Source organism: Gavia stellata, chromosome 10 (genome assembly GCF_030936135.1).
Source record: "Gavia stellata isolate bGavSte3 chromosome 10, bGavSte3.hap2, whole genome shotgun sequence".
NCBI classification, from domain to species: Eukaryota; Metazoa; Chordata; class Aves; order Gaviiformes; family Gaviidae; genus Gavia; species Gavia stellata.
Window position 1 is genome coordinate 35,049,360 of NC_082603.1, and position 71,100 is coordinate 35,120,459.

The window sequence follows — 71,100 nt, forward strand, 5'->3', positions numbered from 1 at the left end:
AGGTATGGCTTTGCCAAAAACTTACCCCTCAGTCCCTAAAAACGATGGCTCTTCTGCTGTTCTCCAGTTTGTCTGAGGGCCATAACTCTACAGCTACGCCAGCACTCCAGAATAACCAGGTTAGCCCAAGGTTACCGGTTATAGGAGCACAAGAGGAATGATGCCACCAGCTGTCCCCCCCCAGAAACCCACCGGATCCTGGTTATGACGGAGCAGGTCCACATACAAGGTTTATGAAGCAACATTCATTTACAAGTGGAATGAGGCCTCTGTTTCGTAACGATTAACAAGCGTCCCCAAGCAATATGGTATTTTTCACTCTGTTACCAACTATAGTCATTCTCTATGTAGCTCCCTGGAAGATTGTGAAGACACTGCCCTTTAATTTAGATTTGTATGGAACTTCTAATAGCCAACATCTTGACAGGCATCAGTTCCATTGAAATAAATTGCCCTTCTTATAAGAACAACAGATTACACACACAGAAAAATCAGACGAGTTCAGTTTACGTGGAAACAAATGCAATTATACAATTTATTAATACAGTTTTAATTTACAATACAATTGATCTAGCACACCCAAAACATAGATGATTTACACAGCATGAAAGGCAGCCACACCAGGCGCCCCTCGTTCCCAGTCTGCTCTAGGCTGCTAGGCTGGGACTTGGGGTGCTGATGCCCCCACACCACCACCCTGCATCGCCGGGAGCACCTGAGCATCTCCATCACCCACACAGTCCCGTGGGACCTTCTCTCATAGCCGCCAAAGGCAGCTTGGGGGGTCTGCCGGCGATTCTGCCAGGTGCGGGAGGGATTGAGCCTGTTTTGTTCCTATCGGTTGTTCCTTGTGCTCTGCCAGACCCCAGTCCTCAGCCATTTCCATACAACGTACAGGGAAAACACCGCAGTGATAATGACACGCTACAGAACATCTTGGCTGGGTGAATAATTGCAGATACACGCTGCCCTGCCTTTGCACCAGCATCTCCACGAAGGCAGTGGGAGTTGCAGAGACATTATTAGGTCTCATGACATTTTAAAGAGGCTTAAATATAAAATGTCTTATAGGGGTTTCAAATGGAATGGAACCGAAATAGTCTTTGCAATAATAATTGCCAGATGCTAAAAACGACCCACAGAAAACCATTGCGTAACTGGCTTGGAAATGAAAGAACAGAGAGATCAAAATCCACGCACAAAGTTAGAGAGGAAAAAGCAAGAGTTATTTTCAAGCAAAGCCATTCTGGCTGCTTCTACAGCCGCCTGTCAGCCTGACTCACCCCTGACTGCAGCAGAAGTGAAGGTTACACACAGCGGTGGCACAGAGGACTACCCCAGCCAGCACCACCGGCCCAGCACAGGAAGCTCGCCGGATACCATCTCCGGTAAGAAAAATCACATGTAGAGCCTTTGTATCAGCTTGGCAAATCCGCACTTTATTTTGGCAAGTAAGGGTAACGTTTCAGTCAGCACCAAACACTCATGCAGAACTTGCTTGGGTTTCTGAAATCCTAACGAGTGAGATTTTCTGCTGGACCAAATGGCATGAGGGCTCCAGCTGTAACTGGGGCGAACCCTGCCCCCGGCACACACGGGGCTAACTGACCCCTCACGTTTGTGTAGGAGCAGCCCGAGGAGATGGAAAAGCAGCTCATGGACAGACAGAGGAGACGATGGAGCATCAGAAGCCAGCATCGATTGTAAAGAGTTGTTCAAATACGTGCGATATTAACACAGATACAAACTTCATGGCTTTGTGTATTAGTCTGCAACACATGAACAAGTAATGGCTGAAAGAACAGGCTTTTCTCTAGCATCTTACATAGAAAACCAGCAGTTATTAATAGACACGAATGCTTTCAAACTAAGGAAGGGTATGTACTTGCCAGCATCTCCTGTTCCGTATTTTGTCCATCTTCAACAATGAAATAATTTCACTAGAAAAGTGCTATAAAAAGAAGCAACTCTCCTCTCCCATGCCTCTTGCGTCAAGACTACGTTGCTGTGTAAAAAAATCAACTCTACAGTGCAATACAGAAGTCCTTACAGTCTTCTGCTTGGACTAACGCATACACAAAGCAGGAGAACTATGGCATAGGCTGATAGCGAATACTCGCACTTATTTTCTTGAAATCTTTCTCAACCACGCACTGCAGATGAGGCTTATCATGCTTGTCTCGTATTGACAATAGCCAAAAACAAAAAAAAAAGCGCAAGGGGGGGAGACAAGAGATAGACTAAGCCCATGACTCCAGCCCTTTCATTTGCGGGAAGTGTCTGCTAAAAGTTTCCGTCAGGGAGGAGTTTGCTTTAAACATGCAGCTTCCAGGTGTAGATGTTTCTTCCCGAAGCAGTGTTACCTGAACCGACTTATCATAAGCCTCGACTAAAACCTCGGTAACTTGGATGAAATAAGAGAGGGGGGAAAAAAAAATAGTATCTAAGGGAACTCCAGGAAGATCGCAAAAGTAGCTTCCGCCACATGCAAAACCAGACTGACAGTTGGGAAAGGCGAATTGCCAGGATAACCAACCGCTGCATCAACTGGTACTTACAACAGCCTGATTACCTTCACGAAGGAGGCGGCTCTCGCTTAAGGACGCCGGGAATCACCCCTGGATTCGGAGCTAGAGGATGTGGAACCTCCTACCTCGGCAAACAGAGGAAGTCAGAGTAACAGCGGGGGAAAAAGCAAACAGCCTGATTATATGCAGGTATAGCTATAAGCACTCACAGAACTGCAGAAGTCTCAGGAATTGCATAGCACACAGGAAAACTTAACTTCTACCATGGAAAAAAAATGCGTCTTTGGTAGGCAAGCCAGTCTGTCTGCCAGAAATGTAAGCATCTGGAGCCACATATACGTTTGTTTGCAGTGCAAATGCCTAGCTTTGTTAAAGATTTGCTCTGGTCAGTATCTTCCTGAAAACCAATTTTTGAAGCATACACATTATACATACTGCAATTTCTTTTGAGCTAATAGGCTAGAAGTAGTTAAAAACTAGCATGTATTCACAGGCATAGAGATGTTTGTTTCTGACTGACATTTTTCTCTTCTGTAAACTTCTTGCATTAAAAACTTCTAGTCACAGATAATCACTAACATTAACATTTATTGTTTTAAAAAAATACACATGCAGAAAGCCGTCCTCTTTAAAACCAACACATAAAATAATCCAGCAGCGATTTTAGAGAAAAGCAATAGCCCTATAAGGCATGGATTTGTCTGAAACCTCCAGCAGAAACGTATTTTCTGTGGGAGTCCATGCTCCGATTACGCCATGCAGTGGTACGAGTCCAGCCAAAGTCAATCACATAACAGAGCACTTGCCTTGCAGTTTATCTTTCTTTCTCTGCTGCTTGGATTTCTTTCCATCCACCTGGAGACTGACAGTTCTCCTCTTCTCCAGATTCAGGAGCTCCTGGAAGAGCTCCTGCACGTTGTAGTTCATTTTGGCTGATGTCTCCATAAAGGAGCACTTCCACTTGCTGGCTAACGCTTGCCCCTCGCTGGCATCCAGCTCCCTCTGGGTCTCGTCACTTTTGTTACCCACCAGCATTATTGGGATTTTTTGGATGTCCCCTTTAATCTGACAAATCTGTTCAAAGATGGGCTGAAGATCTTCCATGGACTGCCTGCTGGTGACAGAGTACACCAAGATGAAAGCATGCCCTTTGGATATCGACAGCCTCTGCATCGCCGGGAACTGATGGCTTCCCGTGGTGTCTGTAATCTGAAGGGTGCAGATGCTCTTATCGCAGCTGATCACCTGCCGGTACGTATCTTCGATCGTGGGGATATAGGTCTCCCTGAAAGTTCCCCTTACAAAACGAAGGACCAAGGAGCTTTTGCCAACCCCCGCTGCTCCAAACACAACCACCCTGTAATCATTGCTTTGTTCAGGCATGTTTGCTGCGCTGCGATACAAGTGAAGATTTTGACTTGAAAACGCCCGAGTTCTTCAAGTTTACACACCCCTACAGAGAGGTGGCCTGGGGAGAAGGGAGAGGGAGACGGCAAAAGGGAAAGAGAGGAGCGGGGGGGAGAGAAAGAAAAAGCAATCGTTCGCACCACCTCGGTAATTTTACGCTACGTTATTGAAATAAGCGATTAGGTAAGTCACTCCCCTCCCAACCTTTTTTCTTGCGTTAAAGAGAGACAAAAACTACCCCCCCCGACATACATCCCACGCACGCCTAACGCTGTGAGTGAAAACGAATTCACCTGCAGCCATCAGCTCCACCGTCCAGCGCAACGAGACTAAAACCGCCTGCCAGCAGCGGGGAAGCTGCGCCGGAGCCCCGGCGCTGCGGGGAGGCTCGGCTGGGCTGGGCTGGGCTGGGCGCCTGCCCCCGCCGCCGCCTCCCTCCTCCTCCTCCCCGCCGGCCTGCGGGGAGCTCCCCCGCTCCCGCTCGGCACCTGCGGGCAGGCGGCGGTCCCAGGGCCGCTGGCTCTCCCTCTCTTCCCGGCTGCTCCATCCACCCGCTGCCCGCGGGGCCCCCGAAAGCGGCAGGAGCTGCGGGGCTGGGAGCGCCGGGCGCTGCGGCGTCCCTGACGATGGACGGCCGCTACCGCAGCGGGCGGTACCGCCCCCCCGGCCGGAGCACCGCGCAAGCGGCCGGGCGGGACGCGGCCCCGGGGGCCCCGCGGTGCTGCCGCCCCCCACCCGCTGCGGGCTCCGGGCAGCCGAGCTGCCTACCCCCGTGCCTCAGAAGCACGGCAAAAACCCGGCCTTCCCCTCAGAACCCCCCGAAAAATTAATACGTGATCAACATGACAACCTGAACCCGGTGGTTAAAGCCGCTGGAGCCGAGTTTCGGTGCTCCGTTCCTCTAATCCCACGCACAGATAAAGGCGAGTCTCTGCCCCGCCATCGCCCCGCACCACAGACCCCCAGGCGCTTCCAGCCGGCCTGCCCGCTCCCCGGCTGACGTTCGGGGCTGGTTTTGCTTCCACACCTAAATTAAATAAAATAAAAGCCGGCTTTCCTCCCCCGCTGCCGTTCAAGGACCTGAGGTGCTCCTGCAGCCCTCCCCCGGAGAAGCCACCACACCTTCCGGGCCAGGGCCGCTAAGGTCCGCGACTTCCATTTAGCTCCACCACACTGGCAAATAAGAGAGTTGCATTTCACAACCACGAGTCGTATGTCTCCTCATTTATCAGCAATTTCCCTCAAACACCGTCTCTACGCGCACCCTCTCCGAAGGCGCCGCATCAGCACCCCGATAACCCAGTGCCCGGCGCGGAAGGCGCCCGCGTCCCCGCCGCTACGCCTCCAAAACGCCCCGGGGCCGAGAGAACCGGGCCCCCGGCGCCCGCTCCCGCCGCCCTCAGGTCCCGTCCCGCCCCGGCGCCTCCTCGCCCCGCTCCGCCCGAGCCGCCTCCCTGGCCGCCGCCATGGCGGGCGGGAGAGGGCGCCCCGCGCTCGGCTGCCGCCTCACAGCCCCGCGGCGCCCGAGCGCGGCCCCGGGGCCCCGCCGAGGCGCGGGCCGCGCCCTCCTTCGCGCCCCAAAATGGCTGCCGGCCGCCGCGGAGGGAGCGCGGGGCAGGCAGCGCCAGCCAGCCCCCGAACCGGCTTCTCCCCAGCCGCCCCCCGCCACCCACCTGCGCCCAGAGAGGGAGTGCACCCACCTCCGGCCCAGGGGCTGGGCCTGCCCCCTCAGCGGGTTAATATGGCCGTCTTAATTGGGCAGCGGGTGAGGGCGAACCGCCGCAGGAGAACCGCTCGTCTGCCCTTGCCGGGCGTGCTGGCGGGGTCAGCTCTCCGCCACAGCTCCCGGCCGCGGGGAGCGGGAGGGCTGGGGGGCACCAGCCTTGGAGCAGAGGTTCGACATTTGTCACCTTGACGGGCGCCATTTGTTTAGCCCCGATGCTGAGGAAGCCAGTCTCAGCTTGCGCTGACAGCACCGTCTCCCACCGTGGCAATTAAAACCATCCCTGTGTCCGACCGTGAGTGGGAGAGGGGTGCTGCGTGGCCTGCATGAGAAGTTTCTCTTTTTTTCTCTAGAAAGGGTTTTTTTTTCTGAGCACGACCTCGGGCTTGGACCGGAGCTTCCCATCTGGAAGCCTGCAAAAAGCCGCGGGTCCCTGGGCGGCCGTCCGGGAGTCATCAGCCCGGAGCTGAGCTACCGCGGGGGGAGAGGACGGTCCCCGGCCAGCACGCTCGGGCAAGGCCAGGCCCTGGGAAAGCTGCAGCCAGGGCTGGGAAACGAGGAATACGCCAATTTTAAAATGTGACAAAGGGCATTTGTGGTGCTCCGCTGCTGGGACATGCAGCGGGAGGAGGGACAAACATCCTTCTTAAGAGCTCAGCTCTGACTGGGAGACTTGAAAATGGGGGTAACCCTTGGCCAAGGGGTGTCTTCAGGGCCTGGCTATCTTGTGACTCTCGTGCTGCCCAAGACCGGGGCGCTTTGGGAAGCTTCACTCTTTCATTATTGCTGTTACGGTTAAATGACAGCAGGACAAACTCCGCAGCCGAAGGGGCTGTACGCCTGCCTGAGGACCTCCCTGTGCCACCGACCTCAGGAGCGGACGGTCCAGAGCTCTTCCCCCCTTCACAGAAGTTGTAACTGAAAAGTGGTTAAAGACGGTGCCGTAGATGTTTTCCCTGATTCTGTGGGCCACAGGGCCTGGTTTGGGGAATAACAGCTCTAAAAGGGGCAAATAAAATACTTCTGAAAGTCTACAGGAACGTGGTTCTCCTCAGCTTCTCCTGCAGAGCGCCTGCCCTGCCCTGGCCTCCCGTCCACCCCAACCACGAACGTTTCTGCGTGGCCCTTTGGTGGCACGTCTCCGACGGCAAAATTGCCCGCTCCGGTCCCCTGCTTCTCCTGTGCTCCCCGTGCAGACTGTCTCTTTCACAGGCTAAACTCTCTAAGAAATAATTGCTTATCCCAACACATCATGCTTAATAACCCATGCTTTCCAAAGCCATAATTACATCCTCGTCACAGAAGAGCGATGCTGCTGCTTGCGGTCTGGGATGAGTACACAAGCTTCTGGCTGGGACACGCCCAGGTCTGTAAGCCGAAGAGTTAAATCTCTTTGGGGGGGCATTTGTTACGGCCCTTCCTAGAAAGCTTGGAGGAAAGCTTGGAGCTGGGGAAGTGAAGGATCACTCCCCGGTGGGACCTTGCTCTGCCGCATTGACACTAACGGATCCAGAGCGACCGTAAGCAGCCGTAAAAGCCAAGTGGAGGGGGTTAAGGTAGCCTGGATTTGAATCCTGCTGATGCCTTACAGAGTCACAAAATTACTGCAGTAACTGAAAGAGGAAAGACACACACGGCCTGTATACTGATGCAGGTTGTAGAATAATTACAAAGAACGATTTGGCAGCAGTGGGAGCCCGTTTCACCCCGGGGGATGTAAGCAAGGAGCTGCGCTGTTCCCCACACAGACCAGAGGCGAGTGGCATCCGACAAAGGCTGAAGCTTGTTCCCTTGGCTGCTCCCCAGCAGTCTCCCGCAGAGGCTCCCTGCGTCCCCGCAGCCTCTCCAGTGCCAGGGTTGCCTTCGGAGGGCAGGCAGCTGCAGGGCGCATTGTGCATGGTGCGGTGGGAGAGGGAGGGAAGCCCTCCACGACAGCGGACGACCTTGGGAATGCAATTGCAGGTGCCTGGCAAGTTAACAGCTCTATAAATCTCCTGCTTGCGCTGGTGCAGGAGCTGGAGAGCAACATGCTTACTTACAGGCAGTCTCAGAAGAATCCTACAACAGAGGGAGTGTGCCCAAAAAGGAGAAAATGTTGACAATTACCATTCCTAAAATTAGTTTTCCCCCATGCCAAAATCCAGTTTCTGCAAGAGTCCAACACACCTGACCCACCGGCCCCAGCTTTGGCTGTGCCACTGGGAGCAGACTAGGCAAAACCCCTTTTGCTGGGATTTATGAACAGATTTAATTTGCTCAGGGCCAACTGGCTGTGTGAAAGCCTCTTAAAGGCAATACCCCACCTTTTCGCCTCTCCCCAGGAACCTTACCCTGCTTTACCATGGTAGTTTAGTCCCGTGTTCACTGCAGTCAATAGACTTCTGCCAGTTTATGCCTGTTGAGGAGCTGGCCTTAAAATAAAGCCTTGGACCTGGCTGAGTAGATAGCCGCAAACTCTACAACCTCTGCCTTGGCACGAGGGAGGGCAGCCGGCAGGAGCTTGGGTCTTGATGCCAACACACCGCAAAGCACTTGAATGCTTCCCGGAGCCAACGCCTCCCCTTCCCGCAGGGCAGTGAGCAGCACCAGCCCTTGCACCACCCCGCACGGGAATTACTGGGCATTAAGGCAGCAGTTGTAGTAGTTCACTCGGGGACAGAACAGGATCAAGCAACAGAGCTTTAAGGGAGAAAATGGCCCCTTTCCCTGCTTGAAACCGTTTCTGCAGCTGCTCAGCTGGCACCAGGGTCTGGCTGGGTCCCTTCCCATCAGCCAAACGCTGGGCAGAAACAGAAAGGGATCACACCGTTCAGAAATTATGGGTGGCTTTCATTTTGGTACGTAGTCCCCATCTGAAGGGATGCTGAAGAGGCTGTGCTGCAGAGGAAAGGCAGGCTCCTGCTTCCGAGGGGAGCCGGGCAGGGCACCCACCACTGCTTCTCACGGAGAAACGTGTTGGTGTGAGCGTGGCCGAGTGTGCAACAAGAGCTCGCCCTTTTCTCGAGGCCTGTGAATAGTTTTAATCCTTTCTGATGCTGGAGGAAGTTTTTACCCACAACAGTGCCTGCCTTACTGGACGTGTGCCCATCTTTGTTCTGAGCAGCGACTCGGGAAGAGCAGATCTGCACCAGGAACCGAACTGGCTTTGCATGAGGAGGTGGTTAGCGCTGCGACACCCTTCCCCGTCAGTGCAGCAGCAGCTGCAATCCCCCACGGCGCTGGTGCTGCTGCGAAACTGAGGAATAACAGCTGAGCATCTGTAGATAAGACGCAGACACGCTGGTACTGCTGCTAATTAGCCACCCACAGCAGGGCTGTGTCACCCCACATCACCATCAGGGTGGTATCTGGTAAGTCCAGAATCTGCCAGCACAGGCAGGTCCTTGTGTCAGGCTCTGAGACTGCTGCTCATGTATTAGCAGGTGAATTTCTGACGGTTGAAGAGGCAATGCTTCCCTTTCCGGGCAGTCTCTCCTTGCTTTGAGGGGAAAAAAAACAGTGGAAGGGTCCTGACGGCGCTGAGAAGCTTTCCTGCCTGTTTCTCCTGCCCTCTTTGCCCTCATTGTGCTTCCACATCTCCCTGCTGTCACATCTCTTGTCTTCCCGCTGTACGTTTTTAGCCTGCTAAAAATTAATGCATTTCATGAACCATTCATGCTTGGGGCTGTATCTGGATTATATACAACCTGGTCACATCCTGACTTCTGGTGGCCCCAGTTCGTTCCCACTGCACCTGGATACTTTGACAGAAAAATTACTGGTGGCCCATCCCCAGTACAGTAGCATCCGTTACCAAGCCTGCATCTGCTGTGCAGCGATGCCATTCCTATTTGTGTTTCTATCTCTTAGTTAAGGGCTTAAGCAATTTCTGCCTGTAGCCAAATCTCACTTTGGGAGGCACAGCAGCACCTAAAGTGTTAGTGAGCACTTGTGGAAGAAACACTTCTCAGTCCTTCCCCAAGCTTATTCTTCTGAAACCATTTGTGGTTTTCCAGGTTATCGTTTCTTATTTCTCTGATACTTGCTGCATCACTGACTCCATGGTATTTTCCCACCTATTTTGAATCCACTTCTGTCCTTACCGACCAGCCTTGTAATGCCTGCCTTCTATCCCAGACTGGAAAAAAAAAAAAAAGGTCTTTGGACCTATTTCATACTGCTCTGGATTTTTTGTCCAACACAGAAAACCCAAAGGATTTTCTCAAGGAGCTTCAATCTTAACATGAGGCCCTGTCAAGTCCTGTCATCATTCACTGCATTATTTACTAGGGGAAAGTAAAAGCAGATGCTCAACTGCTGGGCCAGCCGTTTTAGACACAGAAGCAAGCTATCTCAAAGTCAGCTGCTGATAAAGGTTAGGGCTGATTCTCAGCTCAGCTGTGCAACATATAAGCGGAACACCCAACTTTTGCAAGGTACTCAGAAACACCCGGGGTAGAACTTGGATCAAAAGCCATCCAAAAGTAAGGGCACTATAACTGAGACCTGAAAAAAAAAAGCCTCTAACGCCAGTAAGGTGCCCAGTTGCACTGAGCTACTTTGAAAGTTCCTGTCTGAAATAATAACAACAACAATAATAATAATAATGAAGAAAATGTAAATAGGGGAATAAACCAGATCTCTTTAACAGTATGCTAATCAACATTGCTTCATGCTTAATACAAAGGGATGGAAATTAGTTCTAATAAAGTGTACTTCTATTACATTAGAGAATTATTAATGCTGTAATCACAGCTGTTGAATCACAGGTATGTGGAACGCTGATGCTATTTGGGAGATTTTCTCCTGTTGTTCATTAGTCATCCTAAGAAACCTGTGCTCAGCCCGGTAGGTGTAAATACAAGGGGTTGCTTGCTGGGTAACCACATACGATTGTGTGCCTTAGACTACGAGCAACACCAAACGCCTCATGTAGTGAAACATCAGGAGGGGCACTGCTGCAGTGGCAAGGTGCCCAGAAGAAGTGCGGAGGACAGGCGTAGTCCTGCTCGGCGATGCACGACATGCATGCCTGGAGGCCCAGGCGTGCTGGCAGCAGCGTGCTCCCAGGCGGGTATCACTACGAAGGAACTCGTGGAGATCTGCCTGGTCACGTCAGCAGCAATTTTCTACAGGCTTTCATTCAGCAGCCCTTTTCTCTTCATTTGGTTATGGCTTCTGCAATCCCCAAAATCCAGATGTAATCCTAAAACATCCCGCTTCAAGGTATCTGGCACCATCAGCTGACCCGTGCCCATTTCTCTCCTACCCTCCCCACCTCCTGTCCTTTGAAGTCTGCGTTTCCACCTGCTGCAACGCAAAAGCTGTTCCTGAAGTACTTGCTGGGGAATGCTGACTCCCGAGCTGACCACATTTGCCATCTGATTTTTGGAGCAGCCATAGCGCTGGTTGGGAATCCCTCCCTCACGTTCCCGTCCCCAGCGCAGGATCCACCGCGCCTCGGCGAGCTGAAGGTGCGCTTTCTCTTGGGCAGCCAAGGGCTTGAACCCCTCTTTGCCACCCTTTGCGTGTAGTTCTCCATTAAAACCATTTAAGCAAGACCCAGACCTCGTGCCTGTGAAGTCAGGGCATTGCAGCTTATCCAGCTTTCCAGAACTGTATCCTTGGGGATTCCTAAATCCACAGGGTGCTATAACAGCACCTGGGCTCTCTTGACTACATGCATTTGGCAGTGGGAGCCCCCTCTGCGTTTCATCTCCCGCAGGGATTTATTTGGGGAAATTAAAAAATTTCTCTCCAAGAGCAGAGACTTTCCCTGTGCAAAGTCTTCACGACCCCGAGTCCTTTGGGCTGCGGCACGAGAGCCTGCAAGCAGCACCCCGGATGAAAACACGGCTAGGCAAGCCCTTTTTAATCCAGGCGATGCTTGCGTCCACTTGAAAGAGTTTCCCTTTTTCACCAAGTCCCACATACCTCTGTCTGTCTGCTGCAAGTGGCTCGGGGGTGGATTTAATCACCTCTCCCCTTCCCTTTGCTGGAAAACGATCCCTGTCCCTCGCGTGGCTGCTTTCGGGGTTCTTGTCCCTCCAGGCAGGATGACTTGTTCAGCCTGGTAACCTGCACGGCATTCGCTTTGCCTGAATCCTGCCATTAATGGGGATTTCCAGAGCTGGTTTATAAAACATCATTTCTGGCGTTTATGAGGTATTTATTAGCCACAATGAAATGCCAAGTAGTAATTAGTAGCTTATTCGCTGTCTCAGCTAGCCACATTTGCTCAAAGGCAGATATCCCATTTTCAGACATTTTCCAAGCCTTCCAAGGTTTTGGGTGGATTTACCATTCCTCAGCCGCTGTCCAGCTGAACCCAATTAAGTGGTTCACCCCGGATCTCGCCCTTTTTGGCAGGTCTCTCTCAGCCGCAGAGCCCGGCCAGCCGGCCGGCTGTGTTTTACCCACGTTAGGCAGCTGAGAAGGGCTCAGCTAGGTGCCACCTATCTGGGCGCAGAACCGAGCCCAGACCAGCACAAGCTGGAAGGCAGCTCTTTCCAGGTGGGATTTGTTTGATAAGTAAGGCGATAAGAAAAGCCAACAGGCTTCTCTGTTTGGGGAAGCATCACAGAATCACAGAATCACTATGGTTGGAAAAGACCTGTCAGATCACCAAGTCCAACCACCACCCCAACCCCACCATGCCCACTAAACCATGTCCCGCAGTGCCACGTCCACACCTTCCTTGAACACCTCCAGGGATGGGGACTCCACCACCTCCCTGGGCAGCCTCTGCCAGTGCTTCACCACTCTCTCAGGGAAGACATTTTTCCTAATATCCAGCCTGAACCTCCCCTGGCGCAACTTGAGGCCATCTCCTCTTGTCCTATCACTTGGGAGAAGAGACCAACACCCACCTCCCCACAACCCCCTTTCAGGGAGTTGTGGAGAGCGATGAGGTCTCCCCTCAGCCTCCTCTTCTCCAGACTGAACAACCCCAGCTCCCTCAGCCGCTCCTCATCAGACTTGTGCTCCAGACCCCTCACCAGCTCCGTCACCCTTCTCTGGACACGCTCCAGCACCTCAATGTCCTTCTGGTAGTGAGGGGCCCAACACTGAACACAGTTCTGATTTCTGACTCTTCTCCAGGGAGCACAGTAGGAAAGAAGCTGCGAGTCAACTTAGCAGGGGCAAAAGATTGGGAAAGTCTCCAGCCACCTTGGAGAAAGGATGGAAAGGAGAGAGACACGTCTTGTGCGGTACCTCTGTCTTGGGTGGGACAGACAGATCGAGGAGGGCCATGGCCATGAGCTGCTGGCTCAGTGCCCCACTGTCGCTCAGGATTTGCTTTGGCTGGAGCTGACGGCAACCAGAGAAATTTTAAATGGGAATTTTAAATGGTAATTTTAAATGGAAATCAGCTGTTTGCGAGAGCCCCTCCGGAAAGCAGAGCGCAGAGGGAGCAGGGGGAGAGGCATTGTCTGCTGCTTTGCCTGCTCCTGGTGCTGCCCCGGAAAACTGCCTGGGGAATTCCCAAAGCTGCGAGCTGGTGCAGGACAGTGGTGGGGACCCGCAGAAGGGACAGGTGAAGATGATCAGATCCCTTTTCTGTAGTGATTTTGCCGGAGGTCATTTCTGCTATGTCAGGACTCCCTCGGGACTTGCAGGGATTGCACGAGCACGTCCCTTCCCGGGTTGCCAAGCGCAGGCAGTGCTCCTCACTGCTCTTCTATCCGTGTGTAGGGTGCTAAGTCCCGCTTTCCCATCGCTTAGCAAGCATGGGGGACACCCCACCAAACGTCATTGGTTTCCTTTAGAGAGGAGAGAGTCTGCAGGGTCTGCTCTTAACTTGTCCTGGGGCTACGTGGCTGAAACCATGCAGGCCAATGGTTTTGGGATGGAGGGGGAGCCTGGCTTTAGGCCTCCACACACAGCCCCCACCGCTGCCCCCCCCGCTTGCTCCTGGCAGGGAGGGTGAGTGAGGGGTGCCTGCTCCTGAGCACGCATGGGGCACCCCAGAAACGGGTTTCATTTGAGGTTTGACAGCTCTCAGCTCCTGTACGGGTTCCCACACAACCTGGCCTTACCCAGGCCACCACAGCGAGCAGCAGCCAGGCTGAAACCGGGCCAGAAAACAGGCGCTTTGGGCAATTCTGGATTAGAAACCAATGTATTTTACTTCCTATATCACTACAGAGGAAGGTCTGAGAACTCCAGTTGTGACCTCCTGAAGTTAAAATATCCAGGCGCAGCACTAAGAGCTCCCAAAGGCCCTCAGGGTCTTACTGGGGGATGCCCAAGTGACCTGGGGTGCAACAATGAGCACAGCACCCCAAGGCTCGGGGACGGGCACCCGTCCTGCTTTGCCCTCACTGTGCTCCATTTCCACTGCTTTTCCTCTGGAGCCCACCAAGGCTTTCCTTTCCTTGTGGGAGACGGAGCTTGATATTCACGGCCAGTACAGCCATCTTCCTAATATTGCTTTCAGCGTCACTGATTCCTGCTGAGAGGTACGAGACAGCAGCTGAAGGCAGAAAAGGGATTTTTTCCGCTGGAATTACATAAATTATTAAAACCAGAGGATGTGTGTCACTGGTGCATATTGCTTATCAGAAAGGATGTCTTTTCCCAGTAATGCTGATACTTGGGAGTGCAGTTCAGCCTGTAAAATATTTATTAGACAATGTTCCAGAGTGGCTTATCTATTTTTGAGACATAACATCCATCTCGTGAGTGAGCCTCAATTGTACCTGGAAGAGTGCCCTTCCTCTGGAAACTCTGGAGGGCTTTAAGCATGATGAAACGAGGATGGAAAAAAGTAGAAGAAAACACAAATGCCTGCTACTATAATGGGTATAAGCTTTCCTTGACTCCAGATAATGAAACAGCCAAAGGATAGGACAATATTTAAACCATCTCAGCAAGGAATTCACTGCATGGAGCCATCACACGTCAGCTCAGCTGAGTCAGAGACAAACACCTGACCTGCAGCCTGCCCACGAGCCAGTGGGGAGCGCGGGCTCCGATGTCCCCCAGCGCTCGGCACGGCAGTGAGGAGGGATAACACGCGAAATCACCTGCCCGTTCGAAACCTGCAGAGGAGATTTGGGAAGCCGTCACCAACCAGCACCATCTTCGGAGAGGCTCCTGCGAGGGGGCTGGATGTCGCGGAAGGGGGACTAATGGCATTAGCTTATCTCAGCCCAGTAATCGAAATTAATGGCAGTGAAAGCCAGCCCTTCCAGCGGGACCTGGCAGCCTGAAAGAGCAATTCACGGAAATGCCTCAGCAACATGTGCCTGAGCAATGGCAGCAAACTGGGGGGCCCTGGAGCAGATGCCATCGCAGCTGGGGCTGGGGGGGAAGGCGGAGCGGGCGCTGCTGGAGCAGCACTGGCAGCAGAGAAGGCTGAGCCTCTGCCCCTGCTCGGGGAAGGCTCACCCTGTGCAGCACCAGCTCGAGACTTACCTCTTACACGCGTCAGGGACTGAGGGGCAGAAGGTGCCAACAATTACAGCTGTGATAAGGTCTTGTATTTTATTTAAAACTCTAGATCTAAAGCCTGAAGTGCGTATTGATTTCCTATAATAGTCTCTGACAAGGGAAAAGCTCAAAGAGCCATCGGCTCTTGTACAGTGTAACATCAGGTGCTAAGTAGGAAAGCAGACCCGTGACACATGTCTGTGTGCCAACCACAGAGCAAAATCCTTCCAAAAATAAAACTGTTGCTGCTCATTGCTTATTTTACCCCAATAAAAATGCACTGACTGTGTCTCATCTTTGAGAGCAGGAGTGACAGTCATTTATAACAAGAACCGGAGCGGCTGTGAGCAGCAGTCCCCAGCTCTGTACATCTCACCTCCTACAGTTCAGTCTCCTGCAATTCTTTGCCCCCCAATACAGCCAATGCTTTATTTTCATCATAATGAAATCCCATACAATAGCTTTGGGCTGCAGGATTTGTGGTGGGAGAGGGGATGTGTTTCAGTGTCCCACAACATACTAATTGTCTGGGGACTCCTGGGAGCAGGTTTAAAAGGGAGAAGGCGAAAACACCAGCACCTCCCTCTCCCCAGCCAGTGCTCATCAGCCCCACTGGAGATGGGGGACAGTCTCGGATCGCTGCTGTGACACTCAAACCCACCCAGTCACAAGTTGCTTCTTCCCTTTTTAAACTGGGAAACACGGGCCAGCTCCATCCCGCAAGCCTTGCTGCTGGAGCTCGCGGCCAGCGGGCATGCGGTGAGACGCAGCCATATGACCTGCAATCATTTTTGTCACCCTTCCCTGAGCCTTTCCTAGATCTAACGTAGCCTTTCAGAGGGATGGGCATCGGGGTCGCAGGCCCAGTTGCCCCAGTACCTCCCAGAACATCACTGCAAGCATCACAGTGCAGGATTCTCGTGGCTCCTTTGCTGTGGATGGGGCCCTCGGGAGGGAGGGGGCACAGGGAGCCCCGGGCACCGCCGTCACCCCACGCGGAGGTTTCTCTTTGAAGGCAGATCAGCCCAGCGCTGCGTGCTTACACCTCACCTTGCACCAGCGCGACTGGGAGCAAAGGAACGGCAGACGAGGCTGCGCTGGAGCCTGCTGCAGCGCCTTGCTTTGCTCTTCAGCCACAAACCGGTTTTAGAGCAGAGACTCTGGTCCCAGACTTCTAAGAAAACGCGGACAGTGGTCTGAGAAGAAAACCAGTCAAACTGTTCCAACCAAAGACCATTTGCTGACCTCAAAACTTGTGGTCCCCAGCTCACCCACAGAGGTCTGTCATAACCCATTTCCCTTCTCCTACTAACTTTGGCTGCTCGTAGCAAGACCAGGGAGCCTTTGAAAGAAGCACTCAGGCAGTTTTTCCCATTCCTCTCCAGTTCTCACCCCGTCCCTGCCCGGCGGCACAGAAGCACGAAGCTCCTGGGACAGCTCCGACCCTGTGCAAGCACCTCGCAGGTAATAGGAACTTCTACACATAAGCAAATTTCTCACTTTTTTTAGAGGCGAGGGGTTTATTTTTTTATTAACGGGGCTGAAAGCCGGGTTCTGCCAGCGGCAGAGGGCAGCAAAGGCCTGCCAGGGCAGCGCTGCGCCCCGGCCAGCCGGGAGCCTAAGGGAGAAGCCGGGGAAGAGGAGCGGTGTGGGAGGGTGGCAGTGGTTTTACAGTTATTTAAAATTCATGAACTTGCTCTTTTGAAATTCGTTAAATCCTGAAAGTGCTGTACTGCCTCCAGTTTCTCTTTGAGCAGCCCTAGCTCCTCGCCGTGGCAGAGAAGCTGTAGGCAACGCAGGCTGCAGCAGAAACGGAGCCACCGGCTCTGCCTACAACTCAGCAGTTCCCCTCTCATGTGCCGTTTTAGCAAGGCAGCCCCTATTGCAAGGGGAACTTCGAGCTGTTGATACTGAAACTTAAGCTGTTGCCATCCAATTTTCCATTAATCCTTGAGCGCAAGTCCTGGGAAACCTTTTTTTTTTCCTGGCTTATAGACAGAAAGACAACGTGGGGAGGCAGCGCCTTTGAATACGGCAGCAGACCGTGACTTTTTTTTTACCACAACAAAAGTAAAACGTTGCTTTGTACCTGGTGTCTTTTTATTAAAGAATGTTCTCCTTTTTCCCCATCCCCCAATTTCTAAGAAACAGCCGTGAGTCATGTCACAATACGATAGAAATGTTAGCAACCAGATTGGTACGGAGGCTCCTTAGTAGCCCTCGTGAATACCATGAGATCATGTAAAGCGTCATGGAAGACGCCCAAACAGACATCGCAGTGGGGTAACAGCCAACGTGCAAAGCTCACAGCAAAGCTGTTTCAACTCCGGGGCTGGCAAGTCCAGGGGACAGAGCCCGAAGGAAAACCCAAGGGTCGTGCCCTGCCGTGGGAGCAGACTTCAGCTGCCCGGAGCGGGTGGGAATGGGGGGGCTCGACACCCCGGCCCCGTGGGCGAGGGGAGCTGTAACCTCCGCGGCAGGAGCTGCAGCCGATGCTCCAGAGACAAGGCAGAAATGGCGCTGCTAACAAATAGTTCTAAAGCAGAGGTTTTAAAGGTCAAAAAGCCGTTTGTGTCGAAGCGCCATGTTTCTGCAGCGCAAAGCATTTGGAGAGAGATACGGGAGAAAATCGTCCAAGCGAGTCAACTGTTTTCCCCAGCAACAAGTCGTGCGACTTGCAACCGCCTGAAGTCAAAGACCAAATAAAAGCAAACAAGATGACAGCGGAAGAGCTATGATTTCTTAGTCAGTGAACCAGGCCGACAACGAATCCACAATGTTGTGTATTTTATTTAAATTAACAAAACTACACGTTTTCCAGGTTGCTTAAAGCATTCTGTAAAAACTGAACTCAACCTAACCAAAAAAGGATATATTATAATAAGACCCAGGGACTATTTCTGAGACATATGAGTAGGGCTTAGGAATTAAGAAACAAAAACCCACACGCACACATACACGCGCCCCGTAAACAAATTGTTAGTGTTTGACACAAAATTTGGTTTTAAAGCTGCAATTGCCCATTTGTAAGGAGCCTTTACAAAATGCAATGCTATACTAAGCTGTAAAAGAAACCATGGACACATCTATCAGAACATAAATATCACATAAGAACCCAATGTAAAAAGGATGTTAAAGTTGCAAAGTCGAGCACTCAGCCCGGAACATGCCGGAGTTACGAGGACATGTGGTAATTTAATTCACTTTGTAATTGAACAACTACTGCAAGTAGGAACATCGCTTGGACCTACTAGCACTTATTTTCCTTACGTAAATTGCTTACAAGTTACATTTTGCCATCTGTTTTGAAGGTACAGTCCCAGTACTTATTTCACGTACAATAAGCGTCCCCCCTCCTTTTTTCTGTATTTTTTTTCCTTTTAAAACACCTTTCCTTTCAGTACAGGGGCATCGTCATCCCACTTTACAAAAAAAACCCCCAAACTCATAAAAAATTACTAGTGTTCCAGTTCAAGTATCCAAAATCACCCACAGCTACCTCCTTAAGTAGCGTCCAGCACTTTTTCTGTGCTACGGGTGACTTCACACGCTCAGACATAGCAGCACATGAGGGACCTCACCCGGAGCGATGCATTCAGCGTGCCTCGGCTCTGACCCTGCCGCCCGGCTGAGACGCTGCCGGGGCAGGGGGAGCCGGGGATCCCGGCGAGGGCGAACGGAACAAACAGAATTGCTTTCTTTTAAGAAAATCCTCCAATTCACAAAAACGCAGCAGCCCTTCCGTGGACGGGTCTGCCCGGTGTGCCGCACCCCGATCGGAGCCCTGTTCGATGGTGCACAACTTGGGGTTCCCAGCAGCCAAAAGGATGCAAGATTATCTACGCTGCCCTCTCTTTCTTCATAGTGTTGAGCTCTAATAAATGGTATTTTAAATGCTACTTTACAGAGTGCCGCTCTTGTTGGGATCGTAACAGCCCAGCACCTCCTGATGCGACTTGTTTGGCGCCGTCAGCAGCCCCGGTGAGAAATCCCTTCTGGGGAAAGGCTGGCGAGGAGATGGGGTGCCTGGCCAGCCCCACACACGGCTAAAGGGCAGTCGCTAGCCACTCCCTGGTGGATTGGGAAAATGAGGAGGAATTATTCGAACGCCTCGCCCCAGCTGAAGTATTGACTTGTCTCAAGAAACACGGGGAAGGGAAAGCAAAAGGCAAGGGAAGCTGGTGCTGTATTTGGTTACCAACATGCTTGAAATGGTGACAGGGACGGTTAGAACGGACCTGAGCTGCCCCCCTGGAGCTGCAGCCCCGTGCAAACAGCGGGGCGGGTGCGCAGGGGTGCACGGGGCAGCCAGGGACGGGCATCACCGAGTAGGAGCTGTTTGCTGGGGTGGGAACCATGACGAACCAGCACCTCCTGGTGCAAACCAGAGCCCCAGCTGCGTAGCCCAGAGCCCCAAACTCACACACAAACCCGAACGCGACAGTAAAGCCAGCATGCCGTGGGCTTTAATCAAGTGTTGTAATGCATACATTGGCTAGAGGTGGATTAAGGTTTCATAGATGATCTCACTTCTGGTATTTCCCAATTATACTTTCAATTTTGCAGCCTTAATACTCTAACAATTGATGTGTAATTTCAGAAGTTTTAAGAATCCAAGAACATGTCCCATTTTCCAGGACAGCACTTCTACTGGTACCCACGACGACTGCCTATCAGCGGCTTTGGAAGCTTCCCCTCTCTCCCGAATCTCTGACCCTTCAGCAACAGACAGCAGTAGCAGATTCTTACCTTTTAGGGACAAAACCGGGAGGTTGAGTTACATGTTACTAGCAGTTAACCCGGTCATTTACTAGTGCCAGCTAACGAGGCCCTCTGGATCCTCCAGGCCCCGGAAAGTGTGCCCTGAGCAGCACAGACCCTTCTGGCCATGCTTCTTCCCGCACACACCATTAACACTTCTCTTAACTGGTCCCCAGCACGGTCTGGATTAAGCCTCCACCCCAGATCGGTTCCCAGTCCCCTCGCACTGCCAACAGTCCGACAGCCGGATCTGCGCAGGCACAGCGTGCGGGTGAGTGACCTCATCGCCTGCTTTTGCTCTGAAAAGCAAATATCCACATTAGTGGGTGACAAGCGGATTTTTTCAAGCCCGATAATCCCTGGAAGAATCCAGCTCTGCCAAGCGTGCTCCATCCCGGCAGTGCAAGGAGGAGCAGGGGTGCCCAGCGTCCTCTGCCCAGCTCACAAGCACAGGAACTGAGAACGCACCGTCCCTCCCGTGGCCCTTCTCTTCTCCCCATGGCACCTAAGCAGCATAAAAATGAGGGAGCCATAACAAAGAAGAAAGACGGAGGAGGACAACAAAAGCAAGGGAAGCCAAAGGGGCTGAGAATAGGCAGGAGCTGGCTGTGGGACCGGTACCTCTGGGAACTCGGGACAGGAGCACTCCTTTCTCCTGCAACTCAGCTCAGGCATCCACTTTTTAAGTTCCCCTATATTCAACAAACAGCTGTAAAACCTACTGAGAAAACATGTTGCTGCTTCTATTAAAATCTTACGTATTGCAGTCTACTCCCTTCCCCAGCTGCGCTTCATTCAAGTGACAGGGGTTTGCTGCAGAGTTGCAGGGCTGTACTAAAGACCTCAAACAAGGTTCAATACAATTATAGATGGTGAAACTACATGTTTTTAAAATAAGGCTTTAGTCCCCCCAACAACCAACAGCTTGTTTAAAGTTGCACGCAAGAAGAAAACTGGAAGTACTGAATACGTGCTCACCGACTGAGCTCCCTGCACCACCTTCGTGCACAGGCACAGGGTAGCCAAATAAAAACTGCCCAAGGTCAGCTCTGCCCCTTCCTAACCTCTGAATGGGCAACTTTGCAACCTTAATGCTTTTCTAGCAGGTTTTTACGTGCTCGAGTGTAACACAATGTACATATCCCTCCCCCCAGAAATAACTACGCCATTATTAAAGAGTTTACAAATGTCCCGCTCGGTGTCACCACTCTGTGAAAATACACTAGATCCGGGGTGCTCGGGAAGCGAGTTAGGTCAGAGGGGTCTCCCCTCCCGCAGGGCGTTGTGTTGTCCTCTGCTCTCCACCCCGGTCTGGGTCCCAGCTGAGGCCATCTCAGCGTTACTCCTGAGCCTCCTTGCGAGCCAGCTTATAAACCTCCGTCGGCCCATCCACGTGGGTGATGGTGGTGGTCAGCTGAAGCTCTTCCCCACTGTTTACTCCCAGGTCACCTGAGAGAGGATGTTATTCTGTTAGCCTGGTCTCACAATAAAGTATTTGACAGTTAGAAAACAAACGATCTGTTTTATTCCCCCCAGGCCTTCAGGAGCTCCCTGAGCTATAGACTACGCAGCAGCTCTATACATGCTTTTATTTACAGTTATTTAAATACAAGCATATCGACAAAGGACTATTTCTGTGCTACTGAAGACACAGGATCCAACAGCATTGCCATTCTCCACTTGCCCAGATTTCTGTTTTCTCCTTTCCTCATCGCTCCATTTCAGCTACACAATCACAACTGGGCGATGCTAAAAGGTACAAAAACCATCTAGAATGTTTTAGACACCCTTGGCTAAATACTCAAACCTCTTTAACCTAGTCGTTAATTAAAATGTCTGCTAGAAAAAACAAACCATCATTTGCATAACATTTCAATGTGCTGAGTGGGTACTTTGGCCAAAAAAAAAAGAAGGCACAAAAGGCATCACCCACTTTATATCGCTTTCTTCCCATGACAGCCTTCAGATCGTTTAGAGTCATTTACCGTTCGACTGGTCTTCACCATAATTCTTGTGCGACGGCGCGTACAGGAACATCAGGGCGAAGACGTAGAGGTTCCACATCCCATAGATGCCGGTGAAGAAGGCGCTGTTCACTTGTATCGTAATGTCCCCCCACTTCCAGTGGCCTTCGGTCACCTGCCCGGGAGAAAGCAGACACGCACGGGCCAGTCAGTAAGACCAAATTCTCTAAAAACACAGAAGCAACCCCGCTAAAGCACTAACTTGGAGTAAATCAATAAGAACAGTGTCAATTCAACAGGATCGAGTAAATGGAGTAGAACAGATTCAGTGACACAGCAGTCAGGCTAGGATTCTCCTCTTTAGTCTCAATATGCAGGAAAAAAAAGGTCCTTCAAAATGACTGCACCAGGGTTTCTTTAACTTTGATTTATCATTCTTAAATGTGACAAAAATCTCTCACATCCTACGGCCTATCCCTGCTGTAACTGATGTGTTCAGCAAAGATTGCCATGTAAAGGGCAGTACCTAGGAGACAACTAGTTACATCTGAAAACATTAGACTACTATAAATAGACCTTTTATAGAAGGAAAACCAGCATGAATAATGCGAAGAGCTTACGTGCTGAATGCCTGCTTGCAGCTTCTGTCTTAGGAGAGGGGCCTAGGCTGACAGCATCAGCCTTAGACACGCAGAGATTTGTCAAGATTTATGAAAATATCATGAATATTAATATTACTTGCATCATCAATATTAATATTACCTGAAGATACTGAAATGCTCACTTTGCAGTAAAGAAAAAGACCTAAGGGGGAAAGACGAAAGCTAAGCTAGCTTGAAAAGAGTAGCTGGACAAGATTGTTTGCGTTATGCCCACAGGCAGTGACGGTTATGGCCATCAGCACTCAACGATGAATCAAATTGCCAAGTGGCATTTCTCAAACAGCTGCTTCAGTCTAACAGATTTTTAAGAGCAAAATCATCTGCTGCTCTATTTTGCATTGGGACCCACCACATACCCCAAAGCGTAAGTGGTGCAGGGAGGGAGAAACAGCTCCTGCACCCGTAATTCTGCAGTATTGGACTCGCGAGGCTGCACCCATGGCTCTCCTGAAGCTACAAACTGCCTATGCTTAGGAACAACCAGAAATAACGTCTTTGCAACAGGTGCAAGCTTAAAAGTCACTTGGAATAAGCTATTGATTTGTGGGTGTTGGTGTCTTCTCCCAAGTGACTAGTGCCAGGACAGGAGGAGATGGCCTCAAGTTGCGCCAGGGGAGGGTCAGGCTGGATATTAGGAGAAATGTCTTTCCGGAGAGAGTGGTGAAGCACTGGAAGAGGCTACCCAGGGAGGTGGTGCAGTCCCCATCGCTGGAGGTGTTCAAGGAAGGTGTGGACGTGGCACTGCGGGACATGGTTTAATGGGCATGGTGGGGTTGGGGTGGTGGTTGGACTTGATGATCTGACAGGTCTTTTGCAACTGTAGTGATTCTGTGATCAAAGTACATTTAAGTAGTGATATAAGCTCATTTGTACAGAGAGACTGCATCAGAGCTCAGAATAAATAGGTATAGATACTGTCAGAAACAGCAGGGTTGCAAAGTCAACCCAGGGAAGATTGAATTCTGTTATTTCTCTGTGGGCAGACAAAGCCACCGGATTCTTTCAATGCGAACAGAACATTTTTCCTCTTGCTGAGTTCTCAGAAACAACTAAACCATGTTGGCTGACACTTCAAACAGCACAGCCCCAAACCTTACCGTGAGCCAGAGGCCTTTGTGATGGCTTCAGCCTAAGCAATTTTATGGCAGTGCTTCAAATAAATGAAAACAACTTCTTAAAAAGCAACTTATTATCAAATCTGCTTATAACAGGCATGCTCTGTCTGAAGAGCAAGTGAGCCGGCGTCATTTGCGGCTAGGGAATCGGAGGCTGATGTTCTCAGACGGAGCCAAGTTTCGTCACTCACCTGGCTCACGATGAAGAAGATGACCGTCATCGCTGCGCAAGCCAGGGTAATGAGCATCAGGAACTTGAACCTAAAAATCAGCCCCTGTTTAGAGACAAATGTCACTGGTCACATTAACAGAATCCACAAAACCCATTTTTGTTTTTAGCATATACAAGACAGAAGTATAAAAAAGAAAAAAAAAAAGGGTCCAACCCACGAAACCCCAAAGCAAAACAACCTCCACCCACTCCTCTGCGCCGTGTTCACGACAGCCCATATTCTCCGCTCCCCACACGTCTGCATTCCTCCCGGATGCTCCGAGCCGGGTGTGCATGTCTGGACAGCTCTGGCTTTCCATTACATTTGCTTTTGTGACTGATTTACCAAGAGTTAACGTGGAAGAGGAGGCAGGTCAGGGTAAGACATGGGTTTCACCCACCAGCCAGCCTGATAGCTCATAGCTTTTGTAAAACAAACATCTATGGAGAGCTTGCATGGCTTAGCAAGACGAGTCGGTGTTTCTACGCTGCGGGTACAGGGTCCGTACCAGACTAATCCTCACCTCCAGAGCCTGTCGGGGAGGAAACTGCAGCGATTCTCAACGCCTGTCAAAACTACGCTGGCTCTGACAGGAGAACGTGGATTATAAGACAAACAAAGGCTCAAGGTCACTCGGTTGGGAATTTGGCTGCACACTGTACTTGCTTTCACCAGTTTTACATTTTTACTTACAAATTCTTTTGGCGTTGTTTTTGTGTGTGTCTGGGTTTTTTTAACCTGTTTCTGGTATTTTGGTGGAAATGTCAGTGTCTGCGTAGTTACTATGCCACACTGCGACAACAAATGGCTATTAATTCAACTCTTCCAGATCAGATGCATGCTTGCCAGATGTTTGTATACAGAGCACAGCTGCAGCAGCTCTACAATACAAGCTGAAGTCCTGTGCCTCTTGCTGAAGAGAAAGCTGGAAAAAATACTCCTTATCTTCTTCAAATTCTCTCTAGTCCTATTTTCTATTTTTTTATGTGCATTCCTGATGGGTGATAATGGACTTGTTTAAATCAGAAGTGACCATCACTTAACAGAACAACATTGGTGATAAATATTTACATGCCCATGGAAACAACAGGCACTCTCGGCTTAAGCACTTAAACTGAGCTCCTCGTGTTTTGCAGCACTTAAAGACAGCTAGGACAGAAACAACATACAATATCATGGGCTAAAACCAGGGACAATGGGCTGAACGTGTCCCATCTCGATCCTAGCGGGACAGTTTCCTCCCTGCAACTTGGTTAGGAAAAGACAACCCCAAAAATCTAAATTCACACCATGGAAAAACAGGGTGGCCTTAGCAACGCTTTCCATTAAACACAATAAGTAATATTACAGGAGGAGAAATGGAGGTATGGGGAACTGATGTGCTTACAACCCATAGTAATTTAAATGGTAATTTAGGCAGTTTTCTTCTATTCGCCGACACTGTTGAGTAAACTGGGAGATGGCAACTACTTATAGAAAAGGAGAGCTAGCTTACATACCCTCCTGACAGTTGAAAATACTTCATCCGGACTAAAGACCCAAATAAAGAAGAAACTTCACAACAGTCAAACTAAACAGCATTTAGGGTTTCAGGCAACACAAGAAGGCCAATACAGATCAGATCTTCCAATTCAGGACTATATGGATAGAGAAGGTCTCAGTATAGACTTTAAGGTCAAAAATGCATCTTAAAAATAAAGTATTGGGCAACAAGGAGGGACATTACCTCGTAATGAAGGCGGCGAGCCTTGCTCATGGCTGGGAGGCTTGACTGCTTTCCACTGATGTTTCTGAACACTTGGAAGACCATAAAACACAGGAAGAGAAAATAGAGACACAAGCAGATTCCCGCGACTATAATAAAGGCCATCTGGGCAGCGCAAGTTAAGAGAACATGGTATGAGCTAAACAGAAATAGTAGAAAACATTATTCAGGCGATTCACTTATTTTAAGGTCATCCCAAAGATCATAATTAAACTTCTAGCGGGCAGCAAACACTCAGGACAGCAGCGTGCCTGAGAGCAAGGCAGCACGGGTCAAGCCCACTGGCTCGGTGGGGAGCGCAGGCTCCGATGTCCCCCAGCGCTCGGCACGGCAGCGAGGAGGGATAACACGCCAAATCGCTCGCCTGTTCGAAACCTGCAGAGGAGATTTGGGAAGCCGTCACCAACCAGCACCATCTTCGGAGAGGCTCCTGCGAGGGGGTTGGATGTCGCGGAAGGGGGACTAATCGCATTAGCTTATCTCAGCCCAGTAATCGAAATTAATGGCAGTGAAAGCCAGCCCTTCCAGCGGGACCTGGCAGCCTGAAAGAGCAATTCACGGAAATGCCTCAGCAACATGTGCCTGAGCAATGGCAGCAAACTGGGGGGCAGATGCTATCGCAGCTGGGGCTGGGGGGGAAGGCGGAGCGGGCGCTGCTGGAGCAGCACTGGCTCTGGGGTTATCGTGATGACACCCAGGACCTAAATCCCCCATGCTTCCCCCCAAATCTCAGACATCTTGAGGGGACTGCAGAGAGGTGGGTGCTGGTCTCTTCTCCCAAGTGACAAGTGATAGGGCAAGAGGAGATGGCCTCAAGTTGCGCCAGGGGAGGTTTAGATTGGATATTAGGAAAAACTTCTTTCCCGAGAGAGTGGTGAAGCACTGGAAGAGGCTGCCCAGGGAGGTGGTGGAGTCCCCATCCCTGGAGGTGTTCAAGGAAGGTGTGGACATGGCACTGCGGGACATGGTTTAGTGGGCGTGGTGGGGTTGGGTTGGTGGTTGGACTTGGTGATCTGACAGGTCTTTTCCAACCTTAGGGATTCTGTGATTCTCCAGTGACTTCCCCAAGCACAGCACCAGTTCCTGGCAGCACCTAGCACCAAACCTGCCAAGAACTGCTTCTTCCAAACGACACCGGCATCTCCCACAGCGCCTGAGCCCCACCTCACAGCCCCAGTCTACCAAAAGGAGGAGGGTCTCCCCACACCCCACAGGTGTCTGGCAGGAGGGGAGCAGCTCCCTCGCCTACCGACACAGACCGAGCCTGCCCTGAGCCGGGTGGAAGGATACAGCCAGCTCTGTGCCAACTTCAGTGGTCCAGATGCTGTAGAAGGGGTTCTTCAGCTGCACCCCCCTGCAAAGAGGAGAGAAAACACCGAGCTGCCACAGAAGCCAACAGGCTCAGAGAGCCCCACGCCTCCTCTGCAGCCTAGAAAGAGCCAGCCACACTGCTTTCCTGTGGGAGCGAGGAGGAGACAAGGTGGGAAGCATTTCTTTATGGCTCTATAGGACAAGATATGCTGCTGGGAAACACCAGCATGCTTCAGTGTGCTCACCAGAGCCGCTCCTCGCTTCATGAGATGGGGCTGTGCATCCAGCCACGGGGGTTAAGCTGCTGGTCCCTGCTGCGGGAGGTGGCTGGGAGCCTCTGCTTGCTCCTCAGGGAAGGCTCGCCCCAGGGAGCGGCACACACGGGCTGGAGAGCAGCGCTGCACCTACCTCTCACACATGTCGAAGATGAAGAGGCAGAAGGAGCCAACAGCTATGGGTCCAACCTGCTTCCAGTACCCCGAGAGACGATTCCGCTCGTTCTGGTCCTAATCGGAGGGTCAAGAGGTGGCGATGAGGAGGAGAAGAAAAAGGAAAAACAAGTTAGCGTGAAGTCCTCTCACCTGGCGCGAGTCCCCACAGCATTGTGTCCAACACTCAACAAGTATAAGCGAGTTGCCAGGTATCGCTGCAAGTGGGGCTGGAAACCACTTCCCCTTCTGTGTTGCACCCACCATCATGTGCTCTCCGCAGAAGATGATCCAAAACGACAGGAGCATGGCATAGAAAATGCCTTGTCGAATGTCTCCAAAAAGCAACATCCAAGTCCAGTCAAATCCGATGGAAAACCACTCCACAGGGATGTTAATGAACGTCATGGAAATTCCCAGAGCAAAGATGACCCTGGAGAGGCAGAAACACCATCCCTTTCCGGTTTGCAAGGCAAGGACACAGAGCCCCAGAAGCTGAAGCTGTGCATGAAGAGCAACAGAAGAAAATCTGGCACTGTTCGGGCAGTGGCGTTGGGGCATCACCTCCTGCCAGCAAACCCTCTGGGGCTAAGCCCCTCTGAGCAGCCACGGGCAAATGCAGCTGCTCATTCTCTGGGAGTGGGAATTCCCAGAAGCTATGGATGTCTCCTGTTCCCACTGTGCCTGGGTGGAGGGAGGGCACAGAGAAGAGACCACTCCTGTCTCCCCAAACATGGGCTCTGCCAGGGAGCAGTGACCACCTCGGTCAGGGTCCTCTTGCTTGAAGGTCACCTTAGCTAACGCGCGAGCCCCTACTCACTTCTCCAGCAGGACAGGAGCGCGTGTCATCAGCGTGATCCGTCTCCAGTACCAGACCATGATAATTAAAATGCTGGGGGTAAGGAAGGTCTTCATGGCAAACCACACTTTTGTAAAGCCGCCGTTTTGGTGGATGCCCTAAGGAAAACCAAGGTGGAACGCAATAGCTGTACAGGGTTTAACATCATTACTCCGTGCTTCTCCTTACAGGAACTGACAGGAGAGGCACGTACATGGCAGTACATGTAAGAACACGTAGATGCAACTACTCTTTGAAAGATGCAGTTTGCCCAACACAGGAAAGGGAGCAGGTGCCTACTTAGCACCCAGGCCATCTGAGCAGGCGTCAGAGGTCCTAAAAACAAATACCAACACACAGAGCTCCCACTGCAAGGTGGAGAGCAGCCGAGAGAGGGGCAGTCTGACACAGGGCGGAAAAAGCTGGCAGAATTGCTCTCAGACAAGTAATAAAATACTCATGAAGCCAAGTCACCACTGGTGGGAAACGCATCAGCCAAATTAATGCATTTCTCCAGACACACGCCCTCCCACTGCTGTCTGCGGCCACCACAGCCGGCTGGCTCGCTGCTTCTGCCGAGAGGGATGGTGGTGGGAGGTTTTCCAGCTGGGAGTACCCATGGCCACCGAGCCTCAAGGGAGGGCAGGAGCAGAGATAGCTGACAGCCATCCCAAACATCTGCGTGGCGATGGCCAACTCCAAGACAGACCAGGACCCCCCCGAACCCTCCGTAGGTCCTATCTGTGAGAGGCAGGGCTTAATCAGGTGGAGGACTCTGCACCAGAGCCAGACTGTGGTGGGGAGGAGAGGACACAGGGGAGCTCACGGAGCCACGGGAAGAGTCCAGCTCTAGAGGTGGTCACAGGGCAGTGCAGGAGGGTGGCACTGCTCAAGGCTTGGGGAGGGCTCCTCAGAAGAAAGCAGTCCAAGAGGGCATTCCTCGGAAAAGAGGGAAGTCACGCTTGCTGGAGCGTGTCCAGAGAAGGGCGACGGAGCTGGTGAGGGGTCTGGAGCACAAGTCTGATGAGGAGCGGCTGAGGGAGCTGGGGTTGTTCAGTCTGGAGAAGGGGAGGCTGAGGGGAGACCTCATCGCTCTCTACAACTCCCTGAAAGGGGGTTGTGGGGAGGTGGGTGCTGGTCTCTTCTCCCAAGTGACAAGTGACAGGACAAGAGGAGATGGCCTCAAGTTGCGCCAGGGGAGGTTCAGGCTGGATATTAGGAGAAATTTCTTCCCTGAGAGAGTGGTGAAGCATTGGAAGAGGCTGCCCAGGGAGGTGGTGGGGTCACCATCCCTGGAGGTGTTCAAGGAAGGTGTGGACGTGGCACTGCGGGACATGGTTTAGTGGGCATGGTGGGGTTGGGGTGATGGTTGGACTTGATGATCTGACAGGTCTTTTCCAACCTTAAGGATTCTGTGATTTGCAGGTAGGAACTACACGCGATGAAAAGTAGGACCTCGCTGTGGATCAAAGAGATCAAGAAAGGAGCTGCAGCAGCCCCCTGGCAGACATCACGGACAGAAGCAAGACATACACTTACCACGAGGCGGATATCCTTGATTTCTCCAATGCCCACGTTAATGCCCTTCCTCTCATTCACGGGGAGACGGATGTTGATAAGGTAGAATTTGTGGGCCACGCTGCCGATCTCCATGAAGGGAAGGAAGTCACAGTCGTAGTGACGGCCTTCAGACTCCAGGGTCTAGCGAAAGGGCACAGAGCAGCACGACGGCGGTCAGCCTCAGACAGGCCAGCACGCCCTCCACGGTGAGGGTCTGCAAAAGCCCTAATGCTGAACATAGCTGGGACCATTGCTAGTACCGAGCGCCTGTTTGCTAATTCCAACCTTTGCCTGGGGAGAATCTGTGGAGAACATCAGCAGCTTGGGGACATTTTTGCTCAAGTTTTTGAATGTTTTGGGTCATTGAGTCAAGAGTGTTTGAACTCAAGCAGGTTCACACCTCAGGCTCTTACATATATTTAAAGTCAAGGGAGTCTTTTGAGATGAAAGGCTGCTTTGGGATCCAAGCTTCCTCCCTCAGCAAGCACAACTTGAGCCAAAACAAAATACGCAACCCTCTCACACATGTCTTAATGTGGAGGTTCTTAAGTCCTGTTTTACTAGTAATACTCTCCTCCGCACCTTCTAAGTATTTACTGCATATATTTGGCTGTATGGAAGAGTACGGGCGTTACCAGACACATAAGTGGGTTGCTGAAGGGGACTGTGAAATGGGAGAACAAGACACAGAGCTGAAAAACACGGCATGGTAAAGAGGCACCAGATTAATTTAAGCACAGGAATTACAGTCTGCTTTATTTAAACAAGATGCTCTGTTCTCAATTGCTAGCTGTGCTCTCTGCTCCTAAGCTTTGCAGCTTGAGGCATTAAGAAGTTACTTTAAGAAACTCTTGCCCCACCTCTCCAGGTTCTTTGAGTGCTGCAGTGTCCCTGGTGGGCTATTTCCTCGCCACTCCTGAAGAACAAGGTTTTGTCCATCACAGAAGTACAAGATGGAAAGGTCCAAGTTCTCTAGGACGGTTGGGGGTATACAGATCTCAAAGCGTTCAAGTTCCAGCCTGATCGCAACTGCAGAGGGCAATTTTGCTTGCACCTGGATCTGTGTGTTGACCTCACACCTCTTCTTCCTTACAGTTTTAAATCTACCTTTGACTTCATCCCCTTCTCTTGTATCACCAAACAGAACCATTTGCATGTAGAGCTCATCACGTTTTCAAAGATTTTGAGCCAAGAGAAAGCTGACATGCTTCAAAGTTATGATTGAACAACTCGGAGCCTCTAGGAAGCACCATGAAGGAAAGGAAGAGGACAAGTCCCACCACGCTCCCACACCTCCCATGTCATCAAAACACCTTACTTTTGGTGAGCCAAAGGTGCATTTCAGCTTCCTGATCTCTATTGCATGCGCTATTTCTTCCCAATCATCAAACATGTCATCACGATACGCTAACGACACATCCAGGGTAATTTCTGCATTTTCTTCTGCAAGAGTAAGGAGACATCAGGCTTGTTAGAGAGGAATGGTACAGAACATCAGAAGGGTGGGAGAGCCTCTAGACACTGAAAGGACCTCTGAAAGGCATGCAGCTATGGAGGGGAATGGAAATTTTTACGTTCCAAACAATACAGATCAAATTACCTTTTTCAAAACTTTTTATCTCCTCTCTAGTAGAGAAGAAAGAACTTTTACCGGTTGCAATGGTCTGATATCTTTGTAACATATCATGACTTACAGCTTATGTTACGGTTGCGGGTGAAGAGCGGTATTTATTCAAATAACATTAGAAACACTAATGCATATAAAACTGGAACCTAGACAGCTGCAGAGACAGACAGTAAGCCAGAAAGCCACCCAGCACCCTCACCACAGGTTGGCAGAGGGATGGTAAGAGAGGCTTCAATGTAGACTTTCTGCAGGTAATGCAAGGGTGTGCAATAGGTCCTTCTGCTTTGGGAAGCAACTGGATTGCATCATAGGATTTGCTTTAAATTGACATTGAAATAGCATTGTTACTGAAAACCACAAAAAAGATAAAGTATATAACTGTATATACTGCGTGCGTAGTTAGATGAACCATATAAAGGAGAAACCATGCAACTAATGGGACACTTTGTTCATTTAGACATGATAGCAGAAGTCATCTATCAACGTAACCTTACGTTTCTTCTGGCTGTAGGTTCGCCATCCATAAACACTGAAGCCCAACATCTTGAATAAAAGGTCTAGAATATGCCCCTTAACAAAGATGTTTTCTACCAGAGAGATTTTTAAATGAAAGAAACAAAAAGGGAAAAGTCAAAACGCATCACCAAAAGTCCAAGTCACTTCACAATTGCCCATACCTAGGATCCTCCTCACAGTAGGAGTATGGTGTGTAACTGTTTTTAAATACGCTCTTGCTAGGATGCTGCCAAGAGGTCATGGCTGCAAGAAGGAAACGGGGCTGGAACAGACTTATTTAGGTGCCATAACTGAGCAAGTTCATGAGTTACAAGAGTTACAGTTAAAGCCTGCCAAGCAGCAACACATAAACATACTTTAAAAACCCCAGGCAAGTCTGTACTAGCTCTACCAGATGTAAAATCCTCCTATTTACCAGGCCCAGATCCCAGGGAAGGCTCTGAAAGAGGAACACATTCAGAAACGAGCATGTGCGTGCTACAACCTAGCCTCTTTTCGTAGATCACCAAACTGAGAGCTGCAGCTGTTGGAAACGTGTTGGAAACGTGTTGGAAGATGGCTGCAGAACCACCCGCTGTTGGAAAAGCGTTGGAAGATGGCTGCAGAACCACCCACCGCTGGAAAAGCGTTGGAAGATGGCTGCAGAACCACTTGCGCCGGTGTCGAAGTACCACGCTCTCACTGCAAACAGCTCAGGCTTGCAAGCTCCCTGGGAGCGCGCCATGGCACACTCCCGAGCTCAGGAGGTCCGAAATGCCTCTGCAGATCTAGGCTGACACACCCCCCATTCCATCAGGGCCGCGTCACTCCATAGGCAGACACTGTATGTGCTCTGCCCTGTAAGGATGCGGAAGGCGTACACGATGCCAGCGCCCATAGCCTTTCACCAGGAATAGTCTGTATGACAACAGGGCTTGCTTGATCTCACAGCAGCAGCCCGCGCACGGGAACGGGCTGCAAAGACATGTCAACACTTGGTGAACTTTGAAGTTCAGCTCCAAAAAAAATCCGGTCTTGGTAATCCTGAAAGGGAGACTGTTTCATGTCTACAAGTAAGCATGAGTCTTTCAAGTGCTGTGTGTCCCATATATTTGTCATCTTTTTCAGCTATATTTTTGTTGGGAATATGCGGTGGCATACTCATCCAAAATGATGGGAAGGGGCGTGGATGGTATCTGTGGTTTAGACTTGCTATTTATACAGTGTTTGGAGGTGGCTCTGTTATGCATCTGATGTGGACGCATCAAGATTTTTCTCTGCATTTTTTTTGCACACATGATCTATAACATCCAGATTGAGATCAAGTTCCTTTCCGCAGCAGCCATTAGTTAGGTTTCCATGAAACATGAATTTGCCATCTCAGATCCGCTATTTAGAAGACCAGCAAAACAGATAAATGGGAACATAAGGTTAAACTTGGCCCAGCTAAAAAGAACTACAAACTTCATTTCAGAAGCCATAAAACCAACTGGAATGCTTGGGATTAAATCCAACAAAAACTGCTTTCATTATTTCATCTTTGCAATCCAAATGTTGCTGCTGTCATCAACTATGAAAACCAGAAGGCAGGAGATACACTAGTGCGTGCCTTTCCAGAGCAATGGATCAGAATCTCCCTCTGAATTTCCATCAGTCTCTGCGTCGGGGTAACACCTCCCATCAGAACAGAGTTTTGTACAAAGACCCTTCAAGACTGTCAATATAAAATACAGACATATGTATGCATACATACGCACACACACACACATATATATATGTATTTCAGCACAGCAGACTGATAGTCCTCCCCAGTCCCCTCTCAGCCTTTCATTAGCCATCTCCATTCTCCCAGAGGAACAAATAAGGACAGTGTTTGGCAGAGAACTGACTTTTAAGAAGATTCGTGACTTATTCACGTTAAACCCAAAATGTCTGACGGTGAAGAGACAATTTGGGTGCGTGGGTCCTTTTCCTGCACAGCGATAACACTCCTGAAGGCCTCTGCACGCATACGTGCGTGAGGGGAAGGAGGAGAGAAGCAGCAGCTTATGTTCCACCACGCTTGGCTTCAACATAAAAGAACGGTGTTTCAAAACAGCGTTATTTACCATCAAAACAGCTGATGGGAGGAGTGAACAGGAAGCAAGAGACTGACAGTCAAGCCAGTTTTTACTTCTGGAAGTGCTGAGATTGAGCAGAGTATTTTAATTATTCAAGGCTGAGCCACAGCAAAAGAGGAAGAATTCATGCAAGGAAGAGAAAAAGCTACTGCAAACCTGTGCTCAGCTTCCCAGGTGCTATCGTGTTCGAGGAAAGCAATTATTCAGTTCCTCCACGCACGTTAATCAAGATTCTCCAGAATTTCCCAACAATAAAAGGTAGAAATAAGTAGGTAGAAATTTCTTATTCAGTACCAAGAGATGAAATTGCCCATGCCAAGAAACATCATCTCCCAAGGGCCACATCAGAGCATCTCTTGACGGCACGCTCCAGATTAACCTTGCCTTCACAGAGCTTGTAGATAACATCTCAATAATTTGGAGCCTGGTAAATCCCCTCTGATACTAGCAGCTCAAGCACTGAGTGACAACCTCACTAGCATCATGGGCTTACATTAAAACCCCTACAGAAATGACAGGTTTGTTTAGATGATTATGCGTTCCAGGGATGACCAACGAGGAGAAGACACGCTCCTGCTGGGGTTCCCAGCTTTGAGCTTTCTCAGCGACTCTCCGTTCGCAGGGCTATGAGAAGCTCCGAAGCAGGTCAGAGCCACGACCCCCCTACAGCGAGGGACTCCCCGGTACCCGTCATGCTCCGAGCACCGCCAATGTGTTTTTTTCAAGTTGGCATTTTACTGCCAGACGTTCAGTGCCCAAGATCTTTTCTGTGATTCACTTTTAGTGTGATATTAGCAGAGGATATCTTCACTCACGTTACAATAGTCTAAAAATAGAGAAGTTGTTCCAGAAGATGGCTCTGTGCCAGCTGCATACTAATACAGCTGTCTGGAAAGAAGTGCATGCAAGCAAACGGAAGAAATGCTAGAATTATTTGCATTACACTTCCATGTTTCACCAGCTCTCTAAAATTATAAAACCTACCAAAGAGACCAAAATGAGATGAATTTGAACAGGAGTCTGCAGTGCTCGGCCATTCGACTGTACGCAATTGCTTTCCAACTGCAAAGAAACCAGAGGTCATTCTCGCTTCCTAACATTTTAAATTCATTAGATATAAAAAGAGAAGAAAACAAGGGGTTTTGGTTGGGTTTTTTTAGACTGAAAATTTGTAAAGGCCCCTCCGTACTCTTATGCTGCCTGATAAATAAAGGCGTCATTATCCAATGCCCAGCATGGTGCAACCACCACTTTGTACTCCTCAGGGACATTGCATTCCTGGATGTCAATTCCGTATTAAGCCATTTCAGGTTTATTTTTCCACAAGGTGAAACTGAGGCAGGAAGAGCCCAGCTCTGGGGGCTTCTGAAGCCTGTGGCAGTCAGGGAGCGAGCAGCCTCCAGGTCCCTGCTCCAGCTAAGCATGGATACCGGTGAATTATTTCTTGGCACGTAGAAGGTCATGCTGCAAAGCGGTTCAGAGAGAAGGACTGATGTTCCCTGTTAAGAACACTGCAGCTTGCCAAATGCAAACAGGCCAGACCCATGGCAGCAGACCAGCCCAAAAATAAATAAAATTAAAAAAAAAAAAGAGAAATCCCCTCCAAGCTCACAGCACATCCTCCCACCCTTCTCCGAGGTACCCTGCCCATGAGAGCCCAGCAGCAAGATGTCCCAACAAGCAACAGCTAAAGCAAAGCAGGAATGAGTTTTTAAAGTGCATCTGCTGTGCAGGGAATGGAGGTGACCACCTAACCTACCAAGGAAAGGGGATTTGCACACTCCTTACCAGCAACCCCGGCCATGGACGGCCGCAGCGCTGCTCTGCAGAGGGGAAGGGCGGGCTCCAGGAGCCGCCTCGGCTGCCCGTCCCGACTGGGAGCAGGGACCGTCCTTCCAAGGGCAGGTGCTATTTTGGAGAACAGTCCTCAACAAGCTGAACAGCCTTCATCCCTCCCCTGAAAGCACCCCATGTTCCTCAAACCCAACGATGGGAACCAGACCTAACTGCGCAGTGACGGAGTAACACTTCAGCTTTAAAAGAAGCCTTTTGTGCGCAGGACAACGCTGAGGGCTGGAAACCGTTGCTCCCCTGGGGACGTGGCCGGCGGCACCGCAGATGGATGGCAGGGCTGGATGGCTGCACACCGGCACTGCGGCCGCTGCTGTGTGCCAGCAGTCGTGCGAGCGCCGGAGGGCTTCCTGCAGTCCCTGCGAACGCAGCCTTTTGCACCCCAGCGGGAGCGGGTCCTGCTCGCCAATGCTGCTGTCCTCACGAGTGGCACCAAGATCGCCCGTTGCAGCTTTTGCGACTGAGGTACGGGCGGTTTTAAGAGATCTCATTTCTCTGTCCACCACTTTTCCCTGTTCTGGAAGGGGGGTTTTAATAATTGAATGCACGATGCGTCAAAAAAGGACAAGGACGGCTTGGGCACAGAAATAGCCTTTTCCTCAGAGAAACAGCAAGTCTGAGTCTCTCCCAGCTTTCTGTGAAGGATAAACACGAGGGAAGTAGCTCAGCTACTAAACAGCCGCATTTCGAAAATATTTCTGAACATCCGCAATTTGAAAGTCTGGAGCAAGTTCCCAAGGCGAATGTGATAAAGGCTGGTTCCTCCTCTGAAGGGTACGGATCCCACGGGGCCTTTCGGGATGCCCAGCCCCTCAAGGCTGCCGGCGGCTCTCCCGCTCCCCGGGGCACCTTGCCAGGGCTGCCCCTTCCCTCCGCCCCGGGAAAACCCTTGCTGGCTGGATGAGGAGGGCTGACGCACAGGCCTGACTCCGGCTCTCCGGAGGTGAGGGGAAGCGCCTGCATCAGGCCCGTGAGTCACCCCCATGTCTCCCTACGGGCAGCCTCGCCGCCCCCCGCCCCGGAGCATCCCTCTCCCAGGGATGCTGGCAGCCAGCAGCCCCGGAAAACCCGAGCCCACAGACTCGCAGCGGATGCATAGTGTTTGTTCTGTGCATTGGCCTTGCTTAGGGATTGCATGGGAAGAGGACGACCGCACGCCTTTGCAGAGAGAAGCAGGCGACAGTTTGAGATGCAGCTCAGCAGCGTCCCCAGTGAAGACCAAGAAGGGGAGCACAGCTGAGGCCAGGACCCTGCATCGACTTGAACGTCTTCGGACCACGCTGCGGGGTTTTGGGAGCCACCGGAGACCGGGATGTCTCCCCAGGAAGACAGGCAGCCAGCTTCTTCAGGCGGATAAGAGTGTTTGCAGTTACCAGGCTTTCCAAGATGATCCGAGGCAGCTTCAAGACAGTCATTACGACGGTGACTGGCAGCGGCTTTAACAGCTGCGACGCCTTCCAGGAGCCGTCCCTGGTCTGGCACCAGCCCTGCTGGCATTAACTACAGCAGGGTGACTGCTGCCTTTGAGTTCTCAGATGAAAGCTGGAGAGCAGAAGCTCAAATTGTTGATTGAAAAGAAGAAATGAGGTTATTTCACATCTTCAGTATTGCCTCTTGAGGAGCTAATTCCCATTACCTGACCAATGAAGCTCTTAATACCAATGCAAAGTTAGAAGCAAGATAGATACACATATGCAATTACTTTAGTTTAATGAGATTTATTTTTATTTTCGTAAAATCTGTTACAACACAATCTAGCAAAAAAGAAATGCCTTACTCGCTAGTTTCTTAGATTTTACATTTCATTTACATCTGCCTTCAGCTCAGCACAAAGCGTAGGAAAATAATGTTTTAAAATACTTTCTTCAATCAATGAAAGAAAACCTTCAAGATGTGCCAAATAAGCTCCCACCGTAAGAAGTGTCCATGTCCCTCGTCTCCAAATGCTTCTTATAAACAAAGCACAGCAGCAGCTACCAAACTGATAATGACCAGAAACCGAGTCTTTCCTAGCTGCAGAAGCGGTACGGCTCACCCCCCAACCTTGCTTTTATTACCCAGAGGGTGGCCCAAGACAAGCTTTTCTGCTTTTAAATCTCAGAAAAAGTTCCCACCTTTGAAGCACTTGGTCACCGAACAGCACAAATAATGACCTGAAGAAAAGGCTGTCTGCACTTGCAGGCGCAATTACTGTCACAAGATTGTTTAGCATTTTAGCAACCCACTCCCAGGTGCTCGGCCAGTTACTGACTCCAGCTCAGTGGTTGGACTTTAAAAGCCTCGGAACAAAGTGTTATTTCTCTAACTGCGATCATCTATTGAAGTCTAAGAAGTTGAGGCCTTAATAAAGTCACAGAGCTACTCTCTCCGTGTTTTAGAGATAATTATAGGGATAAGAATACATATGTAAGCTTTATACAATCTCATTTTTAACTTACCCTAATGATGATACATTAAATAGCTAGGAAGGAAGGGGTCCATGCTAAGCAGGCAAGGTGGTAAAGGAAACATAAAGCTGTTGCAAAAGCTTCAGCAGATCTATGGTGCCTGGGCCGTGGTCCCCGCGGTGCTGGCTACCAGCTCCCCCTGCACCAGCACGTGCATTTGCTAGCCCACGTCCCCAGCCCAGCAGCCACTTTCTGGAACGGATTTGCTCCCTGAACTGATCTGCCGCACGGTTAGGTGCCAGACCAACAGACAGGCTGCAGCCAGAGAAAAAGCTACAGAAGCCCCAGCACAGACCAGTTTGAAAAGTAAATAGTTTAGTCACTGTTAGGCTATAGTTGTTAGAGAGAGGGATTTTTCCCAAATGCTCCAAAACACGCAAACACATGTACAACTCTTCTGTCAGTAAGGGGCAAATCAGTCTTGTCCTTGCTCCTCCCAACATCATTTCACAGGTTTTTTGCAGGGTTATTTTTGAGTTTGGTGGGTTTTTTGCAGTTTTTTTCTTTTTTCCATATTTTATCCTCTTCCAGGTACTAAGGGTGCAGCCCAGTAAGACAGCTTCTTCCATGGTTCCTGTACCTATACAGTTTTCCAGTTAATTTGGACCACTGTAGTTTTGAGGCCAGAAGGTACTTTCCATCTGTGTGTATCAAATCCTAGCAAAAAGTGTACCTCACAATGACTGATGGAAGGTAGGGCAACTGTTCAGTTCATCAACAACCAACCTCAAACTGAAGAAGTTAAAGTTATTGTGACAAAGGCTCAGTAAATAAACATCAGCTCTTCTGCAACTGGTGCCCCATGGAGAGCGCATGTTTAAACACTCAGACACGACCGTTCCTTCTTATAAGCTCCTCATGTAAACTTACGGATCAATAATTTCATTTACTAAGTACTTTGGCTCGCAGTTTAGAAACTCATCACATAAAAGCATTTGGAAGACATGGAGCAAAATGCCACGGCTTGAAGTCTTCTGCACTGGGAGGCTAGTAACCAGTTCGAGTTGTTGTATAAAGGATTTTTGGGGCAGAGCCATCAATAAAAATAAAAACCGAAAAATCTCATGACTCTGCATTTCACCACCTCCACACAGACTGAAACATCCAAACCAGAGCGCAGTAAGGTGACGCTGCTGCTCCGGCAGACGCGCTGCCTCCAGAAGAGACATACCCACTCCTCACCTGCTCCAGCAGATCTTCAGTGGTGGCCCTGGGGCTACCTTGTACGGCAGCAACCAAGCCAACCTGCCCAACCTAGTCAACCTGCCCAACCAGCCACACTCAAGTTTCTGCTGGAGCAGTTAACATACGGTGCAGGATAAAAGCAACTTTAAGAAAATCACTTTGGGAAATTAGGCCACAGTCAGCATCTAATGAACGATGGAGAGTGACTTACTTAGGTCATTGTCCATCTTGAACGCGATGTCCAGCTGCATGATGAAAAGCATGAACTGGAACCAGGGGCTCATCTCCTTGCTGGGGAGGGGAATGTGCACGGCAAACACGATATCATTGGCTTCGATCTGCCTGCTCACCGCCTCATCGAAGTCTTTGAGCTTCTCGCAGTGGTTGGGTCCCCAGGGCATCAGCCACTTTGTTTTGTGGTGGTTTTTTCTTACATCAATGCACTTCACTGACATGTAAGGAACAGCTGTAGTGGGGCTGGGAGCTGCGAATGGAAGAGAAACACATTTTTAGCATCTTTAGATATCTTATATAGTGGTTTCCCCACCAAAACATGCAGCTCCCCATTCAACTATTCGAAGGCAATTTAAAACAAATGCATCAAGTGATTCTCCTTCATAGCTCCTTGATCTTGCAGTTAAGTAATTAAGTTTATTATGTCTACAGGCATACTGCTGACTTTGTAGTGGGATCAAATTAGGATTAGCTAGAGCAGTGGGAATCTGCTGGTTCAGTCTCAGATACCTCAGCTACACCAAAATCACATGGAAAGTTATGGCATCTTTTTCCGTGCATACTCTCTTCTAGCTTGCTCACTCAAGCAAATCCACTCGCAAAGCATGTGGCTATCACAACCCTAGACAGATGAACTAATCCTAGACCTTGTGGTCCTGCAGAGTGGGGCACGGCTTACGCAGTGATATGAACCACGCACACACAGCCACCCGTTTCCTTGGACAGGAAGGCTTTTCTCACTGCTGAATCATGCAATTATTTTTTAAAAACATTAGGGAAATAAAAAAGCTCCCAGCGCTGATAAATTGGATATTGCTGCATTAATTTTTCTGTACTTACTTTCATGCCCACCAGTGATCTGGTCTGCGTTATGCCAAGCGAAGAAGGTGGTGCAGCCCTCCCTGTGCCACAACCGTCTCATCTTCCACTGGGATGATGAGCCTCACAGCGGCGCTAGCACCGCTTCCACTGCATGCTCCCTCTTTGCGTGGAAGTACATCCTCATCCCAACACCGCTCAAATCAGTAAGGTAAGCAAAACATGTTTGGAAAACCAAGCTAAACGCAAACGAGGTTCTATCCCGTGAGGTTACTGCCCACGGGCGCCATTGCCAACACACTGTTCTCATGGATTTTTGCCATCGCCGCTGGAGGCGGCAGTGCTGTTTTGAAAGACTACCAATACTTTTGCCGTTTCTCTAATCGCACTGCTAGCGGAGCCAGTCCTACCTCCATCACACAGCGGCTGAGGCAGCGTGCTCAAACAAGGGACGCAAGTTAGCCTGAATCCTTGTAAAGGGAGAGAGCCGCACCACTCGGCATCTAACCCAGCCCAGGGCCGTCACCAGCATCTGCTGTCTGCAAACCTGCTGCAGGAGCCATCCCAGCCTTGCCAAAACTCCCTACGGGGAAAACACGGGGTAAGCTGGCCGCCTCCATGATGCTCCAAAGATCCTTGCTCACCCGCCGCTGCTCGCTGCAGAGAAACATGTTGCACGAAGGCATTTCTTCCTTTTGCTGTAAGTCAGGGGTGAACCAATGATTATTACAACCAAAGATTTGTCTCTCTTTTCCCCCCCTAGTCGCAGGGTTTTTTTAAGAGGTTGAGAGAAAAGAAGCTGAATAGAGATCTTGGCTCTGAAACGCTCCCCAAACTCCGCACTGTCCCCGTCCCCACAGCAAGCGACGAGGCTTTGTGCATGTGCACAAGACATCCGTTTTCATCGTATCAAGATAACGTGTAACATCCCAGGTCAGGTAATTAAAACTACGGAGGATTATACTGTCCGGGCTTTACACCGATGAGGCAACAGTCAGAAACTCTGAAGTACAAATAGGGATGAAAGCAGAAAAGAAATGCATTCCACCTTCAGGTAGAATTTCAGCATAAACCACCTTCAAATCTGAAAGAAAAGGCTTTAAAAAAACTCAAATACATTTCCAACATAGTTCTTCCACGCAAAGAATTCTTATGACGGTGGTTCTGCCCCGTTTCCAATATTGTTTGGGAAATAAATATTTCAATGCTATTTTAATGCATCGCAGAACTGGCAAACCACGGGGACGAGCAGAGCTGGAGATGCTCCAGCTCCTCATCTCCCCAGGATGACCCGAGGGGCTTCCACGGGTCAGAAAGAAGTTCGATAATTCCTCTGTCCCTTATGGATCTATTCCCCTTTTGTCATAGAAAAAAGTATTTTTTTTGCACAACAGCCAGCTCAACACACTTTAATTCCAATACATGTCACTGCAATTAAACGAGAGCTGGCCTATTTTCTGAAGTGTTACCAGGACAGTACTGTCAGACATGCTGTAATGAATTTCTTCCAGCTTCACAGCTTTTGGGAAGCAGATGGAACAGGTTAACTCTTTCTTTTTAAGCTGTTAAAAAAGAGTTTTCTTGATTCCTGTTTCCACTAGAATTTGAAGAAATTAAAGTTATGTAATACAAGTTTGTGAAATTACATTTATGAAAAACCCTGAACTATCCAGCCCTTTTAAAAATGAGGCTTTTAAAAATAAGGCTTGAAATTCAAAAATTCAAGCGTGAATCTAACCTAGTAATGTAAAAATGCCCTAATGCAAGCGACAAGCATTGAAATGTTCCTACGCTAGGAGTTAAAACAGAAGTAGCGCACAGAATAACAGACATACAGGCATATAGAATAACAAATGACTTAATGCTCCAAGTCTCCCGAGAAAAGACGCCGGGGCGGTCACGTAAAATTGGAGTTAAGCCGGCCAGCCGGCGGGCTCCTGCGGAAGGCTATTCTCACGTTGTCACCGTCCCCATTCTGACGGATGGTCCAGGACTTCCCAAACAGATTGCAGCCCACCAAAACACTCCGGCAGCAAGCAGTAACACCCTCCCTACAAACTGCGAGAATTTCAGTGAGAAAAAACCAAGCCCAGGCAGCCACCCCCAGCCCCGTCCGGGGCAGAGCTAGCTCGGGGTTCCCCAGCGGCGCGAGGTTTGGGCGGGCTGAGCACGCCGACCTCCGCAGGCGCTACGCCCAGATGATTCAGACCTGGCTCACTTGTCCTTCGGACACGGCATCACAACAGCAGCTCTAGTACTTTTTGGGATCCGAGCCAGGAACTTGGCGTAGCATCTTCGCTAACGTGCCACCTCGTTAGAAAGATGACATCCGCGCTCCTTCCTACGGGCAGGGGAGAGATGACTCAATGTGCGAGTCAGGAGGAAGTTATTAAAAAGCGGTTGTTTATAAACTGCATTTTTTCAATTTTTTGACAGCAGTAAGTTTAAGTAGCAGCGACGCTGGCGGAAAGGGTGGGCTAAAAGGAAAGGGATTTGCTTAAGCAGGAATACTTCCAGATTCATACCCGCTCTCTCGCTAGCAATCCGCAGCCGAAGTGCAGCACAGACACATCGTGCTGCTGCGCCTCTAACCCTCACTGCATCCAGCAGCCCTCCGGGAACCACAGAAAGCTCATGCGTTACAGCAGCCCCCCCCAAAAAAAAGAACAAATCATTGATATGCCAGAAAGAAACAGCAAAGTAGAATAAAATCAAGCGTTCAAAAAAAAAACCAAACAAGAAACCTAACTGCAAGTCCAGGATTACAGATGCTTGAACGAGGCACCCTAAGTGCACAGAACGGCGCAACATCCCTCTGTCGGGCCTCGATGCAGAACCTCATAACTGTGGCTAAAACTGCAGCCGTAAGTGAATATCAGGAATATTGTCGTGAAATAAGCCAGACATCCAGGCCAAGCTCTCAGAGCTTTTTAACTTTGACAGATCTTTGCGTGATTTAAAAGTAGGCATTGCTGAATTAAGCGGCATTGTTACTTCTACAGAAGAGACGAACGCTTCTTGCTTTGATGCAACTCATTATAGCCATAAATACATGTTTTCATCACTGGCTGATTATGATTTTAAATACTTGGCGTGCTAACTCAAGTATCCCCTCTGCCAAAGTTACAGCTTTGAGGAGCAAGAGACAATTACTATATATATTCCTTGTCAGGAACTGCACACCAAACAAACGTCGGCACTTGGCTTCCATTACTTGTTTGGCTCCAGTCCCATTAAATTCAAGTGAGTGTTGAACCAAGTGGAAAAAAATGCTTTGTGAAACTGCAGCCAAGTCAACTAACAGCATTACAAAGTGCTATGCAAAACAAAGCTAGCATCGAGGGATTTCAGTTAAAACGCGGTGCCAAGCAGGCTGCTTTCAGCTATTCCGCCTGTGGGCTGGAGATGGTCCGGCTTTATATATTAAATGATATATGTCAGCCTGTAAATAATTAAATAGCAGTTTGTGCATAATACAGTGGATAAGACTCAGCCCATGTTCCAGGCTGCTCGCTGCGATGCGAAGCGCTGCAGTAACGCAGGTACCCTTTGGTGGGGTTAGCTGGGTAGCCGAGGAGCAGGGCTTTTATCAGGGGGCTTTTGCAGAAGCTGGTCGGGAGCGCGGCTCTCAAACAGGAGCCAGCCCTGTAAGCGTGGGTTGGGGCTGCCCGGGGAGCCCCCGTCAAGGTGCCCCGGCTCCAGGTGCAGTGAGCAGGCATCGGGGCAGAGACCCCTCGCTCCAAGGGGTTCAACCTCAGCAGTGCTGGATGGCGAAAGCCGGAGGCACGAGGCTACTGGAGCTGCTAGCACCGCCGGTGGATACTTCCAACCCCCCTACTTAAGAGAAAAAACTTCCCACAGACAAGTTTAGAGACAGGATGATTCACAGCCAACGCTTTCAGAGCAACAGCCACGATCTCCAAGGAGCCGGTGTGCGTGTGCCTGTGGGAAGCGGGCAGGAGGTGACTGTCACCACCAGAGCCCTCCTTAGCTCTGATGGGACAAAGCTTCATGAAATCTTCCTTAAAAACCCAGGCAAGCAGAGATGTGAAAATAAACCCAACACAGCCTGAGCAACCTCCCGTCTGCAGTTCATTGGTTTTCATACTGGTTTGGGTAGTGAATACAGTTTACCCTCTTTGAAGCTATAAACAAACTTGCCTTAAAGGTATGGGGAACGGGGAAGCCGCTGGCTCCATCTGCTCCAGAAGAGGCTTCGGAGGTGCCTGGCTCACTGCAAAAGCCCCAAGGATATCCCAAATTACAGGGGGTCACAGCAGCTCTGCCGTGCCCGGCCAAGGAAGCACGGCTCCTTGCAGCAGCTCTAGCCAGCGAGCCCCCGGAGAGCCAGGGGCCCTCACCAGCGTGGTCACCGCCTCCCAGGGAGGACTTCTGATGAACTTTCAAAGCCATTTCAACCATGGTTGAAGAACTCTTGCACATGAGACTTTTCTCACTTTTCATATTAAAGTGCTGTATAGCCAAAGGTACGTTGGCTCAAGTGTATGGATTTTCTCAAGCTATGTCCCCAAGAAACAGCAGCAGTTAAAAGTAAGAGAGACATTTAGTGCCGGGGGAGTGGACAGAAGTTGAATTGCTTCCAGTTTTCAATGATCCAAAACTACTCAGTCTTGTAATTGAACTGGTAGTGGTGTTTCACCCAAAGATGACAGTGTTATAGAATAACTCCAAACAAGAGGAGTCGAAGGAGACGGGCCAGGGAGGTCTACGGGCCAGGGAGGTCAAAGATCTTATGACCTGCTTCAGCAAAAGAGGTCACGATGTGGTTTCTTAACACTGGTGACCATCCTCATTGCCACGATAGAGAGGATTTCTCTCCTACATCTCAGCTGGAATCAAAATTCTTTCACTTCACATAGACTAAACCAGAGTACGAGTGGAGGCAAAGAGCCAAAGTGATTCATCACACAGCCGAGATGCCCCGAGCCACCCAACGCTGCTTCTGCTCCCCTACATTCTCCATAGTAAAACCCTACAGCGTTTGCTGAAGAAAGCGAGCAGCCTACCCCAAATACCCAGCAAACTGGTAAATGAGGTGAATTCTGAAAGGACCCAGGGGATCCAGGCCTGGCTCTCACTGGCGTCTTGCTTTCTTGAGCCGCTGGGTTAGATCCTGGTTACCACTATGCTCCCAAGCCTGGCTTCCGGAAGTCCTCATAAGTTTTAATTTTGTTCAAGATGAGTGCAACACTGTGGCAAACTAAATGAAATGAATAGGAGTATATTTTGGTTTTTTGGGGTTTTTTTTTTTGGCAAAAGTTTTATTCAACCCATTCCCCCAATCAATACAAGCATAATTAATTAATCACAGCATCCCAACCTTGATTTTGTTAGCGTAATTTTTTAAACAAAAGCTGGAGCTTCACATTTCAGAATTATGCTTCCTCGGCCACCACGTTAAAAATGAAGCCGCTGAAAGGGAAGAGCACTGTTTGACGCTGAGGAATCAGAGTTACGCCGGATGGGATGGGACCTCGGGAGGTCTCTCATACAACCTCCTGCTCACGGCAGGGGCGGTCAGGTCACAGCAGGGCGCTCAGGGCCTCATTCCACCCGGTCTTGAAGGGGGTTACTGCTCCTGGGATGCTGATGTGCTGCTCTTGCTGTCCCCTTGTCCCCATTTTTATCACTCCACATACAGACTAAGTATTAAGTTATTCTATAGCAATCAAAGTTGCATTTACATGAGGTATAGATTACTCTCAGCTGCCTTATGTGCACATACCAGTTCAAACAAGTATATATTCCAACTTCTTAGTCACTGCTTTCTTTGCTCTCTCCTCCGAATACCCTGAACCTTTACCCTGTATCAAACAGCCACGTTTCATTCCTCAAAACAACTTTTAACACTGTTTCTACAACCCAGGAGATCAGACTGACAAAGTCTGACCATTCTGCGAAATCCTGCACTGGATCGTGACAGGCACTGGGAAATCCTGCTCTCGCCTGCAAGGGTGAAGCCTCGCCACACCAAGCAGCAATTGCACTCACAATATTTGGTGATCGCGTGAGAGCGTCCGCCACGGAGTGCATCATACGGACATGACACAACGCGATCTGCAACACAGTTCACTTTTCGACTCGGAAAAGTCACAGCCGGTTTTCCCTAGAGCTCCCAGTCCTACGGTGCGCTGTGTCCCAGATCTTGCTCTTCCCTCACCCCCACAGACGTTTCTGCTCTTTACCACGCAACTTGCTCCCTCCCGCTGTTGGGTGCATTTGCAGCTGATGCTCGGCTGCCCCTACAGAAAACTTGGGGCCCAATGCTTAGTTGAGGCAGAATACAAAGTCTGAGAATAAATAGCAGTAGAGGAAGGAGGCCTTTTGGTGGCCAAGAACCTCTAATGAATCTTCAAGCATGGGGAAAAATGACATCTCACCTTCAAATTTTTAAGAGAAAAACCCCACAGAATCATTAAGGTTGGAAAAGACCTGTAAGATCACCAAGTCCAACCATCAACGCAACACCAACGTTAAACCTGTTAGATCTTTAAGAAGGACAGAAGAAAAGAAAGCCTACTTTCTCCAAACAGCTATCAATCTTTAATAAATACCCTTTCACGTCTTGGTGCCACAAGCAAAACTTGTTCCTATCTATCTCTTGGGCTTAGCTCTCCTGCAAAGCGTGTTAGTGACTGCACGCGGGAATGTGCAAGGGCAAATGGAACAGAGAAGACTCATTTAGACAAACTCCAGCACTACTTGTAGCCCACTGGACTTACCCTGAGACATGTTAGCAAACAGCACTGAGCAGCTGCAGAACTTTTTAATTTTTTTTTTTTTTAATTCTCAAAGCCCCAGTTCAAGGCTTGACAGCTTTAACCTCTCTCTACGACAGCAATAAGTAGCTTTCCTTGACTTTCAGCTATACTGTCCTTGAAGCAATCTCTCTCTATTAACATGCAAGCATTCACCTGCCCTTTTCTTTTCTGACAAAAAAAAGAAGCAGAAAATAAGATCCCACCTGTAAAGGGGCTTACCTCAGGAACTATTCCTCAGAGAAGAAACAAACACACTTTCTCTGTATTTAAACGTAAATCTTTAGGTAAAAAAAAAAATTGCTATGAGATAAGTGAGCTCAATTTTTCAGTATTTTCATTTTACAACATTATGTATGCCTAGATTTGCATAAAAGCCACCATCACTCAGTTTATTAATTCCAATAAATTAAGTAGATCTTTAAAAAGCTCCTGCGATAAACCCTCAAATAATTCTAATTCCTGCCTTCTTCCGTCCTCTCTACTCCTGCGAACAAGGCATTCAGCCCCGCTGCGAGAATAACATTCCCTCCGCTCCCACACGAATCCTTACCTCTATGATATATATTCTGTACCTTCTCATCTAGAACACCTACAGCATATTTCAAATTAACTACTGACGCTTGCTCTCGCACTATAAACACGCCCTTTAGAAAATCTCAATTGCATTGTGTCCACATTGATTAAAGCTTGAATCCCCCCGACCTCGGGCGGTGTTAACTTCTCCCAGGCACCAGCAGCATTCTGCTTTTCTACTCAATGACCCCCTTCTGCGCCGAGCCATCACTACCCAACGAGCACGCACAATGGCCTTCTGCTTCATTACACTAACCAACAGCAGGATAGGAATAAACAAGCTAATTTATCATGGGGCAGGCTGAGCTTTTCCAACCAGAACAGTGAGAACCTGAAGAACGTTATATATACTCATTATTTATAAATATATCTTTATTGCAGCATGAAAGTTTTCTTTTCCACCTCCCTCTTTCCTGACCTTGATGCTACCAGTTTACTACGTTAATGAGTGACCACCAACACAGTCTTTGAATTACTATTTTTTATTACCAGTTACTACTTCACAAGCTACATGAAAGCCTTTTTCTGAACACTGCAGCAGCTTTTATGTGCAGAATTGCTGTACGTTTAAATCATCTCATTCTTCTTTTTTTTTAAAAAAAAAAAAAAAAAACAAAAAAACAAACCAACCCAACCCACTACCTACCAGAAACCCACTCCCCTTAGGAAAGGTATTTCTTTCTTACCATTCAACTTCAAGCTCTATCGAGACTTCAGTCATCTAAAGCCCCAGGGCACTGTTTCCATCCTTCCTCACAGTGGGAGTTGCCAGACACACTATTGTAGCTGAACACCCTTATTTCTGTCATCTCCAATAGATTTTTCAATACTCCAGGTTTCTCTGTCTTTTTTATTTCAGACCATAAAAATGAACCTGTCCAAACCACCGAAGTTTGGGGGATCCCTGACCCAAATTCATGTTCTGCACCCAGGTCTCCTGGCTCTGGATGTGAAGAGCACGGCAGGAGCGGGCTGTGCAGGCACCACCTCCAGCGATGGCGTTGGCATGGGCAGCACGGGCTTCCCCACCTCGTCTGGAGGGTGATGGGAGTCCTGAGCCCGGTCGGGGTACGGCTGGGTGGAAGGTGATGCTTGGCAGCACAGACGGCAACCCAGACCTCTGCCAAACTCAAACCTACCGTCCAGAGTGGGGTGGGAAGCCAGCTGCCAGGATTTGGCGGTCCCTAACCAGGCACTACAGCCAGCAGAACGGTTCTGCTGTGGTTTTGAGGCATTTCTATGCCATCTCAGCTTCCTCTAAGCACACAGGAGCGCGAGAGACCTGTGTGTATTCACGGGGGGGCAGCTATTTTTTTTTCCGCTCAAGGTTTGTTCTTTGATGCTACTTTTGCAACTTTGGGCCGCGCTAGCAGACAAGTTGTCCGTGCAGCACGGCCTCTTCAGGGCAGCGCAAACTGGAAGAGGCTGCCCAGGGAGGTGGTGGAGTCACCCTCACCAGAGACATTCAAGGAACATGTGGACGTGGCCCTGCGGGACATGGTTTAGTGGGCATGGTGGGGTTGGGGTGGTGGTTGGACTTGACGATCTGACAGGTCTTTTCCAATTGTAGTGATTCTGTGATTCCCAAAGAGCCACAGGAGCAGCTGTGCCAAGAGCCTTTAAAACAGAACACGCAGTTAGGATACCCGCTGCAGAAGAGGGGTCCCAGCACCCTGCGAGGCTGCTGCCACCCAGCACCGACCAACACGCTACGAGAGAACAGCCTTGCTCTCAGAGATAAGGGATTATTCCCTCAGCCCCAGGCGAGTCACAAAGCAAGAAAATCTTATGAGGCGCTAGAATACAAGTCTGCTTGCTGGGAGGACTAAATGAAATGACCTCCACGATTCATACACATACACAACAGCAGCAACAAATGCAAAGCGAGCACTAGCAGCATGAGCGCCATAAACGCAGAAATACCTACTCGAAAATATTTTATTTAAAAGAAAAAAAAAAGAAGGTAGAACTGATTTACTAATTGCCACAGACAGTTTGATCTTCTTCCAAGTGGTCCTTTGTCAATTTTCGACTCGGATGAAATGCGTTTCCTACTGCGCCCAGCCAATATATGAAATCCCTGCAAACAGAGCTCTAAAATAGCAGTATGACCTGCTGTTATCCAGCAGCTTTCCTCCAGAGCAACAGCCTGGAACTCCCGGAGTCCAGTCGCACGCTTCAGATAACAAGATACCTTGAAACCCCCAATACTGGGATATGTAAGAATTCCATCTGCATTTGAAGAGGAGGGCTCGGATCCTGGGGCACCTCCCCAGGCAGATGGACGCCTTTCGCCCTTCAAAGGCTTTCCCAGGCTATCAGGGAGGTGCAGCTTGACTTCAAAGACCATAAATGTTATTTACTAACAAAAAGGCTTCCTGTTTAATCCGTATCAAAGCGCAGAGAGGCAGCAGGACCACCGCTTGGTAAGCCTTCAGGTCCTGCTTAAACCCAAGCCTGTTTAGTTAGCATCAACAGAAAAGAAGAGCAGCGAGAGGACCGTCCTCATCCTCCCCACGTAAACTACAAGGCACAGAGTTTCCCTGACGCATGTCTCCCAAGTTAACTGTAGTTTGTAAGCGATGCAACTGTGAGAAGAGCAAAAAAAACTAGCGCCTCAGAGGATTTACAGCCTCGGTGCCCGCTCCTCAGGCCCCCAGCGCGGACATTTCTGCCTGGGAACTCTCAATTTCTGGCACATTTGCCCATTCAGCTACAGTTACAGCTCTTAAAAAGAAGAATTGAGCAGACCTAAACTAAATAGACACGACCTTTCATGTCTGCTTTTTCATCGGCTCCCAGTGCTTCTGCCAAGGCTGCAGCACTAAAGGAATGCGTCTGTACAGAGGAGTCTATTGGCATTCATGTCCACGGTACAGCGCCGACCTATTCAGCACAGCTTGCCCATCTTCTGGAGAGGCCAGCGACGAAAGAAAGTCAGGCACATGAAAATGGTCTTTGTCCCGGAGCCCACAGACACTCTTCCCTAGCAGGCTGCATCCACATACCTTAGAAATCCGAGCGCCTCTCCTGTCAAAAGATCAGTTCAGCCCTAAGAAGGTAACGAAATCCTAGGAAAGAAAATTAAATCCTGGAAACTCTCTGCTCAGGAGCCAAATCAGACATTTAGATAATGAACTGGAATTGTTGATAGCTGCTCAGCCATTTATACCCATGACTCATTATCTCTCTGGGCGAGACACACAAGTAAGAGTTTTAGTTGCTCCAGTCAAAACAATTCTGTTTTTTCAACCTTAAGCTGAGGCAAGAGAGCAGTGAACCTGCGCCTTCTTAAACGCATCCCCCTCATCCCAGAAGACTCATGTGCTAAATAAATGCCTCCACTTTTCCAATCAGTTAAATTTGTAAAGCGTACGGCTGGGCACCGGACTTTCAGTACTTAACCGTATGTATGCCTGCTCCTGGACTTTGTCTTCACTGCAGAGAGGTTCTCCTGCATTCAGTCAGCTCATCTGAACTGAAACCAAGATAATCTGTGACTTGGGACAAGGCGTTCTTGGAGTCCCAAAAGCAACTCGCATAAAATAAGCTATTGAAAAGTTGTCTTCTCAATAACTTGTCTAAAGGAACAAAATAAACAAACAAACAAAAAAAAAAAATCACAGTTTTGAAGCAGGGATATCGCTCCACAGGGCTCTGTTGTCCGATTTCCTCCTGAGCCCTCCGTTTCAGCCTGCCCATCTGCCCAGCAGCACAGCTACAGCCTCCCACGGTACTGGGAAACCGGGGGCAAGACGCACATCACTTTGCTTGACCAAAGTAACGGAGAGCGAAAGCTGCAGGGACGGTGGGGTCATTTCTTCACCTCGGGTGAAGAACCGTTCAGCGAAGCACAAGCTAGCTTAACAATACACCAGCGAGCGTGCCAGAGGCTGTGGGTTTGTGCATCTGCCCAGCTGTGGTGGTGATCGGGCAGCAGCACCAAGCCCCCCCCGAGATGCACGAAACCCTGCCCGGGCGCCAGCAGCAGCCGGGAGGCTCAGCGTTCCCAGCACTCGAGGGGAGCTGCAGAGCTACGGAGCGTGATGGAAAGCGCCCCACGCTTTGGGACTTGATTACCACAAAATTTACTGCTGTCTCCATGAACTCTGGACAGATTTGAGCAGTAAAGTCCTTTTTCTTTCTTTCCTTTTTTTTTTTCCTTCTTAAAATACTGTATATATAAAAGCATTCCAGGATGCTAAGGAAATTGGAAAGAAGGACACCATCAACAGCTGCCCACAAGGTATACAGAGGAAGATAACTTGTAATCAAAAGCTTTAGTTTAAAAGGCATTAAACCCCCACTAGACTCGAGGCAGATTTCCACACACACAAGATTCCCACCACCTGGCCCGCCGTCAGGAGAGGATGCAAGGCATCCTAGCTCACCTTCGGCCCTAGAGCGGCGGTTGCGGCGGGTCCTCCGGTGCAACGCCCCGGTCAAAACTCCCCGTACCAAGCAGGGCCAGAGGGATGCCGCAGCTGGTCCAGCTGTGGGGAGGTTTGTCCTTGTGCCGAGCCCAAGGCCGTCACCAGCTAACCTGTCTCCATGTACTGGTTAGCACAACCCAAAGCCTGCACAAGCCCGGTGGCACCCCTGGAGACAGCTGGGATGCCAGATATCTGGCTAGACCCAAAGAATACGTACGCAGAGTACGCAAGGGCTCCCGGGAACGCCGGCATGACCATAGATTAGCATTAGCCTCATTTCTCAGCAACATTAACTCTGCCTTGAACGACAACAGAAAACATTCCTGTTTGATCCCATTCTCCTATAGTATGTGCATGCGATCACTCATAGCGGGGTAGTGAAGAGGAGGTTTTGTTATGACTAATTTTATGGATTATGTTTTATCTAGTACTGATACATCCTAACTGAACACCTAACACACACAATCCAGAAGTGTAACCTTTAAACAAGATGTTTACCATGGAACAGAGCAGACACCAGAAATTCTGCCGGGTTTGAAAACAGAACAGTTTGAAGCAGTCATCTGGAGCCAACAGTTCATCACCATAGCATGACAAAGAAATGGCTCGATAAAATTCTCTTTTGAGATGTTTTCTCACTCCCTAGCTTTGCAAAGCCCCTTTAGACCGCCACAGGAGCATCACCCCAGTAAGGGAATGACTCCCAGACGTGTACATCTCATGCTTTGCCAACATACAGTTCTGAGCAAGATCCACGTGAGAGCTGATAAGACTCCTGCTTCTAAATAAAAGAGCTGTTGGAAATGTGCAAGACATATTAAAACTCAGACATTATGCAGCTGACTGTTCAAAAACTAGCTGCAGAACCACCACTGGCAGAAAACCCCGATTTCAGAAAAGTGAAGCTCTGTCGTCGTCACCGTATCAGGTACTGATGCGTTGCATTTGTGTATTTTGGACTTGCACGAGTAATCTGTTAAAATAGAGCACTTAGTCATTGTTTTGAAACATGACCTAACTGACTGCTAAAGGAAAGGCTGGTTTAGCTTTGTAGCCGTGTTCCAGTTGTGTACATATTTTGGTTTGTCTAGACCTGAATAAACTAAAATAACTAGATTCTTGGTGCCTGTTTGGTGCGCTGGATCAAACCAGACCAGGAACGCTATTTCAGTGACACCTCAGCTCCCGTCCCACCTTGTGTCGCACCTCTCTGAAGAGCAGCAGTCCCGTGTCATCGCTGCCAGAGCTGTCAGCAGTTTGAGCGCTCACAGCACCTCTTTGCTCCCCACCCACCCTCTCCAGCCACAGTGCAGAAGAAAACCGGCCACCGACCCATTTCTCACCAGATGCCTCTTAGAAAACGCCACGTGCTAGGGACTAACTAAAGGGACAAGGACCCCGAGCTGCGTGCCCCGGCTGTGGCCCAAGGGATCGGCCGCAAGCCACTGGCTCAGAGCTTCCAGGGACACGGGGACACCAACAGCGAGGCATGCTCCAGGGCTAATTCCTGGGAAGACTTTCATGCAGACCCCCGGGCTGCGATGCCCGGCTGCGATGCCCTGCTCGTGCGTCGCGGTGCCAGACGTTGGGGACCCCACCTAGTTTACACGTAAAAGCTTAAGAGGTGTTTTACAGGCACTGTATACACTGAGGCTACCAGCTCCCAGGACGGCTGGCAGGAGCACGGCTGCCCCACAGCTGCTAAGCAAAGAGGAGAATGAGCCTCTTAACTCCTGGAACGCATCAGAAGCGGTCAATACCACGGAGGAAAAACCAGTTTGGGCGATTGATTAGCGCAGTTCTATCCACTCAAAGATCAGAAGTGGGGTTTTCCAGCCCACAATAACCCCCTAGGACTCGCCCGCAGATAGGAGATGCAATTACTCCAGCAGTACCAAGTTACCCCGAGTTTGGGCAAGACGTTGAGACTCAGCCCTGAATTGCTGTCTCCGTTGGCAGAAGAGCCGCTCGGCCGCAGCAGGCCCTGCCCAGCGGACCTGCCCACGCGGCTTCCCGGCCCCAGCATCACCTTAGGCCCCCCACCCAAGACAGGGGTCCCTGCCGTGGGTGCCCGGCGGCAGCCGCCGGTAAGGCAAGGGAACAGGCAAGATGGAAGACTGAATGAACAGCAGCCAAGTTCTTCCATTTCTCAATCCCTACAAACCTGAACAAAAATACGCCTGTTTATTCCCTGTAAAGCTAAACATAAACACATCTGTTCATCACACTTGTCCCCGGACAGTAACAGAAACAGGGCCCTCTGATCAACACCTTCTTTTCGTACAAGGAACTTGTTTTGTTAAACTTAGAAGCGAGAAGCTACTAGAAAAATGCTTTTAAGATGGATACCGAGTCTGGCTTCTCTGCACAACACAGGCCAAGACATTTTATCTAATGAATCAGCATCGGGTTCAGTAACCTGCTCTTGAACCAGCTCTTAAAGAAATAAAAAAAAGAAGGGAAAAAAGCCAATCCCAATAATCTTCAGTGTCGGTTCAGGCCCACAAGATTAGAAACACTGGGGTTTAATCCAATGTTTGCCACCGACTCCTTTGTGATTAAGCAAAGACGAAGAATTGAACTGAGGGAATGAGGGAAACTAAAGGTTTTGAAAATTGTGTTTAGTAGAATTCCTACGGCCCTTAAGAACAAATAATTAGAGAGGCTACAAATGCAAAGCACTAACATGCATCAGGAACACTGAATCTGCTTTCTGAGGAACGGCTGCAGATACTCCTTCAGTATCTCTCAACTACAGACCACCGCGAGAGCCAGCCAACTTTATTCTCCTGAACAAAAAGTGTGACAAATTTTCCCGATGCCCTTTCAGAGCAAGGCAACTTCAGATATCTGCTGCCATCACTGAAAATCCCAGCCGCCCCAAATAGAAACCTGCACCGGGGGAGGGGGATAAACCTTCGGGGGAGCCAGCTCTCATTCCGAGGGAGAAAGGGCAAGCAGGGAGGGTTGGGAATTCCTCCGCAGGGCAGCACAGCCCTTCCCCAACACCTCACCGCTGGGAATTGCCAGAGCTTCACAGAATCACTAAGGCTGGAAAAGACCTGTCAGATCACCAAGTCCAACCACCAACCCAACCCCACCATGCCCACTAAACCATGTCCCGCAGTGCCACGTCCACACCTTCCTTGAACACCTCCAGGGGTGGTGACTCCACCAACCTCCCAAGTTGGGTCTCTTCTCCCAAGTGACAGGACAAGAGGAGATGGCCTCAAGTTGCACCAGGGGAGGTTCAGGCTGGATATTAGGAAAAATGTCTTCACTGAGAGAGTGGTGAAGCACTGGAAGAGGCTGCCCAGGGAGGTGGTGGAGTCCCCATCCCTGGAGGTGTTCAAGGAAGGTGTGGACGTGGCACTGCGGGACATGGTTTAGTGGGCATGGTGGGGTTGGGGTGGTCTCGATGGTCTTACAAGTCTTTTCTGGCCTTAGCGATTCTGTGATATATACGACGAAGGAGCCGGCGCACAACTCAGCTGCTTTCTAGTAACAAAAAAAATAAATAATAAATAAAAATTCCAGGGACTGCCCCAACCCCTGCTCTCCTCCATCTTTCTCGCTCCTTCCCCAGGCCGAACCCCGAAGCCGCGGCGGCCGAGGGCGGGCAGGGCCCGGGCTGGGGGCCGGGGGTCGCACCCCGGCCGCCTTCCGCGGGGACTCCGCGAGGCTCCCCGCCGGCGGAAGGGAGGCGGCCGGGAGGTTCGCCGGCGGAGAGCCGGGCTGAGCCGCCGGCCTGGGGAGGCCGGACGCCCCCCGGGAAGCTTTACAGGCGGGGGGGGCGACGCGCCCGACCCCCGTGCCTGGGCGCGGAGCACGGCCTTGGGGGTGGGTGGGGGGTGTTTAAGCTCCCCCCCAGCAGCCCCCCGGGTTTTCCATGAGGAGAAACAGCCCCGAGCCGACCCCCCGCGGCCCTGGAAGCGGTTTGGGGCGGGGGGGGGGGGGTCCCCAGGAGAAGCGACCCCGGACAGAAGCACGAGTGCGGCGGCGCGGGGGGGCGGCAGCCACCCAGAGGCGCCCCACCGCGCCCCAGAGCCGGCAGAGGCGGCCCTGCCCCCGCCCGCGGCAGCGCCCATTAATGGCCTTTTTTTTAAAAATTTTTTTTTTTTTTTGTTATCATTCTCGCAAGCGGTGAGGTTTCCTCCCGCGGCCGGTTCGGAGGCCGAGGAACGGGGAGGGGCAGAGGTACGAAAAGAGGGGAGGAAGAATTTGTTCCCCCTCAAAAAAATATTTCTTAAAAAAAAAAACCCAACCCCAAACCCACCCAACTTCGCAAGGCGAGGCTTCCCCGCGCGCGCCGTCGCCATACTGACGATTCCCCCCTTCCTCTTCCTTGAGGTGCGGGCCGAAAGCAGGCCAGGGAAAACTTTCCTCTGCCCCCTCTCTCCCCGCAGGCGCTGGAGTGAAACGCGCACAAAGAGGCCCGGGCGGCCGCGGTCCCCGGCCACAGCGGCGGGGCTCATTAGCTCATGGGAGCGAGTCAGCGATACTCCAGCAAGTCGCCAAAGAGCGCGGGCGGGGAGAGGGGGACGGGGGAAGTTCGCCCCTCCGGCACTCACCGATCAGCCCCCCCACCAGAAAGGCGATGACTTGGAACGCCAGCAGGATCCCCCCGACGATGCACAGCTTTTTGGTGCTCATGTTCTCGATGATGGCCCCAGCCATCTTCGCCCGCCGCTATGCCCCCGGCTCGGGGACGGGGAGGGAGGGGACGTGGCGGGCGGGCTCGGCGCTGGGTGCCCGGGCCAGCCGGGAGCCGCCCGCCGCTCCGCCGCCGCCAGCCGTGATTGTGGCCGCTGCCCGGCTGCATGTGGCCGCTTTAAAGGAGCTGGGAGCGGGTCACATGACGCCGCCGCCCCTCCCCGGTCCCCCGGCCCCGCCCGCCCCCCCCCGCCTCTTCCCCCGCAGGGGCCCGGGCCGCCCGCCCGCGCCCCGGTCCCCCCCGCCCCGGCCCCAAGGCGGGCCGCGGCCCCGGCGGGGGAAGAGGCGGGGGGGGGCGGCAGCTCGGCTGCCCGGCGATGGCAGCGGCGCAGGTGAGCGCTGCCCCGCACCTGGAGGCGGGCCCGCGCAGCGCTGCCCGGCACGGAGCCGGGGCGGGACGGGGGGAGCGGGCGCCGGGACGCGCCTTCAGCCGTGTGCCCGCGGGACAGCGCTTGGCCCTGCCCGGAGCGCTGAATCACGGAGTCACAGAATCACTAAGGCTGGAAAAGACCTGTCAGATCATCAGGTCCAACCACCAACCCAACCCCACCATGCCCACTAAACCATGTCCCGCAGTGCCACGTCCACACCTTCCTTGAACACCTCCAGGGATGGGGACTCCACCACCTCCCTGGGCAGCCTCTTCCAGTGCTTCACCACTCTCTCCGGAAAGACATTTCTCCTAATACCCAGCCTGAACCTCCCCTGGCACAGCTTGAGGCCATCTCCTCTCATCCTGCTTCAGTTCCCCCCCGCAGGTCACGCCAAGCGGGCTCCCGAGCGCGGCCACCCGGCCTCCGTCCCCAGATCCTCAAGCGCTGGGAGCACCCAGCTCCAGCCCCGCGCCCTGGCAGAGGTACCCAGCCACCCGCCCAGAGACTGCCCAGCCACTCGCACGGCCCTGTCCCTGACCCAGAATGAGCTCGCTACCCCCTGCCATCACCTCCAGGTCTTCCCATGAGTGCTTTCCAGCTACTTGTGGGATGCCACAAGGCCCCGTGCTGCGCAATGAAGGGTACGGAATACCGTCGTGTGCCGCTGAAACTAGACGGGGAGTTGCTGGAAACACTCCTTGAGGACAAATAAGCCACGAAAGGAAAGAAGAGGTGACAAAAATACAGACAGGAACCGTCAAAATGAAAGGCGGGTCAGATATTTAGAGGCACGAACCAATAATGATCTGAAGCACATAGTAACAAGAAAAAAAATTTAGAAGAAACAAATGCAAAAAAGTTTAGAAGAAACAAATGCAAAAAACCCCAACAGAAAACACAGCAAGGTTGTGGAGGTGCTGGCAGTGCAATCTGGCAGCCCTATAGCCAAACCCACCAGCGATGTGCTCACTTTGCTCGGGATGCAGAGAGCATCTGAGTGCTCGTGTGCCTTGCCCAGCCTAATGGGAGCTTTGTGCGTTACAACGGTACGGGTGAGCAGCACCGAAAATAAATCTAGAGGTCGAAGGAGGAGTCAAGAAGCAGGGGGCACAGGGTTTGACTCGTAAGGAGAGACTACGGGAGAGGTTATCCAGACCTGGACCACACAACGTATGGTCAACGCAAGGAGGTGAGCACAAGTACTGTGTGTACTCGTGTGCCGACTGATGTTTAGGAAGAGGTCCCTGTCGGAAAGGCGGAGGGTACGTGCGCCTGCCCAAGACCCGGCCTCCGTCACCGCCACTAGCCCGCCACTAGCCCGTTTTCTTGGCGCCCTTTCCCCCACCTGAATGAGGACCACAGCCGGCAACCCCAGCAAAGGCGGCATATTCCTCCCCTGAGGGGAGAACCCAGCCCTCCAGGCTCAGCGCAGTCAAAGGAGCATTCAACGCGTCGGACCCCCCGGGGTGCCGGAGACACGGGAAGACGGAACGCTGGAGGCCAACCGACGACGATACAATGAGGTATTTCGGGTGATGGAACAGGATGCGATACTACGATTGAGATCCTGGGTACAAGAGAATCCGTCTGAAAAGGACTGCAGCAGCTATCCCCAAATGCTTATGCTGGTTTTCTAGCGCGAAGTGTTTGGCACCCAAAGTTGGGCTTGAAAAGCTAAATGAAATCAGGCTCGTGCGCTATTGTGGTGTTTTACTTCTGTGACCCTTTCCTGATTTGCAGAGCTAACAAATTCTTCCCTTCCTCCCATGTAAGTGGGCATATAAGCATTAGGGATAACTTTAAACATTTTGTGACTGCAGGACACTTCAATCTTCCGGCATATCACAAGTTTACCTTTTTTTTAATTTAGTTTTAGCTTTACTTTTACATTACAGTTATGACTTCATTGTTAAAAATAGCTCTTAACGGACAAGTTCTTGGTACCCCCTATGAACCCACTAGGATTGTTCGCACAGATGTGCTTCCAAAATCAAAGCCTGTTAGTGGCTTTCTGCCAAGACAATTAAAGACTTAAAATACCAAATACTTTATACGAAAATTTCAAAAAAACCCCACATAGAACAATTGCTATTAAAAAGGCTTGTTTTGAAATACCTAATACTAATTTTTAGGATGTCTGCCTAACACTTGATGTTGATTCTGAGTGACAACTTTTGCTATTTTCTCTGTTGGAAATGGCACAAGCTTTTGAATCACGTTGGTTCCCTCACAGTCTGCAATCACCGCTGACAAGGAGAGAGCCTTACAAGTCCAGGCCACCCTTCGAGGTCCCACAGTGATCCAAATGCAGAGACCTAGATGACCGAACATCTTTGGAGCCACGAGTCAAATCTACCTTAATGACTCCACAAAAGGTAAATGGTGTAATCTTCCGTTAAATGTCCTGTTTGTTCCAGTCAATTTATTTCTGGGACAAAAATGTAAGAGGATCCTGCCATAATAAAAAAATCTTAAGTGCAAAAAGGAAAATAACAAAAACACAGGAAACAATACTTCACATTTATAAGGCACTTCCCATCTCTGCCACATGCCTACATCTTTAATATCACAAAGTTTAAGATATTAATCACATGTGACTTTTGACATGCATCCAAAGGGCGTATAGAGCACATACCATAGTGACTTCTACCAGAGAGTGACCACACACAACATCGCAGAAGAGAGAAACCGGCCCAAAGCATATTCAAAAGTGCATCTCCAGCCATGGCTTCTCCTTTCCAGCTGTTTACAAATCACGGTTTCTATCTCTGTAAGGTCTCCAGAATCAATCGTCTGGGAACTCATCTACTTGCCGCTTATTACATTATTTTTTCCTGACTGCTTTAGGCTGTTTTGAAAGCCTCAGCTATTAAAATAGCTATCCTACAGTCAGCCCCGGGCGGGAGGAGGAGTCTTTCCGCAGAGAACTCTTTGCAGGGTTGGGCCTGGAGCCCAGATTTTCAAAGGGATTCAGCTGCCTAAGGATGTAGGTAAGGGCTCAGCGGGGTTTCCACAAGCTCCTAATTTTTGGTGCTACATGTCTGTGCTACAAGTTACTGCAGAAGTTTTGGGAAAACTGTCTCTGGATGCTCAGTGTGCGCAGAGATCAGACTCTCCGAAAAGTTTCAGTATTTTTTTTCCTCTGTTGTCTCATTTCAATTGGACAGTTAATAGAAATAATTTGGGGGGGAAAAAGAAAGCTAGAATTTAGAGGTATTTTCCAAACACAACTGTAAGAAAAGGACATATGCTACAAATACAACAGAAAGGCTCGGCAGAGGAACATCTATGATCTGGATGAGGAAGTCAAACGACACAATCATAGTAATAATTTCTAGATTTAGAAAGGTAAAATAAAAACCCCAGAACAACCCAAACCACCCCAAAATCAACCCCCCCCCCCCATCACAGTTATTTGGACTTACGTTGCTGCATAGAAGTCCAGTATTGAGCTGCTTCATTTTTGCTTTACAGAGGCGAGGGTTTTCTAATATTAGTAGCGTTGTTGTTTATACCAGCGCAACAGCAGACTCTGACCCCCTATGTAAAATACAAAGTATAGCAGTGGAGAAAAAGCTGATTAAATCACGGTCATCTACCAGCAGATACACTCTTTTGAACTCTCGTTTGTACTTGTCTACTTTATTTACAATATAGCATGCAACGTAACCACAACAGATCTGTGGGGATCAAGCTCTGGCTCTGGTCTCCAGTTTGTAGGCTGTATTTTTCAGTGCGGGTATTGGCGCTGCTTGATGCTACGAATGCAGTTTCTTCTTTCGTTTGGAATACACCTAATGCATGACAAAGTTACCCCTAGTAAGAAATAATGTCTAGTTTGCTGCTGGGGGGAAAGGACAATTAAAAGCATTCAAAACCACTGCTTACTCCTCAGTACTCCTGACTGCTTTCATAGGAAACTTGCTGGTTTTGTTCTCTCACAAATACCGATAACATGGAAAATTTTCTCTTAGAACAGGAAAAGGGCGTTTTATGCTATTTCTAGTGCACAGATGGCGGGGGACATTTTATCTTGGTAAGAAAAGCCTTTTCTGTGGTTCGTAAAGATGCTCAAATGTAAAACCTAGTGCGGCACCCATCAGCAAAAAGTGGGGGGGGGCTGAGATGGGTGAGCAGACAGAGATCTACAACTTGTAACTGCCCCCTGCGGTCAGGATTAGGAAGAAAATCGACAGGTATGCAATATTTCATCTTAAGCAAGCCCCACTCTGTAATGTAAATATTGTGAGTGATTTCCAAGCCCCACTGTAGTTCAAGGCTAAACGTTCATCCACTTACTAGGAACCAGGGAAGTTGAATTTTGTCACTGTTCCTACATCCGCGAACTCAGAGCTAGGCTTAATTATATTTTTTTTTTTTTCCTGCGTGACACCTTTTACTTAAGTGCCACCCAGTCTGCTAGATCTGAGATCCCACGCTGTTCTTCAGGCTTTACATGTGCAACCCGAAGCTCCATCTCTGCCGGGAGCCGTGGCCTCCTCGCATAATTTCTTTGGTGACAATATGCCAAGGAAGAAAGGGACACAAACTTAGCAAGGGAATTACCCAGCCCCCCAGATTTTAATCTTAAAGCACACGACGACCACAAATAGCTGAGAACAGAAGACCCATGCAGTACACCCCCAAACACCCGCTCCCAGCCACTCCATACCTACGGTACTCCTCAGCAGCACTGGGTGGGTGGCAATGTCCAACTTATGTCCTTCAGAGCAGCCGTCTCCACTCAGCTGTCCCTCTGCCCTGTGTTCCTCACCAAGTCCTGCCTGTCTCCGCAAGGAACCGGGCAAGAAAAGCTGTAATTCATTGGGTGTGGACCAGCTTTTGAAAAACGTTGAGAGAACAGTCCCAGATAACTCTCCTGATGGCTCTTCTCTGATATGCTTTCAGATGACAAAGCCTTCCTCGCAGTAGGACGCAGCTTCAATAGGGGCATCAAGGCTTTCATTAAGTGTGTGAGACAAAACCGAGCTGATAAATTGTCAAAGAGCACATTTTAGCTTGTCAGACTGAAAGTGAAAACTTGTGATATCCTGAAGGAAGGGCCAATAACAATGCATTAAAATAATTTATTAAAGACTCTTTAAACGAGATTTTTAAATTTTATTTATAGTCTTTACAATTACCATGTGGTTAAAAGGCTCAAGCCCTCCAAAGCAAATCCGTGGAAAGCCTTTTATTCGAGTCTGCCAAGCTGTCTCTTTCAACCATTAATCCAATCATCGAGAGACAGAGTTTCTGCAATAGGATATCTGAACACGTCTAGGGAAGATTCATCATTAGTCTACCACTAAATTTCCAAGTTCTTCCGTGCAAACCTTTTCCATAACATAACGATCATCTGGCAGTAAGTACAGCTCTACTTGAATCCTTCTATTTGATTGATTAAGTAATCATCTGGAGGCCCAAAAGACTTCTCTCACCAGAAACACTCCTAACGCCCCCCACTCCCACATGGCTACCTCCCAGCTCTACAAAATCCATTTCAAAAAAGCCACAGCTCAAAAGCCACATAACTCAGCTCACTCGGAAGGTTTTGCTAATCCCCAGCTGAGGGCTGACAAGAAACTGTGCTGGCCTGGTCTAAATTTGTTGTACCAATTCCAATGGCATCCCTGATATTTTTGACAAGTGTAAGTTTGTGTGATCAGCGTGCAGTGGACCACGCATCCTCAGCCAAAGTTCTGCTCAGCCTCAGTTGTGCTCAGCCTCTCACAACTTTCCCATGGACCATTTTGCCACTTCTTGCCTCTTCTCAGTCCTCATGAAAATGCAAGGTTGGAGCTCTGCCCTTTTATTCTGTCTCAGGACTCTCTCTATAGCTGGGCCTTTCTTCAGCCATCGTCCCCCAGGCTGAATCTCCCACCTCACATCAAACTTCCGTCATGGCTTTTACCACGGTCACTCCACCTCACATAAGGCTTCTTGCCTTGTGTTCAACCTCCACATCAAACCCTATCCAAAACTTGGCACTTCTGGCATCTACCAAAATATCATGGCTTTCCTTTACAAAGACCATTCTGGTCTGGCGTTTCTCTACTTACGTGTCTATGTTTTCATCGGCTCCAGCGATAGACATCACCAGCTCAAACATGGCGCAGTTGGGTTAAGGGCCTCCAAGGAATTGTATATCCAAGTAGGCACCACATGCAGGAGCGGTGAAACATCAGAATGGCTTCAAGCGTATATCCATCCCAGGGAGACCGCCTTTCCCCAGGTTTGTAACCTCCTCAAAAGCAAGCAAAGAAAGTTGTATTACTGATAGATATGGATACTTTAATATTGACAACAATGTCCAGTATGCTGTCTTGGGACAGTAAGATTAGCAAAAGTAAATTCCTTCTACTACCTGAATTGTACAGTTGTTTATAGTAAAATCTTCATGGTTCAATCGCTCCTATCAGTGCTCAGAATACAAAGAATGAATTCCAGAGGTTTTTTGGACAGCCTCTTACCATTTCTCTCTTGAACCTTTATATTCCCATGAATCCAATCCATTCTAAGTTTAGCACTGGAGACCAAATTAGCAGATGCAGCTAAATTTAAACCAAAGCCATTTTTCATAGTCCCACGAGAAGTGAACAAACGCATTTGTAACGGTGGTACCTGCTTCAGAACTATGACACCAAGCAACACGCTTTAATTCAATTTTCGTAAAAGCTGATGTTAGTCAATTAAGAGGGCAGTTAGTCAATTAAGAGGGCAGAGGCACGAGAGATTTAATCAAGTTCCAGTGGTAACAGTCTTGTAACATCAGATGAAAAAGTTGACAAATATCAACTAGCTTTATCATTGTATTCCTCCGTTATGTTAAATAGCATGCAGTTTCCTAGGTTGGCTATACCAGTTATTGTAAAAAAGAATCTGCCATTCTCCATGTTTGCACTGTGTGTACATGCAGGATTATCAGTTAATGCAACTTGAAGGCTTGGAATTCTTGAGAAATAAGAAATTTAAAGTTAAGCTAAAGCAATATATGCACCCAGCTAGCGTCCTTGTGAGATGTTCTCAAAATACCACCTAAAACCAAACGTAAAGCATGCATTAGTTTTAAGAATCTCCTAGAAAGAGACATCTGTTTTGGAGCAATCACAAAGGGCTATCGCCAAAACTATCCCGTAATAGTTATGAGCTGTAATTTGACATTTTAGATACACATTCCTCTTGCCAAATAATATCATATTTTTGCTCCTGGCAGAGAAAATAAAGAGAAGCATATATCCAAGATGAGTAATTCAGTACAATGTAATCAAGGCAAGCTGCCCCACAGACTAGGGACTGAATTAGGCTTAGTAAGATAGGTATTATTTTCCTCTTAAAGAAAAGTGTGTGTATTATACAGGGGAAAAAAAGTAGAAAGAAAATGGGTTTTCTTGTTAATCTTATTTTCCATCTGAGCCCAAGTGCAGGCTTTTAGTCCAAGAGCAGATGATTAGAGGTGGGGTGGCTAAAGCAATTATTGCTGTGAGCTGTGTTCCTTGGAGGTTTCCATCCCTGCAGGTACACATCCTAGTCAAGGAACCTTCTGCTCCTCAGCTGTCCCAGTTCACAACCCAGCATATTTATGTTAACTGTCACCGATTTCAAATTACATCATGATATTGGGCTGTAAATGGAGCTGGCCAAGAAGCACAGACAGATCCCAAACCTGCGAGGAGGTGGTCCACAGCAGAAGAGGGCAGCTGGCAGTAACAGTTGCCTCGGTTGTCACAGATTAATCCACCTGTAATGAGGAGTTACGTCTCTCTGTCCTTGGGCAGGGAAGTGCCTTGTAGCTGGAGTCTCTGTGGCACTGACTATTCTAGCATCATTTAAATGAGCTAAATAACAAAAACATTTAATGTGGTCCACGTCCTTTGTATTACTGAATCTTGCCATCCTCATTTTACTCAGAGTCTACAACAGTTAGTGAAAGAGATGCCTAGCTTAAGGGAGAAAATAATCTGTTGTTTCCAATCTTAATGCAATGATTCATGTTCTGGGTTATCAGTCAGCCAGCCTTTCTGCTCCCAAATGCAAAGTTGGCAAAATGACTGCATCTCAGCTGCCCCAATTAACAGCTCCGTATTTTTGTGCAAACCTACCTAAACCAGCTGGAAGGCAAGTTCGTGTTACGTTACGATAGAGAGATTAGCTAGAGCTTGTCTCTCAGCATTCTTTGAGTGCTCTAACTACAAGAAGGAATGACCCAGATACTTATTAATATTGGCTTTTCTCACGGTCTGGTTTTTTAAATGAGAATAATTTCCTTAGTTTGCCATCAGGCTTTTCTTTAAAGTAAAAGCAATCGGTATAAGCACAGATCCTGAACTCTGAGATGGATTTTATATGTTATTTAAGGGCTCATTCAGTTTTCTGAGAACATACACCTTGTAGGGAGCAAATGTATTTGTTAAACAGAGTATTATTTTGAAGAGGTCTTATGGTATATTAAAAGCACGTCAATATAAGCAAAGGAAGCAGATTGCTAACGAAATGATACATTTAAATATTTAAATGTAACTTGTACTGTGATTAAGCTAATGTTTCCCAAATGCTATAATATATGCTCATGCAAATCACTTTAGTTATTCTACAATAGAATCACAGATGTTTCAGCTGGAAAGGACTAATTTGGTTATCTTGTGCACTGCTGTCACTGCCAAGTTTTATCCTAGTGTATTTACCAGTTCAAGCAATGGAGAACGATGAGATGAAAGGGTGAGAAAAGCAAACTCTATTCCTTAACTCCGGCGTTGCTCATGACTTCAGAGAATGCATGAATTTCTAGAGAGAACTCTACTCTCACAACAGCCAAAAACGATGCCCATCTTGAGTCAAGGACTGACGACAAGAACGGAAAAACAGGGAGAAAGTTGTAAGAACATATACTCCTTCTTACAAAAAAAAAAAAAGGTAGTATATTTTCATGCCATCTGACTCTGTAACAGTAATAAACCCTGTCTAAAAGAATAATACAAACCATGTAGATTGTGTCACAGTAAGCCACGTTTCCTCTTAAGGCAAAACAGAAACCTGAAATCATTGTCCTGGAATGCACTGAAACCTCTTAGCACGAGTTCCTGAAATATTCATGAACATTAAGAGAATAGCAAACTTTTTGGAGAGCATGCTATTTAGATGTAACTTGCTATCTACATGCCATCCTCTAAGCTCTAAAAATATAAAAGGAAGGCTTTTTGCAGAAAGTAAAAGAAGTAACGGGGACTCGGGAGTTTTATCTCCTGACTGCCACAGACCACACGATGTTGATTAATTCGGCTCCTCAATTACTCATCCTAACCGGAAAAATTCTTATGTGATGGGACGTTTGCTAGTGTAGATCAGCGAGCAGTTCAGAATTTTAAGATGAGAAGATAGGATAACTGTGTAAATTATTAATGAATAGTAGTGGGAACGCTGAACTGTAGTATACCAGCTGAATTTAGATTTAATGTTAATTCTCCAAACTTCTCCTGCATTTTTGTTACTTTTGGAAAGTTCAGAGACAGGCACCTTTTAAACCTCAAATTCTTACATTAACCACTGTGGAAAAGGAGGAAGGAGGAAAGAAGAAAGGAAACAGAGAAATAAGGAGACGTGGACCTCAATTGCAGGTATGCAATCACACGGCAGCACAGCCGTCCCCGTCACCGCTTCCCGTCACTTCTCTGTCTGAGTTTGTTTCTCATATTATGGGGCTACGTGCCTCTGGTTAGGCAAGTCAGGAGCTCACCCAGGGTGAATTAGTCACATCGAAGGAGGTTTAGGAGCATGGGAACAGCAACTTCACATTAGGTGGTGGAGATAAGTGCTAAAGAGACCACTGTTGAAACGTTTATGTATTTTGCAAAGACATAACATATTTGGAGAAGAGACAAAGACACTGCTTGGCATAGGCAGACAGAAAGCATTTTACCTGATTTGAGACATTTCTGTTGGCAGCAGCATCGGCTCAGGCAGCCTCTCCTCTCCCCAGCCCTGGGCATATGAATTAGACCTGCTCTGTGCCGGTAAAGCCGTGCTGTATAGTGAAACAAGGCAAAAAGGCATGCTGCAGAGAAAGCAAGAGAGAAAGAGAGAAAGGAAGAAAGAAAAAGAAAAAGAGAAAGAAAGAAAAGGAAGGAAGGAAGGAAGGAAGGAAGGAAGGAAGGAAGGAAAAGGAGGAAAGAAAGAAAAGAAAAGAAAAGAAAAGAAAAGAAAAGAAAAGAAAAGAAAAGAAAAGAAAAGAAAAGAAAAGAAAAGAAAAGAAAAGAAAAGAGGAAAAGAAAAGAGGAAAAGAAAAGGAAAAGAAAAGGAAAAGAAAAGGAAAGGAAAGGAAAGGAAAGGAAAGGAAAGGAAAGGAAAGGAAAGGAAAGGAAAGGAAAGGAAAGGAAAGGAAAGGAAAGGAGAAAGGAAGAAAGAAAGGTGGAGAGGAAATTGTTTGCAGGTGTAGCCTTAGAGTGTCTCACATTCACAGGCTGGGTTGCTTAAAGTGTAACTCAGACGGGTGCTTTGTCCTGTCCCCCCACAGCACGGCACAGACTGAGGAACTGATCTGACTGGGAGAGAATTTTTTTGTTGGAACGGGGATGTAGATTTTTGTTTTTCTATCTGGATTGATTCCTCATCCGGTTCATCAAGAGGCTGTGCAAATTCTGGTACAAGTGTTTTTGCGGGGTGAACCGGATGAGGAATTCATCCATGTTAAAAATAAACAGGGGGGTGGTGGGTGTTAGTTCTTCTAGTGCTTCTAACCTAATTCACAGCATGGCTGCACAAATGGTTTTACCGGTATCACATTATGACACAAGAAAAAGCAGGAGGGCTGCGTAATCAATCACTGTTATCAAAGGCAATGCCCCTTCAACGCAGCCGCCCTGTGATGCAGCTGAGCGCAACGGCAGCAGAGCCACCCCACACGCCAGCTCGGCCAAAGCGTCCCACCCTTCAGAGCCCGGGTCTCCCTTGTCCTGCTCACTTTGTGCAGCTGATTTTGTACAAGGAAAGTTACCGTGAAGTCCTCCGGTTCTGCTTCCTAAAAGATATCTTCTGGTGCTAGCGCTTACCCATCTCAAAGCTCTGGACCCCTCCGCGGCGATCGTCCCGCCTGCAGCTGCTGGGAAGATGAAGACAAAATGAGAATTTGCCATCTTGCTCCAGACAGAAGAATCCCAGTTCCCCCCTACCAGAGCTAGTGCCAAGGACTTTCACAAGCCAGGTTCCTTCTCGCTGGTGTCGTAGATGGAATCAGCTTTCTGTGGATTTGGGGATAACCCAGCTGATCCCTAGGTGCAGCTAGGCTTACGAGCCCGTTTTACGAGCTCCTCTTACCCCAGGTCTTCATACGATGGGGATGGCAACAGGCCTGTGGCCAGGGGTGGCCCTCACCTGCTGGTTTGGGCCAGCCTAAAGGGTCACCTGGACACCAAGTGGCAGCACCAGATCCGGAGACAAAGCCCACAGCGGAGGGCGAAAGGACATCTGCCTCCGGAGGACCAGCGCCTCGACTTACCATAAACCCTCCACGTACTGGGGAACACCTAGGCGGGCAAAGCTTGCCTCCCATTTCTAATCTGCTAACTTCTAGTTGCATAAACGCAAGTCTGCTTGGAATGAAAATATAACCTCGTAAGGCAGAGTTAGCGGTCGTTTCCCTTCAGTGAGTGCACGACGCTGCTATGCAATCTAAGAACGCGGAGGATGTTTCTGTTCTCCGTTGAGTCGAGTGGCTTTGCTTCTTCTGTACGCACTTGAAGACAAAATCCAGTAGAAACTTTGCAGAATGACTGGGGCATGAACTTTTCTGAGCTAGCAGGAAGCAAACACCATCTACGTTTACCACGGCGTGACTATTTCTAGCAACACTCTCTCACAGATATTGGTCACAAGTCTAATGTTGTGAGTAACATTCTGATCTGCAGGTCTGTCTGTAACTGCTGTTTTTATAGGCGTAGCAACTTATTTTGCATTCAGTTATTTTAAAAAATAGCAGCCAAGCTTCCTTAACTGTGCTTAATAAAATTATTTGAATATATAGATATGTAATGTCGAGTTACATCCTTGTGCTGTTTCCGAGAGCTTGTTTCTGCCTAATAGTGTTAGGATGATTAGAACAGCCTACGCATCTTCAGTGAGGACTGCTGTTTGTGCAGCTGGAAGCAAGAATTGCTCATGAAACAGGACTCCATCTGATAGAAAGATAGAGAAGTCACAGAAATAAGTATTTCTTCTTATGCAATGATGTTTCTAATGAATTTTGCATTTCTTCCCAGGTATATTCACTACTGGTGATGCTGTACGGTTCAGCATGGTGTCTATTACAGTTAGTTCATTAGATCTTCTCAGATCAAACTTAGCACTCATCTTTAACCCAAACCACTCATTGCATAGCGTATTTGATGTGTGCAAAAGAAATAGGAATAAGGGAAATTTATTTCTTTACATACATTTTTAATGCTTATGACCATTTAGTGACTGAAGGCTTCATCTTCTGAGTCTGTTATCAATACCTATCTCAGTCAACAGGAAGAAGGAAAATGAATTTTTTACAGTGGAAATTCATCATCTTTAAAACGGAACTGTCATTAAGATGGCCCCCTGCCAAAATGTCTGACATTTAATGTACTTCAGATACATTATTCATGAAACTTTCACAAGGAAATAGGTATACTAAGCCAAAAGAGGTCTGTTAGACAGACAAAGAGAAATAAGAACTCTCCGGGCCCATTTGCACCATCAGTTGAGTTTCTGTGGCTGTTTTTAGCTCGCTGGTCCCCTCATCCTGCACCAGCGGCCGAGTTTGAAAGCCTGTTCATTTTTTCCTAACCTGTTGACTGTTCAAATTTGGAACATGGTGGGAGGCTCAGGGTGAAGTTACAGGAGATGGAGTGAGGTGATGTGATAGCTCTGTCATCCTTAAAGGGGGAAGAACCATTCCTCCTCCTCACGGCCATGCATTCCTGAAGCTTATCATGTGCTGGCTCTGATGCTTGTTGGGCCCCTCCAACTGCTAACCAAGCAGAAAGCACACCTTTTATCTTGCAAAGCTAATAGTTTCTTGCCAGACGGGGAGTTAAATCAGCTCACCAAAAGGTCTAATGAGTGCTAGACTTTGAGTAATAGAGTGGAAGAGGAACCATAATGCTTGGGCTAAAGGAAGGGTAGAAAAAAAGAGGGGATATGACCTCCTCCTTTTAGATTGCTCATCAAATCGCACACAAAGTCTTTGTATACTTGTGATCCGTAAAAAGAAAAATCTGTGAAAATTAACAACAAACAGTCCACAGTCCGACTAGCAGAGCTATTCCCGCCAGCTAAGAGTAGACAGCGCTGCAAAGAGATTAAAGTGCCTTCAACGAAAATACTTTATAAACAGGGGTTCAGATCTTGATTTTGGTGCCTGGTGAGACAAATGCAGCCACAGCTCTAGGATGGAAATGTGCTGTAAGCAGTCCTGGCCAGGTTATGAGGAATTAGAACTGCTCCTGCTTCAGAACAGATTTTGTCGAAGTCTAAACTCCAGATTTTCAGCCTCTCTATTCTTGTGCTTTGGCAAAGAACAGGGACCATGACTTCAAAGTAGCTTTACGATTCCTATATGCTGTTCCGTACAAGGGTCTGAGGTTGCTGTAATTACCCTGGAGCCCCAACCACAGAATACTGCAGGGCTTTCCAGATACCTCTCCTCCTGTCGTCTCGTACACCTCACGACTGAGCGCAGGACTGGTACAAATCACTTACATGAGTTTTATTTGACTGAGAAAGCTTCTGGTACAATTGG

General features: G+C 49.2%; 2 protein-coding genes across 3 annotated transcripts; both read right to left on the minus strand.

Annotated features, from left to right (window-relative positions):
- Positions 1 to 3,314: 3,314 nt before the first annotated feature.
- Positions 3,315 to 3,911, minus strand: DIRAS3 (DIRAS family GTPase 3). Its single transcript, XM_009818295.2, has one exon. It carries the CDS (start codon positions 3,909 to 3,911, stop codon positions 3,315 to 3,317), a length of 597 nt encoding a protein of 198 aa, XP_009816597.1.
- A 13,931-nt stretch (positions 3,912 to 17,842) lies between these two features.
- Positions 17,843 to 56,987, minus strand: WLS (Wnt ligand secretion mediator). 2 transcript variants are annotated; one of them, XM_059821969.1, is made up of 12 exons: positions 56,826 to 56,987; positions 39,625 to 39,897; positions 31,007 to 31,131; positions 29,668 to 29,829; positions 28,111 to 28,247; positions 27,555 to 27,723; positions 27,271 to 27,368; positions 26,842 to 26,905; positions 25,513 to 25,656; positions 23,766 to 23,849; positions 21,819 to 21,972; positions 17,843 to 21,282 (listed from the first exon to the last, which is right to left on the minus strand). In XM_059821969.1, the coding sequence occupies exons 1-12, from the start codon at positions 56,929 to 56,931 to the stop codon at positions 21,173 to 21,175; spliced, it is 1,626 nt and encodes a 541-aa protein (XP_059677952.1). In that variant the 5' UTR covers positions 56,932 to 56,987; the 3' UTR covers positions 17,843 to 21,172. The 2 variants fall into 2 exon arrangements, with proteins under 2 accessions (XP_059677952.1, XP_059677953.1); XM_059821970.1 differs by lacking the exon at positions 39,625 to 39,897.
- Between the last annotated feature and the right edge of the window lie 14,113 nt (positions 56,988 to 71,100).

Bases quoted from the DNA above. Each gene is read 5' to 3' on its own strand.
- DIRAS3 (XM_009818295.2), bottom strand. From the start codon at position 3,911: ATGCCTGAACAAAGCAATGATTACAGGGTGGTTGTGTTTGGAGCAGCG.
- WLS (XM_059821969.1), bottom strand. From the start codon at position 56,931: ATGGCTGGGGCCATCATCGAGAACATGAGCACCAAAAAGCTGTGCATC. The intron at 27,369-27,554 runs GTGGGTGCAACA...CCCTCCGATTAG, and splicing joins TCTGCGGAGAGCACATGATG to GACCAGAACGAGCGGAATCG. The intron at 23,850-25,512 runs GTAATGTCCCTC...GTCTCTAAACAG, and splicing joins CTCGCCGCCTTCATTACGAG to GGGCTGATTTTTAGGTTCAA.